This window comes from Urtica dioica, chromosome 7, assembly GCF_054948205.1.
Source record: "Urtica dioica subsp. dioica isolate 48M chromosome 7, U.dioica_male_clone48M_v1_H2, whole genome shotgun sequence".
Classification (NCBI taxonomy): Eukaryota; Viridiplantae; Streptophyta; class Magnoliopsida; order Rosales; family Urticaceae; genus Urtica; species Urtica dioica.
This window is the reverse complement of record NC_142762.1, coordinates 915661-976608: the sequence shown is the minus strand read 5'-3', so window position 1 is coordinate 976608 and position 60948 is coordinate 915661. Positions and strand designations below refer to the sequence as shown.

General features: G+C 40.5%; 4 protein-coding genes across 6 annotated transcripts; 1 reads left to right on the top strand and 3 right to left on the bottom strand.

The window, feature by feature from the left end:
• Positions 1 to 12941: 12941 nt before the first annotated feature.
• On the bottom strand, positions 12942 to 18332 carry XK-2 (xylulose kinase-2). Its single transcript, XM_089620808.1, has 12 exons — positions 18107 to 18332; positions 17754 to 18001; positions 16442 to 16848; positions 16238 to 16326; positions 15685 to 15749; positions 15538 to 15593; positions 15273 to 15393; positions 15104 to 15178; positions 14962 to 15015; positions 14772 to 14866; positions 14509 to 14683; positions 12942 to 13557 (listed from the first exon to the last, which is right to left on the bottom strand). The coding sequence occupies exons 1-12, from the start codon at positions 18163 to 18165 to the stop codon at positions 13325 to 13327; spliced, it is 1677 nt and encodes a 558-aa protein (XP_089476934.1). The 5' UTR covers positions 18166 to 18332; the 3' UTR covers positions 12942 to 13324.
• Positions 18333 to 25085: 6753 nt separating this feature from the next.
• Positions 25086 to 27521, top strand: LOC149390073 (asparagine--tRNA ligase, chloroplastic/mitochondrial-like). Its single transcript, XM_089621191.1, has 8 exons — positions 25086 to 26012; positions 26092 to 26166; positions 26256 to 26339; positions 26416 to 26502; positions 26605 to 26700; positions 26775 to 26849; positions 26945 to 27071; positions 27152 to 27521. Exons 1-8 carry the CDS (start codon positions 25266 to 25268, stop codon positions 27265 to 27267), a joined length of 1407 nt encoding a protein of 468 aa, XP_089477317.1. The 5' UTR covers positions 25086 to 25265; the 3' UTR covers positions 27268 to 27521.
• Positions 27522 to 41641: 14120 nt separating this feature from the next.
• LOC149390072 (peroxisome biogenesis protein 19-2-like) lies at positions 41642 to 43330 on the bottom strand. The gene is made up of 5 exons (XM_089618507.1): positions 43186 to 43330; positions 43063 to 43102; positions 42776 to 42998; positions 41981 to 42285; positions 41642 to 41880 (listed from the first exon to the last, which is right to left on the bottom strand). The coding sequence occupies exons 1-5, from the start codon at positions 43313 to 43315 to the stop codon at positions 41835 to 41837; spliced, it is 744 nt and encodes a 247-aa protein (XP_089474633.1). The 5' UTR covers positions 43316 to 43330; the 3' UTR covers positions 41642 to 41834.
• A 10486-nt stretch (positions 43331 to 53816) lies between these two features.
• LOC149390071 (uncharacterized) lies at positions 53817 to 60124 on the bottom strand. 3 transcript variants are annotated; one of them, XM_089620126.1, is made up of 16 exons: positions 59746 to 60124; positions 59019 to 59305; positions 58841 to 58926; positions 57790 to 57944; positions 57516 to 57580; positions 57221 to 57415; positions 56925 to 56976; positions 56585 to 56812; positions 56357 to 56493; positions 56092 to 56284; positions 55912 to 55971; positions 55289 to 55543; positions 54957 to 55215; positions 54650 to 54855; positions 54474 to 54524; positions 53817 to 54384 (listed from the first exon to the last, which is right to left on the bottom strand). In XM_089620126.1, exons 2-16 carry the CDS (start codon positions 59192 to 59194, stop codon positions 54100 to 54102), a joined length of 2403 nt encoding a protein of 800 aa, XP_089476252.1. In that variant the 5' UTR covers positions 59195 to 59305; positions 59746 to 60124; the 3' UTR covers positions 53817 to 54099. The 3 variants fall into 3 exon arrangements, with proteins under 3 accessions (XP_089476252.1, XP_089476253.1, XP_089476254.1); XM_089620127.1 differs by having other exon boundaries at positions 56357 to 56490; XM_089620128.1 differs by having other exon boundaries at positions 57516 to 57574.
• Between the last annotated feature and the right edge of the window lie 824 nt (positions 60125 to 60948).

Below are 60948 nucleotides of genomic sequence, written 5' to 3'. Positions count from 1 at the left end.
TTAAAATTGAAACGTTCATTCATTCTTCCTTGTCTGTTTGAAGTTTTATGATAAACTATAGTCTTTAGTCTTAAACAAACCTAACAACAAATGAAGAGTGAAATATAGATTTGCGTGAACAAACTCTTCATGGTTTGCTTAAAATAGTATATTCACAATCTAAAGATCAAAGGGTATTGATCTCAGTATGATTGTTAGGAGAATCTATGATGTCTGGTTATGTAACATTGAAAGTTGGAGACTCTATAGTTCTTCCTAGGTATCTTCTGAAGGTACTGAATTGACCAGTGCACTTCTAGAGACAGAATAAGAACAAACCATTTAACCTCTTATGTCTCGGAGTCACTATGTATGAATTGCACCATGCTTACCTCAATCCTGAAATGAGACATGTCATTTTATAGCTTACTTATTCTCATTTGAGAAAGTCAGAGTTCTAGATTCACTATGTGATATAGACAAGACCTATTGGTGAAGTACTAAGTTATGAAGATGTCATGAGTAACTTTGTGAAGATCTCATAGATATGGAATTCATGTACAAGATTGCTGAAATGCAATATATATCACCTCATGTTTTGTTCCTTGGAATGTGAATAAATGAACTGGCCAGTGTCCAAATTGAGTCACGACTCTTTTGGATGAATCAATGTGACTTGTTAGCTCCTCGTCAATACATTGTTTCTAACTTATTCACAAGCGACAAAAGAGTTGAGGAAATAACAACTAGAAGGGTAAAATGATAATTCTGTAAATCTCATCTAGTTGATGATATTCATGAAGGGTAAACATAGATAATATTCAATGGATCCTCTTGTTGTCGGTCATTTTCGGAAAACCCGGAACGCCGAGAAGACACGCCGCTCAAAGGGCCGATGATCAGGCCGGAGGTCCTGAAGAGTGGCAAGCCTTCTGTCATGAGTCGACTGGAAAGTCCTCGTGCCAAACTCTCGGCCCCTCAAGTCGAGCCTCGCTCCTTGAGTTGAGTCATTCTCCTCGAGTCAAGCCTCGAGTCGTTCTCCTCGAGTCGTTCTCCTCAAGAGCTTCGCTCCTCAAGTCAAGCTTCGAGTTGTTCTCCTCGAGTCGAGCCTCGAGTCGTCCTCCCCGAGTCGAGCCTCGAGTCGTTCTCCTCGAGTCGAGCCTCTAGTCACTCTCATCAAGCCTTGCTCATCGAATCGAATCACTCTCGTCAAGTAGAGACCTTCATATTTTGCGTGACAAGCGTGGTATCTGAAGACCCCTAAGGCCCACAAGAGGCCGACGAGACGGGCCATGCACCGCGCGCGCAGCACGCCGCGCCGGCCAGCCACGCACAGCAAGCCGCGCGCCGCGTTGGGCAAGACGCGCACCGCGCTAGACAGACCACGCGCCGCCCCAAGACAAGCCAGCGCCGCGCGCCCCATGCGCCGTACATCCCGCGCCGCGCCCAATGACCCACGCGCCGCGCGTTGGGCGCCGCATGCGCCATGCGCCTCCACTTGACGGCGCACGCGCCCCCAGTCCCACATGGACGAAAAAGGGACCTTCTAAGGCCCTCAAACACCTATAAATACCCCCTCTCATCGAGGGGAAAGCCATCCCATTCATTCTCAAGGAACGTGTTCACTTCTCTGGATGCCATCCTTGGCCTGAAGCAGATTCTCCTCGATTTCTCGTTCTCGGAGATTCTGAAGCGCTTTCCGGGGACTCCCGAGTGCCGCCTCTCTTGATCGAACGATTAATCTTGAGCCCACGAGTGCTCTAACGGTTTTCGACTGAAAATCGCCTACGCATCCGGCATTTCCTACTAGAAATCGCCTACGCGTCCGGAATCTCCGCCACAACAAGGAACTCTTGACTTAGAGTCTTCCACGTCTCCAAAAGAGAGAAAACACACATTCTCTCTCGCGCTCGCGATCTCCGAAGTTGTGAGACGCAGCCGAGGACTCCTCCGCGCCCCGTCTCCTTCGTCGAGTACGCTTCTCCAATAAGGCTCCGCGCCTCACACTGCGTTACACACGCTTGAACTACGTTCTGACCTGATCCCATCCACGGGTACGTAGGCAGCCGACACATAAGGCACGGTCACTCCCCCTCCTCACCCCTTCTCTCCTCTGAGAGGTGGGTTGATCGGAGAATGCCTAGCTCGAGACTTTCGAGTTCACACTTTTGGCCCGGGTGCGATCACTTGGTCCGGCCTGGGATCGAACCGCCCGAGGTATTCAATAGTTGTTCATTTTCGTGCGACAACATTTTGGCGCTAGAAGGAGGGGACTTCCCGACCTGTTCAGCCCGAAATCCCTTCTATCATCTTCTTCTTTTCTTCTGAAAACTCTACTTTCTCGGACTTGAGAAAAGATGAGTAGCCAGCCACCCGTACGTTCTGAGGGCGTTAACAACCCCGATAACGTCACTGGGACCAAAAAATATTTCTTGCGCTCCCGAGCGCATGGTGACGAAGAGTCGCTCCACGAAGAGAGCTCGACCCGCTCACCATCTCCATCTCCAGATAGCAGGGATGACCGCATCATGGAGTTGGAGGAGAATATCCGCCAACTAAAGGCGAAGAACGCGAGGTACCACAGCCGACTGGCTGCGAAGCAACCCGCGCATAATGCGGTGATCCCCGATGGAGATCCCGAGAACCTCAATGAGGAAAGTCGCGACCGCGGCCCAGATTACGAGGGTGCTGATAATTCGGAGGATATCGAGACTTCTCTCACAAAGGACGGGGAACTCCCCGCTGTGAATGAAGCCGGTCCTTCGGATCCTTCACCCAAGACGGGGAATGAACATGCGGCCTCCGAAGCAAGGAGCTCCCGACGTTCGGCCCATGACCGACTTGGTCAAAGGGAGAATGTTGTGGAAAGTCAGGGCACGCGAAGAGCGTGCCGTCTTAGACGAAGCATGCGCCTCCGTGCAGCAAGCCCGGATCTTAGGGATCATCTTACTGCCAAATGCAACAAGCGTGGCGATGACCTAAGAGAGCGACTAAGCTCTCGGCCAAACATCCCCGTAGCAGCCCCAACTAACGGGAACCGCCGCACGGGACAAGGGTCTAATGAGAGGCGGCAGGTAACTCCTCCCGAACAGGGAGTTACTCCGACTATCGATCTCGATGTGATCACTATGATCCACAATCTTCGAAATGAAGTACGAGATCTCCGAGAACACAGAATAGGCGAAAGTGCCTATGGGGTCGTCGAGGAGAATCCATCGCCTTTCACGGCTCAGATATTGGCCGAGGTATGCACGGAAAATTTCAAACTCCCGAACCTTGCTCCATATGATGGGAAAACGGATCCCGCTTACCATATCCAGCACTATGAAACCTGGATGACGATGCAGGGTGTCGCTCCCGGCGCCATGTGCCAAGCTTTTAGTCTTACCCTCGCCGGACCCGGCTTCGAGTGGTTCAAGAACTTAAGGCCGGGAAGCATCCGATCGTTCAAAGACCTGAAGGACGTGTTCCTAGCACGCTTCGCTACATCCATGGTCCAAAAGAAGACCAAGATGTACCTGTGGTCAATCAGGCAAGAGAATGGCGAGTCTCTTAGACGATACCTCGCCCGATTCACTGAAGAATCGAATAAGGTCGACCGCTTTGACGACAAAGACGCAATCACTGCAATCATTGAAGGCTTGCGCACAAGTGACTTCCTTAAGTCCATTGTCGGCCGTGTCCCTTCTACCATGGCTGAGTTAATGACTCGAGCCAAGACCTTCATGGGAGTCGAAGATTACCTCGATGGCCGCAAGGGCAATAATCAAAGCTCTCACCGCCGAGACGAGCCTAGCAACAAGCAAGGCAACTCTCGTAAAAGACGAAACAGAGGGAGTCAGACTTCTAATAGCCGAGCTCCGATGCCCCAAAAGCTGCGACTTGCGGAAGACTTTAAGGGCTACTCGTCGTTCACGCCGTTGAACACAACGCCGGATCAAATCCTGGCTTTGGCGCGTGACAAGTTCATCGCCCCGGCTCCAACGAAGAAAAACCCTGCGACTCGCGACCGGTCTAGATATTGCGAGTTCCATCAGGAATACAGTCACCTGACCTCCGAGTGCCATAGTCTCAAAAGGCAGATCGAGGCATTGATCCAACGGGGTGAGTTGAAAGAGTTCGTGTTGCGCATGATCAACGCTGTGGGCCCCACCACAAACAGACCACAGTCTGGCAAGGGAGGAGGAACAGCCGCTTCTGCCGACCGAACCACGGCTACTGCCGATGCCAATCCACAGCTCCACGTTGTAACCACCATACTGGGTTGCCCACAAGATGGAGATTCAGCCCGACAACAGAAAAAAAATTCCTAAGGGTCATAGCTCAAGAAGACGCTACTATGCAAGTCAACCTCACCTATGAAGAACCTCCGTCCGTGCCTCACGAGACGATGTACTTCACCAACGAAGAGGCCAAGCGAGTTGTGCATCCGCACAATGACGCGATAGTGCTCAAAGCCCAAGTGGCTAATAACTTGGTGAAAAGAGTTCTCATCGACAACGGCAGTGCTGCCGACATAGTTTTCAAGTCCACCTCAGAGCGCATGAAGCTCGGGGGGCTACGCCCAACTCCGACCCAAACACCTATATTCGGGTTCACTGGGGAGAGAGTCATAACCGAAGGCATCATCAATCTGCCGGTCACCTTCGGAACTCCCGGAGGCATTGAAGTTGTTCACATGGTCTTATTCCTAGTGATTGATCAGGAGTCGCCATATAATATCATCATTGGGCGACCCACGCTGAACCGACTAAGGGCTATTACTTCTACATACCACCTACTGGTGAAGTTCCCTACCAAGGATGGAATCGGCATCATGGCTGGAGATCAATCCCAAGCCAGAATATGCTACATCCAAGGAATCGATGGAAAAACAGCTAGAAAGACGGTTAACACGATCTCCAAAATAAGAGATAGCGTCGAGTCGACCAAGGTCCTCCGCAAAGTCCACGAAGACTCCTGCATGACACCCAAGTGCAAGGTGCCGACGTCCTCATCCCAAACAGGGAGGGACCCCACAAAAACTGCCAAATCATACATGACGAGACATACTACATCAAATACACGGACGAGACACCGATCCGTCGCCTGTGGAATGCGGAACACTTGAGGCAGTACTACCAATAGCCAGCGCTTCCCCCATTTTATTTCTTCGCTTTCCAACATTCAATAAGGCCTACGAGCCAATATTTTAGGATTTCAAATTTTTGCAAATATTAATAAAGTTCGAGGTTTTTCTTTCAAAATCCACTTTTTCAAAGTTTTTCGGTCGTCAAAATACGATTGTAAACCCAAAAACCTGGGGGCTAGTGACATAGGCAACGGTCAGTACGCGCAAAATCCTCAAGAAAGTACGCTCCACAAAAAGAAAGAACGCTCAACCAAAACAAAACACCCGAACATAAACGGGAACGAGCGTTCACCTAAGACGCCTCAGCGGTGCGCCATAAGACATCCCAGAGATGCAGGCTGAAGACGCCTCCGCGGCGCGCCATAAGACATCCTGGAGATCCAGGTTGAAGACGCCTCCGCGGCGCGCCATAAGACATCCCGGAGATGCAGGCTGAAGACGCCTCTGCGGCGCGCCATAAGACATCCCAGAGATGCAGGCTGAAGACGCCTCTGCGGCGCACCATAAGACATCCCAGAGATGCAGGCTGAAGACGCCTCCGCGGCGCGCCATAAGACATCCCAGAGATGCAGGCTAAGACGCCTACATGGGGCACGTAAGATGCCTACATGGCGAAACCAAGTTGTCCCTCGCGACGCACCTAAAACGCCTACATGGCGCAACCAAGTCGTCCCTCGTGATGCACCTAAGATGCCTACATGGCGCACGTAAGACGCCTACATGGTGTAACCAAGTCGTCCCTCATGACGCACCTAAGACGCCTACATGGCGCACTTAAGATGCCTACATGGCACATCTAAAACGCCTATACAGCACACCTAGGAAGCCTACATGGCACATCTAGGCCATCCCTCGCGACGTGCCTGAGACGCCTAAACGATGCACATGACCGTCTCTCACGACGCGCTCTGAGTCGCCACAAGGCGTTGCATGTGATGACTAATCGCAATACACTTGAAGCCGCCACAAGGCGCACCTGAACCGCCATACAAGGCGTAGGTCCTGCCATCTTCGCCACCACCAAATGAGCACGATCACACTCGCCTTAGGAGACTCCCCATTCCACGCGAGCTAATTGAAGCTGCTCGCAAAGAGTCGCGAACTCCGCCTCTGAGCAAGAACTTCGCTCGGCCTGAGCTAGCTGAGACTTCGCTCGAGCAAGCTCCTCCTGGAAGAGTCCCAGGCGACGAGTGAGGTCATGTAGAATCTTCTCGAGCCGAGCCTTGCTCCTCGAGTCGAGTCATTCTCCTCGAGTCGAGCCTCGCTCCTCGGGTCGAGTCACCCTCCTCGAGTCGAGTCCTGCTCTTCGAGTCGAGCCATTCTCCTCGAGTCGAGCCTTGCTCCTCGAGTCGAGTCTTGCTCCTCGAGTCGAGTCATTCTCCTCGAGTCGAGCCTCGCTCCTCGGGTCGAGTCATCCTCCTCGAGTCGAGTCTTGCTCCTCGAGTCGGGTCATTCTCCTCGAGTCGAGTCTCGCTCCTCGAGTCGAGCCACTCTGCTCGAGTCGAGCCTTGCTCCTCGAGTCGAGTCATTCTCCTCGAGTCGAGTCCCGCTCCTCGAGCAAGTACCTGTAACGATTTGAAGAACAGGCTAACCAAAGCAAGACTATTGCAAAACAAAGCAAAAAGACAAACAGAGGAAAACTTGCCCTCTGAGCGTCAAAAAGGCCATGACAGGAGGAGTCTACATCACTACTCGTTACGATGTCCCTTCGCGTCTTTAACAGAGACTCGTACTCACGCCTGGGGAATAAGGGCCGATCTTCCGAATGCTAACGGAGAAGCGTCACCAAAGCTGGAATGGCGGATGCCCCGTGAGACCGACTTATGCTCGATGCGTGATCAAACTTTGAGCATTGATCCCCGAGCAGTCGAAGCCCTCCGGTGCAGCAGAGCCTTCCACCAAGTGCCACTCCGTCTTCTCGAAGCATCAGCCCGCAACATCAACATCCGTCTCCGAGACCTCGAAATGAGCACGCCTTTGCGAAACGCAAAAGTGCAGTCGCCTTCCAAGCTGGCCGAGAAGGACGCCATGATCTTCCCCTAATAGGTCATGATTACATAATCGTCGCCCTGCTAGTCACCATCGAGTCCTACGAACTCCGCTTGAAAATATCATCAAACAAAACGCCATCGAAGAAAGACTTGGGCATGACCTTGCCCAAAGATCAACTAGCCGTAACACGCCGGTCCGCCTCTGCGCATACGCACGCCCTACCTACGCACGCATGTCCCCGTTGCTCCGGGGCTAGAGCGATGGATGCGATCGCTTCCTCCTCGCCCACGTTGAGCTACGCCTCATATTCGCTTGGATCCTCCTCCACATGTTGAACACACAATCGTGCTGAGAGAGACGGAAAAGCGAAAGAGAGCACATGCAATTATGAAAATTATCCTTTATAAATCACAAAGGCTTCGCGACGGCGAAGCCCGGGGAAATAAATTTTCCTCAAACACCCGGCGGAAACATCTAAAAGTTCACCGCACGGGGCCTCCCGAGCGTTGAACGTAGGGGGCTAATGTTGTCGGTCATTTTTGGAAAACCCGGAACGCCGAGAAGACACGCCGCTCAAAGGGCCGATGGTCAGGCCGGAGGTCCTGAAGAGTGGCAAGCCTTCCGTCATGAGTCAACTGGAAAGTCCTCGTGCCAAACTCTCGGCCCCTTAAGTCGAGCCTCGCTCCTTGAGTTGAGTCATTCTCCTCGAGTCAAGCCTCGAGTCGAGCTTCGCTCCTCGAGTCGAGCCTCGAGTCGTTCTCCTCGAGTCGAGCTTCGAGTCGTTCTCCTCGAGTCGAGCATCGAGTCGTCCTCCCTGAGTCGATCCTCGAGTCGAGCTTCGAGTCGTTCTCCTTGAGTCGAGCCTCGAGTCGTCCTCCCCGAGTCGATCCTCGAGTCGTTCTCCTCGAGTCGAGCTTCGCTCCCCGAGTCGAGCCTCGATCGTTCTCCTCGAGTCGAGCCTCTAGTCACTCTCGTCGACCCTTGCTCATCGAATCGAGTCACTCTCGTCAAGTAGAGACCTTCATATTTTGCGTGACAAGCGTGGTATCTGAAGACCCATAAGAGATTTCAGTGTCAACTCTTTAGTGGAGTCAGTTGACATTAAGCTAGAACTTGGAAAAGGTTTATGAACTTTTGAGTCCAAGTATGCTAGTTCAAGCCTTGTTCATTTGGATCCATGAGGTCACTACCACAAGTCTTTAGAGCAGGATTAGTTAAACATGAAAGCTAAGGCTTCTCAACGTTCAAACTCCATTCAAGGTTGGTACCGAGTAAAAACTAAATATAGGTTGTAAAATCGTTTTATGTGTTTTAAAGAAATTTTTATATTCCGCCGTTTGATAGAAGCGATAAATCTTTTCTTAACCCTAGATCTATTCCAACAAATAGTATCAGAGTTATGGTCAAAGTATAAGCATGTGCATATAATTTGAAATATGAGTTTGAAAATCGTTTTCTTGAATTTACTCGAGTTATGGTTTTGCTAGAATTGTTATTTTGGATTTTTTTTTTATTGCTCGTGTCTTTAAATTAAAAAGCATGTTGATTTTCTACACCCTTGGGATGATATTAAAACACATTAGAATCAGTTCTAAATTTTTTTTAATTTTTTCATAATCAAAATCATGTTTTGATAAGTTTGAGAAATTTCGGGTAATATTGTCTTACTTGCTTTGCTTATTTACTCGCTCGTTAATTTTTTAATGTTATTATCTCTTGTGATATACTATTACCATGTTAATAATACACATCCAAAAGACTTAACAACTCAATAAAACGTTCCGTTACACTTAAATCTTTTGCACTTAAGTCCCGACCGAATTTTTGTCCAGATTTCCTTGAGCTTAAGAATACCTACAGTAAAAGGGACGTATCTCTGTGCTCGGAAATTGGATTTGAATTGTTCTTGAACCAAATTAAAGGTCTACGAGTCTACTTTCCAAAATAGTTAGAATTAGCTCAATTGGACATCGGAGTCGCTGTTTACGGCATTTTTACTCTGAGGTGTTCGCTGCCCGTGATTCCAAGATTTCTTGAAAATTTAATTTTGAATTCTAAATCCCGACTCCCACTCCAAGAGTTCTAGAACTCAAATGGAAAAATTTTCTTGAGCAAAAATGTTTTTCTAAATGTTATAAACATAATGTGTAAGATTGACAAGCACAAATGGGTACTCACCACCTCATGTCCTCAAACGAATGATGATTCGACTCAATAGGAAAAAGATGCCTTGGCGGCCTGGCTCCGATCCGATGAGATTGCGAGGTGCTATATCTTAGAATCGATGAACAATGTGCTACAACAGTAACGTCATGACAAAGAGACTGCCTCCGACATGCTCTACAATCTCCATGAGATGTTTGGAGGGCAAGGGCGTCAGGCCAGACAGCAAGCAGTCAGACAGTTTATGAACTGTCGCATGAAGGCTGGGACTCCTGTCATGGACCATATGATGCTGATCATTAGTTACCTGGATGAAATGGAAATCCTAGGATCTGAGATTGACGAGGAGACCAAAATAGATATGATCTTGGAAACTCTCCCCAAATCATTTGATACCTTCAATCTGAACTACTCCATGAACAAACTAGAGTACACTGTTACCGAGCTTATGAAGGAGCTTCACACTGCTGAAGGTCTCACTAAGAGAAAGATGAATCAAGGAGAGGCACATGCTACTGAGCACAAAGCATCCCCCTTTGGATCATATGAAAATGTCAAAAAAATTTATTGACATTCATTTCGTCCTATGTCCAAAAGGACAAAAATACCCTTTAGACAATTTTCGTAAAACTTGTCTCGTTCTTGTTTAGACTTAGCTTCTAGTTTAACTAATCCAACTCGATATGATTTGTGACAGTGACCTCATGGATCCAAATGAACAAAGGTTGCGCTAACATACTTGGACTCAAAAGTTCACAAACATTTTCCAAGTTTAGCTTAATGTCAACTGACTCCACTAAAGAGTTGACACTGAGAATCTCTCGGTTCAAATGAATTTATTTTCTACTCAAGAATTCAACTAAATTGTGATGAGTGGATCCACTGAATGTTATCTATGTTTATCCTTCATGAATATCATCAGCTAGTCGGGATTTACAAAATTACCATTTTACCCTTCTAGTTGTTCTTTCATCAACTCCTTTGTCGCTTGTGAATAAGTTAGAAACAATGTATTGACGAGGAGCTAACAAGTCATATTGATTCATCCAAAAGAGTCATGACTCAATTTGGACACTGACCAGTTCATTTATTCACACTCCAAGGAACAAAGCATGAGGTGATATACATTGCATTTCAGCAATCTTGTACATGAATTCCATATCTATGAGATCTTCACAAAGTTACTCATGACATCTTCATAACTTAGTAATTCACCAATAGGTCCTGTTCAAAATCACAGAGTGAATCCGAACTCTGACTTTCTCAAATGAGAATACGTAAGCTACGAAATGACATGTCTCATTTCAGGATTGAGGTAAGCATGGTGCAATTCATACGTAGTAACTTCGAGACATAAGAGGTTAAATAGTTTGTTCTTATCTTGTCTGTAGAAGTGCATTGGTCAATTCAGTACCTTCAGAAGATACCTAGAAGAACTATAGAGTCTCCAACTCTCAATGTCCCATAACCAGACATCATAGATTCTCATAACAATCGTACTGAGATCAATAGTCCATTGATCAATCGCAACCAGGTGGGACGGATCAGCAGACGCCTGGTTCCACGCCGGGTTCTATGGATTACTTGCGAGACCGTCCTTACGGAAGCGGCGGAACGAGCGGCAGCGCTTCAGGCAGCGGTGGACGAGGACGCGGAAGCGGTTCTCGAAGTTCTGGCAACTTATTCGGTAGAGGAAATTCTACTATCGATAAGTTTTATAAGAAAAAAAAATAGGAATTCATTTTTTTCGTTTTTTTGAAAGAATTTGTATTTTTAATTAAGAATTCTATTTTCAGAATATTATTTCTAATTCATTTAGAATTTTGTTTAATTAATATTATTTGAATTTTTATTTTTAATTCATTTAGAATTATGTAATTCATTTTTATTTTGTTAATTTACTTTTTTTAATTTTGTATTTTTTTTTAATTAAACAAACATATTCGGTGCGACATTGTCGCACCGAATACCATGGCGCGAAAACTTTCAGGTGCGACATGTCGCACCCGATATGCATTTACCCGCCAATTCTATAAAATTTGGCAGGAAAATAACTTGGGCATTAGGTGCGATAAGTCGCACCTGGAAGTGTCGCACCTAATGGGGTACCTATTAGGTGCGACATGTCGCACCCAATACCTTCTGCGACGGGTTATCAGGTGCGACATTGTCGCACCTAATGTCGCACCTAATAAACCTTTAGGTGCGACATTTGAGGCATTGGGTGCGACATCCGTCGCACCGGATAACGTCTTTTGTCCTAGTGCTTGTACATGAATTCCATATCTATGAGATCTTCACAAAGTTACTCATGACATCTTCATAACTTAGTAATTCACCAATAGGTCCTGTTCAAAATCACGCAGTGAATCCGAACTCTGACTTTCTCAAATGAGAATACGTAAGCTATGAAATGACATGTCTCATTTCAGGATTGAGGTAAGCATGATGCAATTCATACGTAGTAACTTCGAGACATAAGAGGTTAAATAGTTTGTTCTTATCTTGTCTGTAGAAGTGCATTGGTCAATTCAGTACCTTCAGAAGATACCTAGAAGAACTATAGAGTCTCCAACTCTCAATGTCCCATAACCAGACATCATAGATTCTCGTAACAATCGTACTGAGATCAATAGTCCATTGATCCTTAGGTTGCGAATATATTGTTTTAAGCAAACCATGAAGAGTTTGTTTATGCAAATCTACATTTGTCTCTTCATGTGTTGTTTGGTTTGTTTAATGACTAAAGATTAGGGTTTTATCATAAAGCTTCAACCAGGAAGAATGAATGAACGTTTCAACTTTTAATAATAAATAAGCAGTTACAAGCAAGAGTTTTCGTAAGACTATATTACATCAAATGTACATAAATAGACACTACTACTCTTCTTGTGGACACCATTGACAACAATCTATTCCAACAGGGACACGACCGACGACGGACTTGAGGAAGTCACTTGTGCGCAAGACTTCAATGATGGCGACGATTGCGTCATCGTTGTCAAAGCGGTCTACCTTATTCGATTCTTCAGTGAATCGGGCGAGGTATCGTCTAAGAGAATCGCCACTCTCTTGCCTGATTGACCACAGGTACATCTTGGTCTTCTTTTGGACCATAGATGTAGCGAAGCGTGCTAGGAACATGTCTTGCAGGTCTTTGAACGATGGGATGCTTCCTAACTTTAAGTTCTTGAACCACTCGAAGCCGGAGAGTAAGACTAAAAGCTTGGCACATGGCGCTAGGAGCGACACCCTGCATCGTCATCCAGGTTTCATAGTGCTGGATATGGTAAGCGGGATTCACTTTCCCATCGTCAATCAGGTTTCATAGTGCTGGATATGGCTATACAATTGTTTCAAAGTTTCGAATTTATAACTAATTTGTAAATCGCCAAACTTCATCTAACTATTTTGCTTCATCGCCTTAAAATTGGCTTGGCTTGTTACAAATAAAGAAGAAACAAAAAATTTGGTGATTTTTTTTTTTTTTTTGAGAACTTTAGTGATTTTATGTCGTGGGAGTTGTGCGACGATGTACGATATTTTAGGAACAAAGTAGATACAAAGCAAACAAAACGTGAGTTTTGAGAGTTCGGTTTCAAAGCAAGTCGGCTGTGGAGTGGAGATATGCAATTGGTTATCAATTGCCATTATAAGTTGAGCACTATTATCTACATACATAATACATAATGATTAGCATTATAGTCCTCATGAGATGAATTAGTCTTACAAAAAAATTAAATAAATAAGAAAAGAAACTAAAGAATTCTAAGTATGAGAATGAGACACCAGAAGAATCACATAAATCCTTGGTTTCTGATACTAGTCAGCATCATAGTCGCTTCTATTTCTGTAATTTTTCTACACTAATAGAACTTTAGTTCTGGTTCTAAAATAAAGCTTTCGAATTAAAAGGCAAAGGAAACATGTAGCATTGATTTATTCAAAAGTTTCGGAGACCAAAATACATTTGTCTAAAAGCTGTCCTAATAACTTATCCAAAAAAAAAAAAAAAACCATTTATTTATCAAATAATTATTTCGGACCGAATTTAAAATCTCAGCAGCGACCGAATTTTCGAACCAAATTATTTTCAATTTGGACTCTCTTCTTCATTAACAAGGCGTACTTGGAGACGAGCTGCTCATCTCCGGCTTTAGCAGAGAGTTTGCAGGTGAGAGAAGATTTGGCCAACTTGTCATTGTACATGTCTGAGATGGGCACGAAACTGCCTTTCTCATTGCACAGCCAACCATGAGCAGCTCTTAATGCAGCTCCAAGTGAAGCCGAATCTGTTTCCACTCAAACAAAGATATCAGCAAGAGTTCAGAATATTGCAAAGCTTAGGGAGATCGAGGTTTATCTTTCTGAGTTCGGTGGCGATATGGATGGGGCAGGTCGGTCCGGGCAAGCCCATTGTTGGAAATACCAGCAGTTTTATAGAACGAATTGGGGCGGCTAGCTTTTATGTAAAATTTAGAGACCAGACCGGCGCACAAATCCACTTGGTCAAGAAACGGTCAAACAAGACCAGCCCAGTTTTTTTATTTACACTTTTATGTGTTCTGAATATGCTTCTTAATTAGCGTAAATGCTCGCCGAACTATTACACAAGTGATATTTTAATCTATAAACTAGTTAATAGCAAAAAGGTTCTTAAACAGTTAATGTTGTAGCATTTAAATCAATTTTTATTAAAACAAATTACTTTTTTCATGAAGTTCATCGCTATAAAATTTATTTGATAAAACTGTTATTAAATCAAAATTTCCAAAATTATTTTTTATTTCACGTTGTTTGATTAAAACATATTTAAAGCAGCTTCATTAAAAAAAATATTATCAAGTTATTCAAGTTGACAAATATGTTTAAAGTTTTTTATGTTAAAAAATTATCAAGTAATTTAAGTTAAAATATTTTTATGAAATGAATGGTAATGGTAAAAAAATAGTAGTTTAATGACCATTTTGCTGAGTAAAAGTACTAGGACCTAATCGACACTTGCACGATAATAAATGGACTATTTGCGGTAAAAAATAGTTGTCTTAAGATTTATAAAAAATTAAATAAAACGGGCCAGGCATGAACTGGCCCACTTCATTGAAAAGAAAGGCTGGACCGGACCAGGCATAAAAAAAAAAAAAAAAGGGGCCATTCCGGGTTCAGACTTGGATTGTCAGGTTTGTATTTCCCATTTTTCCAGCTATAATTTAATTGTACTGAGATGTAATTAAAATGCTGACCAGGTCTCTGAACTGTGTAGACATCGCAGCCGAAAATGGAAGCTATTAAGTTCAGGATGCTTTGATTTGCCGATGCACCGCCGGTGGCTATGATCCGTTTCGGAGGAGAAGGCATGCCAAACCTTTCGGCGTGAGCACGCATTGACAATAGCTGGCCCTCGATCAACGCCCTGACCTGCAACATTATTGAAATATTTATTTTTTAGATTGGAATACTTCTTCGCAAACTTGATCGGGAGTTGTGAGAGAATAAGAGCACAAACCTCGGAAGGGGGATCAAATTCTTCCACTTCATGTTCTTCCAAGCCTTGTAAAGTTTCACTAGCGAAATTTTCGAGAATGTATCGATGGAAGCCGACTGGGATACACAGTTTCAAACAAAGATGTCATTCTGCAATTGAAGTATTCTTTGCAATGAAAAAAGGTGGAATATGAGGGAAGGAATGTTGATACCAGGGAGTGGGGGAAGAATTTCATGCTCTTTATAATAGAAACCAATCTTTCCACCTATTGAAGAAAACATTATCAGTAAACGACAAAGTGTTTACCAACAATTACGAATGAAAATGCTTTGAGATTATCAACAATTACAAACCATTCAGCGGCGGTGTTTGCTCTAGGAGCGCATTGAAATTATCCCAAGATTTTTCTGAATAGCGGTTCCGCACATCTAAAATTAAGATAGTGGTACAAAAATGTTAACATAATAAACCATATATTAGAACTTACTGGACTACGATCGAATCGTTATTATATTAGAGTACCTTCACGAGTTAAAGACCCATTCTTGTAGACCAACATAACCATGTATCCTTCTGAATCAACGGGATTTGGAAATACATGTCCTTCCAGTCCTGGTTGTGGATCGTTGGTGATCCCAAAGACCTGAAACAAGAGTGGGAAAGTTGACAAAGCGAAGAAGTTTGAAATATTCGTACTGCTTTCTATGTAGATACTCTAGTCTAGTGCCAACATTATCATGCTTCGCTTTATAAGAGAGATGAACTATTGGAGATTCAATTAGCTTACAGTGTCACTTGTGCCGAGACTGATTGCCAGATCACCAGGAGTATTTAGAGTTAAACCTGCAGATTAAATGCCTTCAGATAAGAAAATGATAATAATAAAAGCGACAGCCATTTTACGCAATGAACAGAAATGTTTAGAACCAGATACCTGCCAGGCTGTTAGGGTTGTCTCCTGACCACTGAATGATCAAGCAATTCTTGTCGAAGAAATACCTGAAAACATATTATAATTCACAGACGGGACATATGGAAACCAAGTGGTCAAATTATCGAATATATAATCTATCCAACTCAAAAAAAACAAAAACAAAAACAAAAAACACCATCAAACTCTTCGAAATTTCACAAAGAAAAAATGAAGATAGTATATTACCCAATGAATAAAAGGGTGAGAATTTAGCCTAGGAACAATTTGATAGGAATGGGTATATTTGTATTCATGAGAATATAAACAAAAGGAAATACAATGATAAATATCGGACATTCTAGTTGTTCGTTCTCTATGTTCCTCCTGCTAATATCTCACAAAATTCTCATGATCCTCTTCTCGACAAATCCCTCTTCTTTATAGGCTAACTTAACCTCTAAATAGTAAATATTTTAGATTAGCCCCTTATCTACTTATAATTATAATTTATGATATCTCACTTCTTAAAAAAAAAATTCAAGATCTAGATCAGACAGAGCAGAAAGGCTCAAACCTCTCAACAAAGTATGGAGCAATAAAACCAGCGACAGCATGGACAGGAGCTAGCTTCCCTAGTTTCTGCTCGAGTCCTGGTGCAGTGGCCTAAAGAAAGAAAATTCGGCTCCCAAGGTAACAAGCCAGTCCAAAAAAAATTCAGTTTCACAATTCGTAAATTAAAAAACACAACAAACAAACAAAATTAAACAAGTTGACAAACCTCCAAGGCTTTTTTGGACCAAACCCGTCTCTTAATATCCATCAAGTTCATCCCCGCACCATCAGTCTCGTCGATGCAAGCGTATCTCCCGATGAGAAGAGACGCCGCGAATGAGCTGACGAGCGAGATTCTCTCTGTGTCGTTGTACACTTCAGGTCGAGTCTCAAATATCTTCCTTATCTGTGGGCCCGTGTATCGCTCATGGGCCCGCGATCCCGTGAGCTGAGAGAGCTTCAGCGCTCCTTCAACAGCATTCTCTATTGCTCGACACTGCTCAGTGGTGCTGCTGTCCATCCAGATCGGAGATTCCTTCGTGGCGAAGGCATCGCCGAGTTGATCCACCAAACGTTCCTTTGGGTCCAGCGATGATAATACCAACGAGCTTCCGGTCTTCCAGTAGACACTACCTAATAGACAATCAGAATAAGTAGGAGAGAGAACAAAGTCGTAAAATTCAGCCAAATCAAAATTCTCTATGCTAAGGTTATGTTGACATTTATTTCATCTTGTTTGCCTTGAAGAAAATTTGGTGGGAAACGCACAGATAAATTGTGGATTTCATGTTCTTCACAGCAAAATTATGCGGTATATCGTAATCTACAAGAAATCCGCAATAGCAAAATTTTAATTTTCTCATCTAAAATGCGTGTGAGTGTGACCTTTTCTCTATTTTCCACTTCATTCTCGGGCCTGTGAAACAATTTTTATTATTTTTTTGGTATTTCCCATTAAAAATTCTGCATAGTCAGATAAGAATGCTCTTGACTAATAACATCAACCCGTGTGTAGATAGGCGTAGGCTACCTGAATAATTATCAAGTTGTAAAATTGTATGCTAGATATAGAAATTGAGTTTCATATTTTAATACGAATTGTGAAAGTATCATAGGGTTTCATCTCAAAACCAATCGGTAATGAGAGAAGTAACTCGTGATCTTTATAAGCTCTTGTTAGTTCTCATTTACTTTTAATGTGAGATTCCTAACACGCCCCCTCAAGATGGCGGCTCTCTGCGTTCGCTCATCTTAGACCGAATCCCAACGATTGGATCGGATACCTATTTGGACTTAATGGACTATGATACCATGTGAAAGTATCAAGAGGTTCCATCTCAAAACCAATTGGTAATTAGATGAGTAACTCATAACCTTTATAACGTGAACGAGAACTAACATGAATAGATACGTCATAAAGAATCATAAACAAGATAATCCATAAGCATCAATTGGTTAAGTATAGAATAGATATGGAAATCGAAAAGTTGATCGTTATTTATGATGAAAAGATAAGATAATCGATAGGCAGTCCATACCGTGTTGCTGTCCACTGCCAGAAACGGCTGCAATTCTGGAGATGTCAAGACTGGAATCGGAAAGCTTGCCAAGAATGAGGTCAAGTGCTTCAATCCACATCAAAGTGGGAGATACGATTCTTCCGTTGACCAAAGGGTCTCTGTAAACACCGTCTCTGGTGTTGTAATGAGGCAAATCGGAATCGAAATGAACCAGCTCCGAAGCCACTATGTTCAGGTTCGAGTCCAATACCGTTGCCTTCAAAGACCTAAAACATCAACAGCAATGAAAGAAATCAACATCACACTAGCAATTTCTAGACCGGAATTATGAAAAACAATCAAGTCAAATCGAGAGGGAGAGTTTCGCATACTGAGTAGAGCTGTCGAGGCCGAGAAAGTAAGAATCGGGAGGGAGAGAGAAATCCGCCATTGGAGCAGAGACAGCAAAGCTCGCTCGATCACCGAAGATAGGAACAGGAGTTTTTTTGGCGTTAAGTAGGAAGAGGAGAAATTATAGGGAAATGATATATTCTTGTTGTCAAAGCTTTAAGCGGAAATCATGTAATTGAAATAACAAACGGAGAGTTTTTCTCTGTAACTAGAATTACGGCAATTAGGAATTTACTATACAAATTTATAAAGTTATCCACTCATTTGCGTTCAACAGTCAACTTTTTTTTTTTTCTTAAAAGAAAGTATCATTCAAATTAAAATGCTACGCGGAGCTACATGGGGACCAGCGGGTGCACGGGTCCCCACTGACTCGGGACAAAAAAAAAATTAATAGGCTTAGTTATAATTATTAAAAAATTATATAATGCATATTAATAAATATAATAGGTACACTAATAATGTCACAAAGGTATTGCAGTTCAAATGGTCAAGGCTTAAGGGAAATGTTGTCAGTGTCCCAAGTTGGACGAAAATTTGTATTTTATTTTTTTTAATACATACAGCAACGTTTTTAAGAGAAAAGTCCAAAAAAATATTCATGAACAAGTCTTCTTTCATATTCAATGTTAAAAAAAACTCTAAATAGCAACCATACACTTTTTTTTTCTAGTTTCTCATTTCTTGTTTATCATTAACAAGTTAAATGTTTAATATATGATTCATATGTGCATTGCTCATTTTGTATTTTTATAATTAGAGTTCTCTAATCTTTTAATACATACTATGTGTTTGATGAAAGTCCCAAATGAATTTTTTTTTCTCTAATCATTTGGTGTTGATTTTTTTTTATGAGTATAGATATGGAGAGATATTTCAAAAGAAAAGTAGACTCAACAACGATATTAATAAAAGAACACGCGAAAAGTGCAAAGAAGAGAAGTGGAGATTTGGAGGTCAACATAGAAGAGCTCGCTACCGATCCGGGGTTAAGGATTCCGATTTTGAATTATCATCCTAATGTCCAAGATGACGTGCGAAGAAGGTATATGCTAAAAGGTCCTTGTCAACCACACAATCATGATTTTCCAAAACTATATTGTTGATATGCGCTCAAGTGTAGAGTTTTCATATATGAACGGGATTAGTCATCTTGCAAAAAAAAATGGTTGAAATGGGAAGAGATAAGGTGTATCATTTAGTCTACCGACTATTGACATTGACATTGATTTTGCCGATTGCGATTGCTAGCGTTGAAAGAGTGTTTTCTGGAATGCATCTCGTGAAGACCAAGTTACGCAATCGTATTGGAGATCAGTGGTTGAACGACAGTTTAATTATTTATGTTGAGAAAGAAATTTTTGATTGTATTGATAATGAAGTCATTATAGATCGTTTTGATAAATTAAAAACCCATCGTGGAAATATGTAATATTTTTATCGAATTGGATATTTTTATTATATATTATGTATCTTTAATTTTGTTTAAATTTTTTTTTGGTCCCCCCTAAATTCAATTCCTAGCTCCGCCACTGCTACTAATCCACAAATTAGAAAGTATTAAATTCCAGAAGTGTTGCAGTAAATAGATCATGTGAAATAAGGGTAATTGTAAATATAAAAATATAAGATATTCAATGGATTCCATTATGTTATGTTATAACACAAAGAAGTAGAAAAATACAACATATGAGACAAAAGATTTTCATGTGTTAATTCTTTTTTGGAGTCAATTAATTACGATTGAAAATTGGAAAAGATTGGAGAGCTTCCGAGTCCTATGGTCCTTAAATTTTGCTCAGATGAGTCCATGAGTTCTTTACAATATGCTATAGAAATTGTACTAGTTGAATTATCTATTGGAATGAGACTCAACCGTTGAATCAAGTACAATTAGATAAATGCACTTGTATAAGTCACTCACGGCCAGCTAGAACTTTCAATTAGATTTGCCAAATTTTCAAAATGTTATTTTGATTTTTAACATATGATGTTAAACATATTTCATACTATAAGTTATAAATTAGATGTATGGTCTTGACATGTAAGTGGTTTCAGGCAAATTTCATCATTGATTTTCCTATTACTGTTATGACCAATTTAAGATAATTATGAGATGAAAAATTGTGATTAGTTGTTGAATTGATTACATGGAATATATTTAGTTGTGCCTCATTTGTACGTCACAAGTACTCCGTCAAGAACGGTAGCATTCTCATCGATCGACAGTCAACGTTGAGAATACGACTCCATCTCAGATCCAGAACACAGATTGGGAAGTTTTGGAGTACAAGATCAAAGCATGGGTTCACGACGTCAAAGTTTCCATCAAGAGTCTGTTCTACGGAGATAGATCCTATACAACCATGTATTTTCCTCCTCCGACACAATCTGAGAATCAATCTTCATCAAGATCGCCATCGACGGAGCCACCTTGCTCTTCGCCTTCTCGCATGAGAGGATGTTCCAAAAGAAAATAATTGCATAGTAGAAAGACAAAATAATTGCATAGTAGAAAGACAAAAGAAAATAATCTTCCGCAAGTCGCGGCTTATGGGGCATCGGAGGTTGGTTATTGGAAGCTTTACTCCCATTGTTTCGCCTTTTACGGGAGTTTCCTTGCTCGTAGCTAGGTTCATCTCGGCGTCGAGAGTTGTAATTGTTGCTCTTTCAGCGGTCGAGGTAATCTTCAATTACCATGAAAGTCTTGGCTTGAGTCATTAACTCGGCCATGATAGAAGGGACACGACCGACGACAGACATGAGGAAGTCACTCATGCGTAATGATTGCGGCGATTCTATCACTGTTGTCAAAGCGATTGATCTTATTCGATCTTTCAGTAAATTGGGCGAGGTATTTCTAAGAGATTCGACACTCTCATGCCTGATTGGCAACAAGTACATCTAGGTCTTCTTTTGGACCATATATGTAGCGAAGCGTGCTAGGAACGTGTCATTTAGGTCTTTGAACAATTGGATGCTTCTCAACGTTAAGTTCTTGAACCACTCGAAGCCAGGTCCGACGAGGGTAAAACTAAAAGCTTGGCACATGGCACTAGGAGCGACATTGTGCATCGTCATCCATGTTTCGTAATGCTAGATATGGTAAGCAGGGTCTGTTTTCCCATCATAAGGAGCGAGGTTCGGGAGCTTGAAATTTCTTGTGCATACCTCGGCCAATATTTGGGATGTGAAAGGCAAGAAATTCTCCTTGACAAACATGTAGGCCCTTCCGCCTACACCGTATTCTTGGAGTTCACGCACTTTGTTTCGAAGATTGTGTATCATGGTAACCACGTCCAGACCGATAGTCGGAGTAACTCCATGTTCGGGAGGAGTGACCTGTCGCCTCTCATTGGACCCTTGATCCGTGCGGCGATTCCCGTTAGTTGGGGCCATCGGAGGGATGTTTGGCTAAGAGCTTAGTTGCTCTCTTAGGTCTTCGCCACGCTCATTTCTTTGGGTGGTAAGGTGATCCCTAAGATCCGGGTTCGCGGCACAAAAGCACAAGCTCTATCTAAGACGTCGCGCCCTTCTCATGCCCTGACTTTCCACAACATTCTCCCTATGACCAAGTCGGTCACGAGGCATATATCGTGAGTTCCCTTCTTGGGAAGCTGCAGGTGCATCCCCTATCGTAGGTGAGGGGTTCGAAGGACCGGCTTCATTCACGGCGGGGAGTCCCACGTCCTTAGTGAAAGAAGTTTTGATATCATCCGAATTCTCGAGGTTTTTGGGTTCCCTGTTGGGGATTACCGTGTCATGCACAGGTCGCTTTGCAGCCGGTTGGATGTGGTACCTTGCATTTGTCACCTTTAGTCGGCGGATATCCTCCTCCAACTCCCTGATGCGATCGTCCCGGCTATCCGGAGATGGACACAGTGAGCGGGTCAAGCTCTCTTCGAGGAGCGACTCTTTGGCACAATGGGCTCCGGAACGCAAGAAATATATTTTGGTCCTGGTAGCATTATCCGAGTTGTCAACGCGCTCAGAACGCGCGGGTGGTTGATTACTCACTTTTTCTCAAGTCTGAGAAAGTGGAGTTTTCAGAAGAAAAGAAGAAGATTATTAAAAGGGATTTCATGTTGTACAATTCGTGAAGTCCCCTCCTTCTTGTTGGAATTGATCTAGGGTTAAGAAAAAAATTTAACGCTTCTAGTAAGCGACGGAAAATAAAAAATTTCTTTTAAACAAATAAAACGATTTTACTAACCTAGACAAAGAGCAGGCACATGTTATTATTAAAACTATCTAAAAGCGATTACACGTTATCTAACCTTTATGAAGCTTGATCGTTGAGAAGCTTGTGGAGGTTGAATCGCTCGTCTCCCTACGCAGCTCGTCTTTCTTCGTTCTTCGGGAACTCGAGTAACCACGAAAGTTTCTATCACATAAATCACTCGAGGTAAGAAGGAATAAGTGTGTGGACACTTTTAAACACAACGACTCAAGAACAAGTCTTAGAGTCGAAGAGCTAAAATAAATGCTAGGTCAAATGTGGACCTAGGTGCCAAAACAAAAACGAAAAGAATTAGAGAGAGAGAGAGAAAGAGAGAGAGAAGTGGGCGGCCAACTTATGAGAGAGAAGCTCTCAATCTCTAAAATTGTGGGATGAGAAAACAATGAGAATGAGGGCTCTATTTATAGAATATCACATATTCATGAGCAAATATTTTGCTCTCCCTTCTTCTATTTGGACGTGCAACCTATTGATGCAAGTCCTTGGATTTGTTTCCTCTTTTATCTTGCTTCTCTCTTGCCTTGTATTGCCGCCCATCTATTTTCCTTCTAGAGGAAATTTGTTTCCTCTTTTTCTTTTGGAAAGTATCTTCATACATCAATGCACAAAATAATATCTCTTTTTCTCTCTTAGGTTGGACGGCCAATGGGCATCTAGAAGGAGTTTCTAGATGTTTCTTCATTTGTTCATGACAACATAAGAAAAGCCCATTAAGAATTTTCAAGTAAAATTCCATGAAATGAAATTAATCCTCAAGGCCCAAAAATCACATCATGGCCGAGTGATACATTTCATTTTTCATCATATGGCAATGTCAAAAAATTTATTTATTGACATTCATTTTATCATATGTCCAAAAAGACAAAATTACCCTTTAGACAATTTTCGTAAAACTTGTCTAGTTCTTGTTTTGACTTAGCTTCTAGTTTAACTAATCCTACTCGAAATGACTTGTGGCAATGACCTCATGGATCCAAATGAACAAAGCTTGAGCTAACATACTTGGACTCAAAAGTTCACAAACCTTTTCCGAGTTTAGCTTAATGTCAACTGACTCCACTAAAGAGTTGACACTGAGAATCTCTCGATTCCAATGAATTTATTTTCTACTCAATAATTCAATTTTATTGTGATGAGTGGATCCACTTAATATTATCTATGTTTACCCTTCACGAATATCATCAGCTAGACGAGATTTACAAAATTACCATTTTACCCTTATAGCTGTTATTTCCTCAACTCCTTAAGTTAGAAACAATGTATTGACGAGTAGCTAACAAGTCACATTGATTCATCCAAAAGAGTCATGACTCAATTTGGACACTGGCCAATTCATTTGTTCACGTTCCAAAAAACAAAGCATGATGTGATATACATTGCATTTCAGCATCTTGTACATGAATTCCATATATATGAGATCTTCACAAAGTTACTCATGACATCTTTATAACTTAGTACTTCACCAATATGTCATGTTCATAATCACATAGTGAATCTGAACTCTAACTTTCTCAAATAAGAATACGTAAGCTATGAAATGACATGTCTCATTTCAGGATTGAGATAAGCATGATGCAATTCATACGTAGTGACTTCGAGACATAAGAGGTTAAATGGTTTTTTCTTATGCTGTCTCTAGAAGTGCACTGGTCAATTCAGTACCTTCAGAAGATACTTAGAAGAACTATAGAGTCTCCAACTCTCTATGCCCCATAACCGGACATCATAGATTCTCCTAACAATCGTACTGAGATCAATAGTCATTTGATCCTTAGATTGTGAATATGCAGTTTTAAGCAAACCATGAAGAGTTTGTTCATGCAAATCTACATTTGTTTCTTTATATGTTGTTAGGTTTGTTTATGGACTAAAGACTATAGAATATCATAAAGCTTCAAATAGACAAGGAAGAATGAATTACCGTTTCAACTTTTATTAATGATTCAACAGTTACAAACAAGAGTCTTCGTGAGACTTTATTACATCAAATATACATAAGTAAAGACTACTACTCTTCTTGTGGGCACCATTGACAACTGTCGCACGGAAATGAACAACGATTTAAAGCTTCGGACAGTTCGACCTAAGCCGGACCAAGTGGCCACACCCGAGCCAAGTGTGGGAACTCAAAAAGTCTCGAGTTGTGATTCCTCCAGTTGAAGGCATTCTCTGAGGAGAGAATGAGGTGAATTACGGGTGTAATTGCGCTTTTTATGAGTTGCCCACATACTTGAATACGACAATATCAAGTCATAACGTAGTTCAATGCTTGTGTATACGCTATTTGATGCGCGGAGCATGAAGGGTGTGCTCGATAGAGGAAACGGAGCACGTAGGAATCCTCGACGACGCCTCGGGACTCTAGAATCGAGTGACTAGAGAGATAATGTGTGTTTTCTCTTGGAGATGTGGGATATTCTCAGTAGAGAACTTTGGGCGCAGCCATGTGCGTTGGAAATGAGGTAGATTCTCTATTGGAAATGAGGTAGATTCTCAATAGAGGTGGCATTTTAGGAAAAATTAGCGTTTTGGTGGAAAGTCGGAAAATATTATGAAATTGGTAGCAAATTAGACAATTTCTCTTTTCATATCGGTGTGAATATCTTATTCGAAAATTTGGGGCGGCGAGGAGTAATTTTCTTCGGATACATTTTGTTTGTATTATTAAAAATATAAAAAGTAAGAAAACCCTGGGCGACAAGCAATTAATTTTCTCTTACAAACTAATTTTTGTTTATCACGATTAAAAATAAAAATAGGCAAAGCCTTGGGGAGCAAGTGAAGGTGAGTAATTAAATTTAAAGCCTTAATAAATTGTTTTATGGTTTCCCTCTTATATCTTGAAGCTACTTCCTCAGCCCTAGAATTGGTTGGTCCGATTTGTATTTGGTTGGCCAAGGATGATTTGCAGGATGGCGGCGGTGCCGTGGGTGCGGCGAATGAGCTGCTCGGCGGCGGAGGGGTACCGGCGGAAGGCGAAGGTGGCGGAGATAAAGAAAGGGGCGGTGGGGTCGAGGGTGGAGGTGCGGGGGTGGGTGAGGACGCTGCGGCGGCAGGCGAAGGTGGGGTTCGTGGAGGTGAACGACGGGTCGTGCCTGTCGAACCTGCAGTGCGTGGTGGGGCCGGAGACGGAGGGGTACGAGGAGTACGTGGCGTCGAACGCGGCGGCGACGGGGGCGTCGGTGGAAGTGGAGGGCGAGCTGGTGGCCAGCCCGGGGTCGAAGCAGAGCGTGGAGGTGAGGGCGCGCAGGATCCGCGTGGTCGGAGGGAGCGACCCCTCGTTCCCCATCCAGAAGAAGAACGTGAGCTCCGAGTTCCTGAGGACCAAGGCCCATCTGAGGCCCAGGACCAACAAGTTCGGGGCGGTGGCGCGCGTGAGGAGCGACATGGAGCTAGCCACCCACTTGTTCTGCAAGGCCCAGGGCGCCGTCTCCGTCCGCACCCCCGTCATCACCACCTCCGACTGCGAGGGCGCCGGCCAGCTCTTCCGCCTCGCCGGCGACTTCTTCTCCCACCCCGCCTTCCTCACCGTCTCCGGCCAGCTCAACGCCGAGGCCTACGCCTCTGCTCTCTCCGACGTCTACACCTTCGGCCCCACTTTCCGCGCCGAGAACTCCAACACTTCCCGCCACTTGGCCGAGTTCTGGGTAACGGAAGGGATTTAAATAGTGATTTTTAATTCAGAAAACATTTCTATCATGAGTTTTGAAATAGTCATTTATCTAGATGCTTGAAGCGGAACTCGCCTTCGCCGATCTGGACGAGGACATCGCTTATGCCACTGCGTATCTCAAATACGTTGTATGTACGTTTTCGTCGTTACCTCATCATTGATCCACACATTGCCGAAGCTAAACCCCTTGTCTTTTTTTATTTCCTCCTTTTCGAAGGTGAAATACGTTCTTGAGAACTGTCGAGAAGACATGGAATTCTTCAACACATGGATCGAGAAGGGGATCATCGATCGACTTACTGTATGGCCACACGTCTTGCTTTGCTTTTTCATTTTAATTCGGATTTTGACTTTGACTTGATTTGAGCTGCTAACAGGACGTTGTCGAGAAGCAATTCGTAGAGATGACTTACACCGAGGCAGTTGATCTTCTTCTCAAAACAAAACAGAAATTCGAGTTCCCGGTACTCTCAGTTTACGTTCACGACTAACTAATATTTAATGTATTTTTTTTCATAAAAGAGATGAATTATACTGTCACTCATTTTGTGCATTAACATTTGTAGGTAGTGTGGGGGTCCGATTTGCAAAGTGAACATGAACGCTATATAACCGAAGTTGCATTCAATGGGTGCCCCGTTATCATCAGAGACTATCCAAAGGTATATCTCTATATTAAAACTGATTAGTTAATTTTTTAATTCAATTATTGCTTAAGCTGTAAGAAATGTTTCAGGAGGTCAAAGCGTTTTATATGCGGCAGAATGATGACGGGAAGACTGTTGCAGCAATGGATTTGCTCGTTCCGAAGGTGATTTTCTTTATGTTGTAACGGTTTCGCCACGAGAAATTCCACCACATGTTACATCTTTTGTTTCTTTTTCTTAATCTTTTATCCTTTTTCAGGTGGGAGAGCTTATCGGTGGAAGCCAAAGAGAAGAACGACTAGAGCATTTGGAAAGGAGAATAGACGAATTGAAGTTGAATAAGGAAGGCCTCTGGTGGTATCTTGACTTGCGTCGATACGGCTCGGGTTAGCGAATTCCCGTTCTCTTATTGTTCTAACTATCTAAATGCCGGAATGATGATTTATTTATTTATTTTATTTTTCAGTTCCTCATGCGGGTTTCGGCTTGGGGTTTGAAAGGTTTGTACAATTCGTAACCGGGGTAGATAATATCAAAGACACGATTCCATTCCCTCGGACTCCTGGTTCTGCAGACTTTTGAGCTCAATCGGGAATAATAATCTTCTAGTCTCATATTTCAATTCTTTAATTTATTTATATTTATAAATAATTTATCTCGGGAGATCAAGACTATGAAGTGATTGAGTAGATATTTTATTTTTTCTTCTTGAAAATTGTATTATAGAATTCCATGGATGATTTGATTTTGATCTTGAACTCATTGAAACCATGTAATGCTTGATCCATATTTAGTGTTACAAAGAATGAGGTCATGTTAAGATCAAGTTGATGTTATGGAAATGACTCGGAATTTGATTCACACTGAGCGAACTTGTTTTCTGGTGAAGATGTGACCTCTGATATTTGACATTTCGGCTTAAGTTGACCCTATATATTGAAAGCAAGTAATTATAATGGCGGAAATAGATCTCTTGGAAAAGTCCAAAAGATGACCGTAGATAGGCAAAACGAGGATGTAGTATTTAGAGAGCTTCTGCGGACTACTTTAAAGCAGCTACTCAAGAATAATCCCAACATATTAGTTCTTCAATGATACTTGGGATTAGTTTATGAATTCGTGCCACCGTGGATAAGATGGGAACTCCATTGATTAAACATTCAAAGATAGGGAGGGAAGTTACGAGCAGTCACAAAGTTGCATTTTTCATTATTACAGGATATCTTGTACCAATGGTATCTCCATTGAGCCACTCTAGATGCAAGATATTAGTCTCTTGAAAAAATAGATTTGATGTAGCCTACAAATTACTAGCTACTCGATATACTCATTGTTGTCGATCGTTCTCAGAAAACCCGAAACACTAAATTTCATGCGACTTGCGTCGAATTCTGAATTCTAACGTCCAACAGACCAGACCATGAAAAACCCTGTCAAGGCCCACGCAAAGTGGCCCTAAACCCAAGCTCACACATGAAGCAGAGCTCACTCGCGCATCATGCGACGAACAAATGGCGCGCAAGGGGCCCGACACGCCCCTACCCCTCAGCGCGTTGCACCGCCTGCTCCTCAAAGGAGCCCCGCGCGTGCCTCAAAAGCAGGCATGCACAGTGCCTCAAAATCCAGGGCGCGCTCCATGAGGTGCGTCCAAAGGCCCTCCTAGGCCTCCACATCTACTATAAATACTCCTCATCAGAGAGAGTCAAAGAGACATTCATTCTTCCTCAAGATTACTCGTTCTTAGAGTTCTGAAATGCTGTCAGAGACTTTTTGCACACAGTTTCGTCTAATCGAGCCTTTAATCTTCTTCGAAATTATTCTCAATAATTCTCTTGGAAGAATTCCTCTCTCTGCTTAAGAAAAACACACATTCTCTATTGAGTTACTCGATTCTAGAGACTTGAAACATCGCCGAGGACTTTTCCGCGCTCTGTTTCCTTTGTTGAGCATACCTTTCAGGCTCCACGCCTCACATAGCGATCGCACACGCATTGAACAACGTTATGACATGATCTTGTTGTGCTCAGGTACGTAGGCAGCTCATAAGAAGCGCAGTCACAACCACATTCACCCATTTCTCACAAGCGCCATGCGTGTCGCGCCCTTCTCCCCCAAATGCTCCTCACTAGGGTGAGACGACTCGGCACAGTTGACTGCAAGCTCAACATGGAGCTTCTTATTTTCTTCACGGGCTTGGAAAGATTCTCGCTAAGACAAGCTACCCTCGAACCGCGCCGTCTTGGCTTCACTTCACGCCATCTTAGCGTCAGCGCGTGCGGCCTTCGCCTCGTCGAGAGCCTTCTCGAGGTCACACTCCACGCGGTCCATCCGAGTTGTCGATGAAAGATGAACTTGTCGATTCCGCTCCGCACCAACCAAAGCCTGCCAAGAACCGCCTCATCCTGAGTAATTGCTAGAGGTCTTGGAAAGCATGCCCTTACGCCGCTGAGGATGAGCCATGATACCTATAAGGATGAGAGGCGCAACTTCAGCAATAAATAACAAAAAAAAGATACAAAGCTACACTATGCAAGAAGAATAGTAAAAGCTAATCTATACTTGTCAGAGCGACGAGAGGAGTAACTTCAGAAGAAATCACTCGCAAGGATGGATCTAGTACCGCAGGAGCACCGCACGAACCACTCGATGAGCTAGTTAGAGCCGGGGGATACCATCCTGAAGATGCCATCCCCTCGCGAGTCAGATAGAACTTGCTCAAACACGAAGTGCTCGGAGTAGCACAGATAGCCTTGACAAAAGCAGACTCATCAGCATCAAGATCAAAAGAAAAGTCAGCCACAGGACCGAAGCGCAAAGGAGCACTCCCAAATGCATGGTCGGACACTTAAATCCAAAGCTTGCAATTCTTCGAGTCCGCGTCACTAACCAATCGCGAAGCATCACAATCGTGAACTTGGTAGAAGCCCGAATAGCTCTTGACCTTAGAGACCGTCACAAGCTTTCGAAAATTGCCTGCAATCATCTGCAACTTCTCATTCTCATACCATAGCATATGGCACAAGGAAATCACGCGATAGAAATATGAACTCATCTGAGAAGCGCGTACCTGAAGTCGAGAACGCAACTCATGCACAACGGACTAAAAAGGTAGCCGAAGTCCCCTGTAAGGCTAAATTGCCTGCAATCATCTGCAACTTCTCATTCTCATACCATAGCATATGGCACAAGGAAATCACGCGATAGAAATATGAACTCATCTGGGAAGCGCGTACCTGAAGCCGAGAAAGCAACTCATGCACAACGGACTGAAAACGTAGCCGAAGTCTCCTGTAAGGCTAGCTAGGTGCACCACAGAGAATCCTTTTCGAGGATGATAAGGACAGTCATCCTTGAGCAGCCGAAGAATCTCCACAGATGAAGGGATGTCGTGTTGGAATTGATCTGGGGTTAAGAAAAGATTTAACGCTTCGAGCAAGCGGCGGAATTTAAAATTTTTCTTTAAAACAAGTAAAACGATTTTACCTAGACAAAGAGCAAGTACATATAAATTAAAACTATTAATGAGCATTATTTGTTTACTAACCTTTGAGAAGCTTGAACTTTGAGAAGCCTTAAGATGGTTGAAACGTTCGTCTCCCCTCGCAGCACGTCTCTCTTCTTTCCTCGGGAACTCGAGCAACCACGAAAGTTTCTATCACAATAATCACTCGAGAAAGAAAGGAATTAGTGTGTGGGCACTTTTAAACACGACGACTCAAGAGTAAGACTCGAAGAGCTAAAACACTAGGTCAAATGTGGACCTAGCTGCCAAAACAAAAACGAAAGAAAACTAGAGAGAGAGAGGGAGAGGGGGCGGCCAAGGGTTCTAGAGAGAGAAGCTCTCAATCTCTAAAGCTTTGGAATGAATAAAATGAAGGGAATGATGGCTCTATTTATAGGAGATGGATTACATTCAACAATGTAGTTTCCTCTTCTATAGAATATCACATATTCATGAGCAAAATTTGCTCTCCTTCCCTTCAAGTCACACGGCCAAAGTAGGCTTCTAGAAGCCTTGGATTTGCTTACTCTTTTGTTCTCCCTCTTGCTTGGCCGAATTCCCATTTTCCTCATAGAGGAAATTTGTTTCCTCTTTTTCTTTTGGCAAGTATCTTCATACATTAATGCACAAAATAATCTCTCTTTTCTTTATTGGGTTGGACGGCCATAATGTTGTCAATGGTGCCCACAAGAAGAGTTGTAGTCTTTACTTTCGTACATTTGATGTAATAAAGTGTCACGAAGACTCTTACTTGTAATTGCTTATTTATTAATAAAAAGTTGAAACGTTCATTCATTATTCCTTGTGTGAAGCTTTATGATAAAACCTTAGTCTTTAGTCCATAAACAAACCTAACAACACATGAAGAGACAAATGTAGATTTGCATTAACAAACTCTTCATGGTTTTCTTAAAACAATATATTCGCAATCTAAGGATCAAAGGACTATTGATCTCGGTACGATTGTTAGGAGAATCTATGATGTCTGGTTATGGGACATTGAGAGTTGGAGACTCTATAGTTCTTATAGGTATCTTCCGAAGGCACTGAATTGACCAGTGCACTTCTAGAGACAAGATAAGAACAAACCATTTAACCTCTTATGTCTCGAAGTCACTACGTATGAATTGCATCATGCTTACCTTAATCCTGAAATGAGACATGCCATTTCACAGCTTACGTATTCTCATTTGAGAAAGTCAGAGATCGGACTCACTATGTGATTCTGAACATGACCTATTGGTGAAGTACTAAGTTGTGAAGATGTCATGAGTAGCTTTGTGAAGTTCTCATAGATATGGAATTCATGTACAAGATTGCTGAAATGCAATGTATATCACCTCATGTTTTGTTCCTTGGAATGTGAATAAATGAACAGGCCAATGTCCAAATTGAGTCTTGACTCTTTTGGATGAAACAATGTGACTTGTTAGCTCCTCGTCAATACATTGTTTATAACTTATTCACAAGTGACAAGGGAATTAAGGAAATAACAGCTAGAAGGGTAAAATGGTAATTTTGTAAATCCCGACTAGCTGATGATATTCATGAAGGGTAAACATAGATAATATTCAGTGGATCCACTCATCACAATTTAGTTGAATTCTTGAGTATAAAATAAATTCATTTGAACATAGAGATTCTCAATGTCAACTCTTTAGTGGAGTCAGTTGACATTAAGCTAAACTTGGAAAAAGTTTGTGAACTTTTGAGTCCAAGTATTTAGCTCAAGCTTTGTTCATTTGGATCCATGAGGTCACTGTCACAAATCATATCGAGTAGGAATAATTAAACTAGAAGCTAAGTCAAAACAAGAACGAGACAAGTTTTACGAAAATTGTCAAAAGGGTATTTTTGTCTTTTTGGACATAGGACGAAATGAATGTCAATAAATTTTTTGACATTGTCATATGATGACAAATGAAATAAATTTTACTCGGCCATATTAGTGTAATTGGGCCTTGAGGATTAATTTCATTTCATAGAATTTTACTTGAAAATTCTTAATGGGCTTTTCTTATATCGTCATGAACAAATAAAGAAAGGATAAATTACATAAATGCCCTCTGAACTTTTGACCATTTAACAACGTGGTCCCTACTTTTATTTTTCTTACAACGTCGCCCTTAAACTTTCATATTCTTACAAACTTAGTCCTTCCGTCAAATTTTTGGAGTATATTCCGTCTATTTTAACTTGTGTAATAACTTGAATATTTAAAATTACCTATATATCCTTTTTTAATTATTTTATATTTAAAATTAATAAATTAAAATTAAAAAATTAAAATTAAAAAATTAAAATTAAAAAATTTCATTTTTCATTTTGTTTGTTGTCTTTTTTAATACTTTTTTTTATACATTTCCATTATATTTGTTTTTTTTTTCACAATAATAGAAAATTAATAATAATTCATTTTTACAATTCATTTTTATTAAAAATTCATATTTTACATAATTATTTTATTTTTATTTATTTTTTTTATATAATAAATAATAATTTTTAATAATGTTAAATAATTATAAAATCAATATTTTTTTGTTATTTTACAATTTTGTCCCTGTTTAAATAGTCACATGCCAATCACATGGGCAAAAATGGATGGATTGTTGAGAAAAATAGACGGGAGGACTAAGTTTGTAAGATTGTCAAAGTTCAAGGGTGACGCTGTAAGAAAAATATAAGTAGGGACCACGTTGTTAAATGGTCAAAAGTTCAGGGGGCATTTATGTAATTTATACATAAAGAAACATCTAGAAACATGTTCTAGAAGGCCAATTTCGTGCATACCATAGAGAGAAAGATGGACTTATTTTGTGCATTGATGTATCAAGATACTTGCCAAAAGAAAAAGAGGAAACAAATTTCCTCCATGAGGAAAGGGAATTTCGGCCACCAAGCAAGAGAGAACAAAAGAGGAAACAAATCCAAGGCTTCTAGAAGCCCTCTCTTGGCCGTGTGAATGAGGAAGGAATGGGCAATAAAGGATTGCTCATGAAGGCTTGGAAAATAAGAGGAAACTACTTCTTTCCAAGACCAACCCTTCTCCTATAAATAGGACCATTATTCCCTTCATTTTATTCATTCCACATAAGTTAGAGATTGAGAGCTTCTCTCTCTAGACCTTGTGGTGGCCGATCCTCTCTCCCTCTCTAGTTATTTTTCGGTTTTTGTTTTGGCACCTAGGTCCACATTTGACCTAGTTTTTTTAGCTCTTCGACTTGGAGACTTGTTCTCGAGTCGTCGTGTTTAAAAGTGCCCACATACTAATTCCTTTCTTTTTCGAGTGATTTTAGAGATAGAAACTTTCGTGGTTGCTCGAGTTCCCGAGGAAAGAAGAGAGACGTGCTACGAGGGGAGACGAACGGTTTCAACCTTCCGAAGGCTCCTCAACGTTTAAGCTTCTCAAAGGTTAGTAAATAATTTATGCTCATAATAGTTTTTATTTACATGTACTTGCTCTTTGTCTAGGTTAGTAAAATCGTTTTACTTGTTTTAAAGAAAATTTTTAAATTCCGCCGCTTGCTCGAAGCGTTAAACTTTTTTCTTCACCCTAGATCAATTCCAACAAATGGTATCAGAGCTATGGTAAAAAATATGCATGTACATGTAATTAAAATTGTGAGCTTGAAAATCGTTTTCAAAAGTTTATTAATTTTGTGACAAATTAGAATTGTTTTCTTAGATTTTTTTTAATTTATTTCTCTTGCCTTTAAATTAAAAATCATGTTGATTTTCTATGAGTTTGGGATGTTATTAAAATACATTAGAATCAGTTCTAGAAGATTTTAATTTTTTATATTAAAAAACGTGTTTTTAAGTTTGAGAAAATTTCGAGTAAATTTTGTGACTAGTTTTCTAGTCTTACTAGTTTCTTTTATCTACTTGATTCGTTTTATGCTTGTTGTTATTTCTTTAAACCATGTTATTACCATGTTAATAAAACACAAATAAAGGCTTTAACAACTTCCTAAAACGTTCCGTTACACTCGATTCTTTTTACGCACTCAAAGTCCGACCTTTAATTATTTCTGTTTTCTTCGAGCTCGAGTAAAACCCGAAGTATAAGTGGCATAACTCTCTGCTCAGAATTTTAAATTTAATGATTCTTGAATCAAATTAAAGGTATGTCTGTCCTCTTTCCAATGCCACCGTTTTAGGTCAAAACGACATCAGATCCTCTAGTTATGTTGATTTTACTCCGAGGTGCGCGGCTGTTCCGAAAGTCCAGTTTTTTAGAAATCCGGATTTTCAACCCCACTACCATGAGTTATAGAACTCTAATGAGAAAATTTTCTTGAGAATTTTTTTTTTTTATAAGATTATAAACATAATGTGAAAGATTAAAATGTTTTGATTTTTGAAAGTTTAATTGAAATTGAATTTTACAAAACTAGTTTGAATTTTGAAAATCCGTTTTCACTTTCAAACTTGAAAATATTTTGTCATCCAAATCAAATAAGTTTTCAAAATATTTTCAAAACTATATCAACATGCTTAGTAGCTGATAATGTATCAACATGGATTCTTGACGCCGCTGCTACTAACCATATTTGTTGTTCCTTAGCTTGTTTCAAGAAAACCAAAAGCTTAGAGAAAGGTGACTTCTGTTTCAAATGGGTGATGGGAGCCTGGTGTCTGCAAAGGCTGTGGGATCCGTGACGCTATCTTTTGAAGACCGCACTTTAAACTTGAATAATGTTTATTTCGTTCCTTCCTTTGGAAAGAACTTAATATCCGTTGCTCGTCTTCTTGAGCAAGATTATTGTTTAAAGTTCATTAAGAATGGAATTCGTATTTCGTTTCCTGATAATTCTTTTGTCATTGATGGATGTATGAAGAATGCTCTTTTCTACATATATCACATTCAACCTTGTCTTTTAGACACTGAAATAGATAATGATCTAGTTAGGGAGCCAAAGATGATCAAACTATCTGAATCCTCCGATCTAATAAAATCAACATATCTCTAGCACTTAAGACTTGGTCATATCAGTATAGACATGATTAAGAGACTTCTGAGGGACGGTCCACTCCAAGCCTCTGCAATAGGTTCACTACCTACTTGTGAATCTTGCATAGAAGGAAAAATGGCTAAGCGACCTTTCTCCGATAAGGGTCGAAGAGCCACTGAGTTGCTGGAACTAGTACATTCTAATGTATGTGGTCCGCTCAGTCAATAGGCATGTGGTGGATACGAATACTTCGTTACATTCACTAACGATTACTCAAGATACGGTTTTTTCTATTTGCTCAAACACAAATCCGAGACCTTTAACGTATTTAAGGTCTTTAGGGCTTTAGTGGAAAAGCAAACTGGCAAAGTGATCAAAACCCTTCGATTCGATCAAGGTGGTGAGTATATGTCTGGAGAGTTCGATGACTTTCTTAAAGAAGAAGGTATCGCTTCTTAGCTTACCGCACCTTGCACACCTCAACAAAACGGAGTGTCAGAGAGAAGAAACCGAACTCTTATGGAGATGGTTAGATCAAAGATGAGTTACTCATCACTCCCTCTTTCCTTTTGGGGATATGCCCTCGAAACAGCCGCTTACATTCTGAACCAAGTTCCGTCCAAAACGGTTCCTGGTACTCCCTATGAACGATAGACTGGCCGTAAAGTAAATCTTGGCCGCATCAAAATTTGTGGTTGCCCTGCACACGTGCTGAGGCAAAAGACTAGCAAGTTGGCTAGTAGGTAAGAATTGTGTATGTTCGTTGGATATCCAAAGGAAACCAAAGGTTTTACTTTCTATAGTCCCGAGGACGATAAGACTTTCGTTAGCACGAATGCTCGTTTCCTTGAGGAGGACTTCATGAAAGATGTGAAACCTAGAAGCAAAATTGTGCTTGAAGAAAAGTAGGGTGAGGAAACTTCTACCTCATCGGTAATAACTGTTCTTACCCCAACTGAAACACAACCTAACTCATCAGAATCTCGTCAAGTAGTACTTCAACGTAGTGGGAGGGCTACTCAAAAGCTTGACAGGTACATGTCCTATGGAGACACTCTTGTAGCCGTCTCAGACATGGATGACCCTGTTTCCTATAGCCAAGCAATGGCATGTTCTGAATCAAACCTTTGGCTTGACGCCATGAAAGTTGAAATGCACTCGATGTAAGTCAACAAAGTCTGGAAACTTGTAGACCTTCCTGAAGGGATTAAACCCGTAGGGTGTAAGTGGATATACAAGAAGAAAAGGGATCCGGATGGGAACGTCGAGACGTTCAAAGCACGACTTGTGGCGAAGGGTTATACCCAACAAGAATGGATTGACTATGAAGAAACCTTCTCGCCAGTCGCGATGCTTAAATCCATCCGCATACTTCTATCCATAGTTGTAGCTCTCGACTACGAGATCTGGCAAATGGATGTCAAGACGGCCTTCCCGAATGGCAATCTTGACGAGCGTATTTATATGACTCAACCAAACGGTTTCGTGGAAGATGGTCAAGAGGACAAGGTTTTTGAGTTGCTTAAGTCCATTTATGGATTAAAGAAAGCATCTAGGTCACGGAATATTAGATTCGATGAAATTGTAAAGAGCTTCGGCTTTTAGCAGTCAATGAATGAGCCGTGTGTTTACAAGTTAATGCACGAAGGTAAAGTTATGTTTCTGGTACTATATGTCGATGATATATTACTCATAGGTAATGATGTGGGTAAGTTATCCGAGGTTAAGGTCTGGCTAGCAAAACAATTCGATATGAAGGATCTAGGAGAAGCCGCGTACATTCTGGGGATCCAAATCATTCGAGATCGAAAAAACCGGACCCTGTCGCTCTCTCAAGCATCTTATATTGATAAGTTGATGGATCGCTTCTAGATGCAAGACTCCAAGAAGGGCCAAACACCCTTTCGGCATGGAGTCTCACTCTCTAAGGACCAGTCTCCCAAGACTGCATAAGAGATTGAGGACTTGAGAAAAATTCCTTACGCCTCAGCCGTAGGAAGCCTCATGTATGCTATTCTTTGCACTAGACCTAACATCTTTTTCGTTGTTGGCGTAGTTAGCCGTTTTCAATCCAACCCTGGACCCGAGCACTGGATTGCTGTTAAGCATGTTCTCAAGCATCTTCGAAGAACTAGAAACTTGATCCTTACATATTCAGGTACTGACCTGACTATGACGGGATATACCGACTCCGATTTTAAAGCGAATAAGGATTCCAGGAAATCCATTTCGGGATCTGTGTTCATCCTTAATGGTGGAGCTGTTGTGTGGAGAAGTATTAAGCAATCTTGCATTGCTGACTCCATAATGGAAACACAATATGTGGCTGCCTGTGAAGCATCCAAAGACGTTGTATGGCTTAGAAAATTCCTTAAGTATTTGGAAGTTGTTCCAAGCGTCGACGAGCCCATGACCCTTTATTGTGATAATAGTAGGGTTGTCGCTAACTCAAAGCAACCTCGAAGCCATAAGCGCTCTAAACATATTGAGAGGAAATATCATTTGATTCGAGAGATCGTGCAGCGCGGAGACGTGGAAGTGAAGAAGATCTCAACGGTAGACAACCTGGCAGATCCATTCAACAAGGCCCTAGCGAACAAGGTCTTCGACCAACATCGAGATGGATTAGGCATGAAGGACTACACACATCTTCTTTGAGTCAAGTGGGAGTTTGTTGTCAATGGTGCCCACAAGAAGAGTTGTAGTCTTTACTTTTGTACATTTGATGTAAGAAAGTCTCACGAAGACTCTTTCTTGTAATTGCTTATTCATTTAATAAAAATTTGAAACGTTCATTCATTCTTCCTTGTCTGTTTGAAGCTTTATGATAAAACATTAGTATTTAGTTCATAAACAAACTTAACAACTTATGAAGAGACAAATGTAGATTTGCATGAACAAACTCTTCGTAGTTTGCTTAAATCGATATATTCACAATCTAAGGGTCAAAGGACTATTGACCTCAGTACGATTGTTAGGAGAATCTATGATGTCTGGTTATGGGACATTGAGAGTTGGAGACTTTGTAGTTCTTCTAGGTATCTTCTGAAGGTAGTGACCAGTGCACTTCTAGAGACAAGATAAGAACAATTTAACCTCTTATGTCTCGAAGTCACTACGTATGAATTGCATCATGCTTAACTTAATCCTGAAATGAGACATTCATTTCATCCTATGTCTAAAAAGACAAAAATACCCTTTAGACAATTTTCGTAAAACTTGTCTCGTTCTTGTTTTGACTTAGCTTCTAGTTTAACTATTCCTACTCGATATGATTTGTGATAGTGACTTCATGGATCCAAATGAACAAAGGTTGAACTAAAATACTTGGACTCAAAAGTTCACAAACATTTTTCTAGTTTAGCTTAATGTCAACTGACTCCATTAAAGAGTTGACACTGAGAATCTCTCGGTTCAAATGAATTTATTTTCTACTCAAGAATTCAACTAAATTGTGATGAGTGGATCCACTGAATATTATCTATGTTTACCCTTCATGAATATCATCAGCTAATCGGGATTTACAAAATTGTCATTTTACCTTCTAGCTGTTATTTCCTCAACTCCTTTGTCGCTTGTGAATAACTCAGAAACAATGTATTGACGAGGAGCTAACAAGTCACATTGTTTCATCCAAAAGAGTCATGACTCAATTTGGACACTGACCAATTCATTTATTCACATTCCAAGGAACAAAGCATGATGTGATATACATTGCATTTCAGCAATCTTGTACATGAATTCCATATCTATGAGATCTTCACAAAGTTACTCATGACATCTTCATAACTTAGTACTTCACCAATAGGTCCTATTCGGAATCACATAGTGAATCCGAACTCTGACTTTCTCAAATGAGAATACGTAAGCTGTGAAATGGCATGTCTCATTTCAGGATTAAGGTAAGCATGATGCAATTTATACGTAGTGACTTTGAGACATAAGAGGTTAAATGGTTTGTTCTTATCTTGTCTCTAGAAGTGAACTGGTCAATTCAGTACCTTCGGAAGATACCTAGAAGAACTATAGAGTCTCTAACTCTCAATGTCCCATAACCAGACATTATAGATTCTCCTAACAATCGTACTGAGATCAATAGTCCTTTGATCCTTAGATTGCGAATATATTGTTTTAAGCAAACCATGAAGAGTTTGTTCATGCAAATCTACATTTGTCTATTCATATGTTGTTATGTTTGTTTACGGACTAAAGACTAAAGTTTTATCATAAAGCTTCAAACGGACAAGGAAGAATGAATGAACGTTTCAACTTTTATTAATAAATAAACAGTTACAACCAAGAGTCTTCGTGAGACTTTATTACATCAAATGTACATAAGTAAAGACTACAACTTTTCTTGTGGGCACCATTGACAACATGTCGTACAACACTTGCAGAGACATAAAGCAATGAATGGTGACCGTACTTCGGATGTCAAGCCCCAAGCATTCAAAAGAATTGTCAACGGCAACCTCTCCTAATGGGATGGCTCGTCTCAACACCTCGCACTCAGCCGTTTTCGATACATTCACTGCCGACTCGATCTCCTAATCATCCGACGCATTAGAAGTAGCACTACCATCGAACCCCTCGTGTGACCCATATGGCGATCGTCGTAAGACCACATATGGATCCTTGTCTTCCGCGCCCGCTCGCATCACCGCTATGGTTGCTGGATAAGCTTGGGGAGCCACTTTAAGTTGCACTCGCCATCGGAGAGGAACCACCCCGCGGAGTGATAGGAGAAGCATCGCCAAAACCCGGGAATTTGTTCAAGTCAACCTCGACCGAGTCTGACATGCCGGCCGGCCCATGGAGAACGGTCGACCATGACGTGGCCGGCCTTTGAAGACTGGTCGGCCCTGCATCACTCGCCGAAATGCCTTAGGTTGTGAACACCTCCTTACCACCATCATTCAGCAACCCATCAATGGCTTGGAGATCAGAAAGAGATGGAGGAAGAATGCCAGACATAGTGGAGAGAAGGTTGGAAGGATAATTCCAAAAGCGATCTAAGTGTGAGGTATTTATAGAAGAAAAATCAAACTCCAAGGGTGGGGATTCTCATGGGACGCGTGATTATCCATGAGCACACGTGGAAGAGAGAGAAGAGAATAGAGAGAAAGAGAATCAGAGGCGCGAATGAAGATAAAAAGATAGGAGCCAATTGAATTAGGAGTCAAGGAGGGAGAAAACGGGAAACTTCCCGTTCTCCTCCCCCTCTCACTTGCGCGCGCGTCCAAAACAGGAAAGGGCAATAGCTAATTTCCCTTTCCTCGACCTATCAGCTAATTTCCCTTTCCTCGGCCTATCAGCCCATAAGGCCGGCCCAAAAAAAAAATTACACAGGCCCGAATTTTCTAGTCAACAAATGCAAAAATACTGGAAAAATCAGAAGGCAAAAAACAAACCTCAAACGAGCCAGAGAAGCAAAGATGGTAATAAGTTTATCGCTCGAGCTACGCCGATCAATAAACTTGGGGATTAATGTTATGCCCTCGTTTTCGATTCTGACAAAACAAGTCGCACGTCCTACAAGCAACATGTAAACGTGCTGGAATATGAAGTAGGAACGATCAAGCGACTCAAGCCTTAAGAAGACCGAACTACATTCCTCCAAAAAGATAACGAGACGAGAGATCTTCTCCAATCAGATGACTCTGGCCGGCCCCAGCCGAGGGGCACTCACTGGCCTTGTGACACGCCGGGCAGGAGGCCCTCACCGGCCCACTGACTCATGCCGGCATGGAAAGTCACGCCATGACTCGCCAGCCGAGTGCCTCTCGGTCGGTCCTCCTACGTCGCCGGCGAGGCCCTTCCACACATGGTCGGCCAGGCCATGTCCTAGCCGCCCAAGGCAAGGACAAGGAGTCACTTTGACTCTCCTGATGCCGTTATAAACCCTCCCTTTCACGAGGGGTGAGGAAACGAATTTTTACACACCCTAAGCTCTGCTAAAATTGTGTCTCACTGAGTCCGCTCTTGAGATTTCATAAACACCTAATGCAATCGCACTACTGTTGAGTGTCGGAGAGGTAAAATATAAACAATCCCTTTGTTTCCCCTTCGTAGTTCATATTTCATTCCTTTCTCATAAACACACTATCATAGCTTGGAGCAAAGACCTCTAACACGGAGCTTGGAGTTGAAGGGATTCGTACCAATTTGGACCTTAGTGCAATCACAAGGTCCGGACCTGGATCGAACCACTTCGGTTTTTAGTGATAATCCATTTTCGAGCATTAACACTCATTTTCACACATAATTTCTTTTCTATCATGACTGACCAATAAATCTGAAAAGAAACTCATTTATTAAGCGAAAACAAGATACGGGCGTAATAGGAAATGTACATAAGGAACAAGATGTTTTTTCGGAATAAGAGTGAGAAATAGTATTCTAAGAATAAGAAAAAGTTCAGAAAATAAGGTAACCCAAATAATTTCCACTTGATAGAATTTGGTTATAGACCCTCCGCTCATATATATATTTATATGGTAAAAAAATTACACCAGCTTAACATATCCAGCTTTCCACTATCATGTTTACATTACAGGAAAACAGTCCGATGAACCATGTCTGAAAATAAATAAATAGACAGACCAAAATTAACCGAAAAGAAAAATATGTAATTTATGCATTACAACTGAGTGGCCAATAAATATCGAAGGAAAAAAAAAAAAGCGAGTCGTTCACATGATTGAACAATTCGTTTGTGGGTCGAGCATGTCAGGAGATCTGCAAAACAGAGAGTAAGTTGTAATTTGGTTATGTGACAGTTAATAAATCAAAAATAAAACAAAAGAAAAAAGTTACAACAATAAGTTAAGAGACTGACAATTGGGCGGCGAAATCGGGAGCAATTTGATCGAGGATATCGCTCGGGGGTTGACCACACTCTTGCATTTTCTGCATAAGATCGACGATCTTGTCAAAGTTGTTGGGTTCTTCGTCGTAGACTCGGTTGAGAGACACGATGAGTTCGTTCTGCTTTGAAAACCGCTCGTACTCCTCAGGGCTCACGCTCCCACGGTGGTCCTCGAGCCACTGCGGATATTTCTCACCGATCTCCTTCATCGGTTTCTGCAGAATCTCCTTAGACAAGAGCTGTTGCATCATCGTCTCCATTATAGATTCCATGTCCTATACAAACCAACCACGTCACCACCATAAGAGCGAACGAAGAACCACCTTAACTTCTACTTAATTCCACCCATCAAAGGCATGAAAATGTTGAGAGCTCAAATATTATGTACCAATGCAAACATCAAAGACAGAATTACAAGGGTTGATATCGTGCATCTGAGAAGTCCGTGCTCTCTATTAGGAATCTCTCAACACCTCATAATCTCTCAAACAATTAACATGATCCTCTTCTTTACTAATCCTAGATGGGTACCGACGTGTTTAGTGGGAATCGAACTCGGGACCTCTTGGAAATAACCCACTAGAACACCAACACTTGGGGTACAGAGGAAGATTATATAAAAAAGAAAAAAAAAATTATATCTAATCCAAAGACCTAACATAAGCCTCAGTTATTGATTTAAAATACAGATAGGTTACAAATAACAATAATAACGACACTGATTAGAAAAATAGCAACTATGAGCAGAGGATCAAGGTAATAGACCTGAGAGCTGGCTAGCTCCTGGAATTGGTTGACCCAATCTTCGATGGCTGGCTCTTCCGGCGATGATCCGAGACCCTTGACGGCCTCTTGGGTGTGGGCTCTGAGCTTATCGAGGGCCTCCGAGACATGAGGCTTGTCTGCCTTAGGCTTTGCCTTCTTCTTTGACAGCTCAGGTAATCCCAAACCCAGCCCTTGAACCCCTACTACCGCTTCTTTGCTTTCACTGAAAACAAAAAACGGACTCAATCCTCTGAGAACCAAATAGGAGAGACTCGATAATCATTTACCTTTTGTTGAGGTTCAGAGTGTGGAAGTCATCTAGCGCACCTGAAATTAAACCCCAAAAAAATTATTGAAATAGTAATTCCTAACACGGAAACAAGAAGAAGATGATGATGATGAAATATTACTGTCAAGAAGGTCGTCCAAGTCGATATCGTCGGAGGATTGACGAGGTCTGAGGTTATTCGCCAAATTATCGTCGTTAGACATTGTCGTCTGTGTTTTCGGGTTTGAGGAGATACACGAGAGATCCCTCATTTAATCGACGATAGTTTTTTTGGGTCAGCTGTGGTTGGGCTATTAAGGGGGAGAAAACTGAGCCCGTATAGGCCCGTTACCCACAATGCACTGCATAGTCCCAAAATTGCATGTGCGATCGAAATACCATTACCGTTATCGTTCTGAGGTTTAGAATTTATTGATAACCCCTGATATCGTAAAGGAATGTCGGGGAAAGCAGAAAAAAAGGAAACCGGTACCGTTGAACTTACCGTTACCGTTGAGGAATACCGTCAAATACCGTATTTACCGAGAGGAATCCAAAAAAGAAATATACAAAAAACATACAAACTACGTAGGATAAAATTCATAAAATAAAAAATAGTGTACAATGTTTCAACACATTATCAAATTACAAACACAACAAAAACTAAGTTCAATAGTACAAACCAAAATGATAAAGTTCAACACAATCCACCAAATACCATAGTTCAACAAATTCAACATAAAAGAAACATAAATGACTACTCATAGCGATGTCATACAGTGATCATACCAACTCATGTAATGAGCACATGCACGAAAGTACATGTCCAAGTGATACGAACTCATATTGAGTTCAACATAACAATAATCATCACTAACTAATCAAATAATTACAAAATAATTCGGATTAAATAAAAAAAAATTAGAAAACATGAACACAATGTCAAAAATTGAAAACAAGTCATAAGAATTTCGGAATAAATCAATAAACAAGTTCAACATAACCATAATCACTAACTAATCAAATAATTACAAAATAATTCGGATTAATTAAAAAAAATTAGAAAACATGAACACAATGTCTAAAATTGAAAACAAGTCATAAGAATTTCGGAATAAATCAATAAACAAGTTCAACATAACCATAATCAGCACTAACTAATCAAAAAATTAAAAAATAATTCGGACTAATTAAAAAAATTGAAAACATGAACACAAACTCAAAATCAACACTACATTCATGTTCACAACTACCATATTATACATAATCTTCAAGAATTATCAAGAAATTTCAAAAATTTAACTCAAAATCATCAAAAAAAAATGTTATCACGTCGGGAAACTCCCCGGGATATGTCAAAACCGGTGGGATCTGGAGCTTTTTTGCCTTCGCCGAGTCGGAAAATGGACGGCACGGCGAGATCCGCGCGGGATTGTGGCAACTTTATACTGTGGAGAGGCGGAAAATCCAAGGACGAAACTCAGCCAGTTTTGATATTTTTTAAGGGCATTCCGGATTTTATACCCGGTTTTTAATAAAATTTGAACTGAACCGGACCGGAAAGTGGGAACCGGGTTCTTGTCTGGTTCCCGGTCCGGTTCTCCCGGAATCACCGGAAAATTCCGGTTTTGCACCTTCCGGTGTCGGGGACTTCAAAAAAAGGGGAACCGGTCCGGTTCCCCCGAGATTTAAAACCATGGTGATATAGGAAAAATGGCCAGATCTAGTAGTCATTTTATTGTTTTGGACCAAAATATTGAGTTCATTGTTTTTTGACACTTTTAGTAGTGAGTTTAGGAGAGATAAATAATTCATACCCGGTTTGTCCTTTAACTTTTATATTTGTTCATTCAAGCCCTGAATGTTAAAGACTTTTTCTGTTTCGGTATGGATTTGAACCCTCTCTTCTCTCAATACCTTGCACATCCTCAGCATCTTCCTCTCGTCCTAGAACTCACTCCTCATTCCCACCATTTCGGGCGTCAAGCCCTCGCATGCGTGCTCCACCGATTTCCTCGCGCGTCGCTCTTCGTTGAGCTCCTTCGTAAGCTTCCTTCGTGCTATGCGCTTGACGTCGAGCTCGGCATGGAGATCAGCAATCTGGGCCTGGGTTGAGTCGAGCTCCGAGGCATCCATGGCCGTGGGTCTGAAGAACGTGAGCTCCCAGAATGGCCTCCTCGTCTTATATTCGCCATCTCCCAAGCTTCGATCCGAGAACGACCTCGACGGAGCCCTAAAACCCTCCGTCCCCGCCGGAAGACTCGCTGCGTGCAACAACTCGAAGCTCTTCGAGAAAGCACCCCAACTGTTCGACGAAATTCCCAAGAGGTTAGAGTTTTCCCCATACGACATGTTGTACCGGATTTTGGTGACTTTTGCATATTAAGAGATGTCCCTTGTTGCTGGAACAGAGTGATGAGCTCAAGAAGAAGATCAAGGAATGCCCCAACGATATATTCCTTGATTAGTAGTGTCAATAACCTTAAGGCAAGTACTTTTTTCCAGATATGTTATTCATATCAAGAATAACTTTATCTCATCCCGCTATGTTAGCCTTACTGCGTATTTATGTTATTCATATCTCATCCAGCTATGAACTTTATCTTTCTGGCTGCAAAACAAAGCTTAACGTTGACGCGATATCAAGAAAAGAAATTTTGATGCTAGCTTCCGTTTCCACTTTCAAAGGCATTCCTCTTTATTCATCTTATTTTATTATTATTTTTGAACTCTATTGACGACTATTCGTAGTAGAACCAAAAAAGAAAATGCGAATATTCATTCTTCTGATCTGGAATTCCACTTTCAAAGGTATTCCTCAATATTTCATTCTTCTTTTTTTGATCTAGGATTCCTATTATGAAATTCTGAAGTTTACGAATATCCTGGTTTAAAATATATGGCTCTTTATAGATAAGGTTTTTTCCGGAGGAAGGACTACTGCCCACATCCATCACTCATCTTTATATTTGGAGATTTTCAAGTCTAGAGACGTTGAACATGAATGAGCTATCAGGGAATGTCCTTTGCTGGAAAATGATGAGCTCAAGAAGCAAATCAGTGAACGGTTATTTTAATTCAAAAATTACTCATGTTGTATGCAGTTAAATACATAAAATCAACTATTTTAATTCGTTTATTTCTCTACTGATCTTATGGAAAAGTTTAGGTACATGTGACTTTGATTATCTCTGTTACTGAATTTTGATTTTTAGGCTATCCCGCATGTCAAGCCTGCATATAGCTTACTATCTTGCTCTTGCAACTCTTTTCTATCTATAATTTCGATAATTGTGGATATGTATATCTACAATTTCGATAATTCTAGACATATATGTCTACAAATTTCTAATATAAATAGAGAAATTGTTTTTGCCACCAATTTCATAATATTTTCCCATTTTCCACTAAAACGCTAATTTTTCCCAAAATGCCACCATCTATGTCAACAATGTTGACATCTATGTTTGCTCTTCACTATTAGATGTCAACATTGTTGACATAGATGTCAACATTGTTGACATAGATGGTGGCATTTTGGGAAAAATTAGCATTTTGGTGGAAAATGGGAAAATGTTAAAAAATTGGTGGCAAATTAAGCAATTTCTCATATAAATATCGATAATTGTAGACATGTATATAATTATACAAATTGTAGACATACATGTCTACAATTATAGAAATTATAGATAACATGTCTATAATTATTTAACTTGTAGACATAAACGTTTACATTTATTATTTTAGAGGGTAACTATTTTAGAGGGCTTGTTTCTTTTTCTTAGAATAATTTTTTTTTGTCTTACTTGATCCGGTTAACAGTCAAAAGATTTGTATTTTATGAAGTCCAACTACTTCAAATTATTCAATATAGATTATCCGATACAATAACTATTTTATTACTCGCAAAAGAAAATTTTGATGGTGACACAACAAAACAAAGAATATTTAAAACTGGCATGAACTTACAAGGACAATAATTAGTGTAAAAAGTAACAAAAGAATAAGTATTAATTTGAAATTGTGTCTGAAAGTGAGTGTAAATCCACTTATTTAGAAATTATTTAGAAACTTGATCGAGTTTACAACAATTTTTTGCCCCAATACAAGTTATAAGAGCATACATTCAAAGCTAGACCCTGCATATGTCAAGAAAAAAACATGAAACTCTACACAAACAGTCCTCATATCACCAAAATTAATCTAAGATTTTATGTAATGTATAAAACAAAAGTATACAATTTTTGAAATTGTAGATTTTTATGTCTACAATTGCTGTGACTGTAGCCACAGTTCATATAATTGTGGACTTACAAGTTTACAATTATAGGAACTGTAGATATAAATGGCTACATTCACAAGAATTGTAGACATAAAAGTCTACAATTGCAGAAATTATAGATGTCGAAAATAAAAGTCTACAACTACACAAATGGTATGAAAAAATTCTTGTGACTATAGCTTTAAATGTCTACCATTTTATGTTACTAAATATTTTTAAAAAAAATATAATTGTAGACGTATATGTCTACAAGTTCGATAATTATAGACATATTATCTATAATTTCTATCATTGTAGACATGTATGTCTACAATTACTATAATTATAGACATATGCCTACAATTATAGACATAACTCTTTAAGGAAACAAAAAGATTTAGAGATAGCACGAACGAAATTGAAGGGAATTGAATTACCTGAGGGTCACGGGACGAGAGAGAAGATTTTGAGTTTGTTTGGGGATTCCAAAGGGTGAAGAGGAAGGCCTGGTGGTCTTGGCGGAGAGTCTCGGTGCCGATGCAGATCAGCCGGAGAATCTGAAGGCTGATCTGGCTGCGGCTAAGGGTTTTCAGGGGGTTATGTCTTGGGCTTTGAAGGCTTTCTGTAAATGCGCGCTCGTATGGCTTGTGTGAGTGGGTTTTTGGCTTGGGTTATTTTCAACATAAAAAATAAAAGTAAAGGGCAACATTGTACTTGCTCACATGAGCAACTACTAAAAGTTTCCAAAACAAAGAACTCAATATTTTGGTCCAAAACAATAAAATGACTACTAGATCCGGCCATTTCCTTGTGATATAGTGGTTTCTTGATATTAATTGCGAAAATAGCATATGTTCATTATTTTTATAGAATTTTCCTTACAATTTTTGTGCTTGGATCCCACCATTTTTTTATCCAACACATATTCTCATCCTTACAAATGTAAAGAAGAACAAATACATATTAACACATAACAAGAGACAGTACATCACATAGTTAACAATTTTGATCATACAGTAAATCAAAAATTTTAACGATAACAATTTTGATCCTCGCATCAAAATTAATAGTCAATCGGTAAAAACAACATTCACATATTAACACATAACAAGAGACAGTAAATCACAAAGTTAACAATTTTGATCAGACAGTAAATCAAAGATTAACACATATTAACACGTTAACAATTTTGATCCTCGCATCAAAATTGATAGTGAATAAGATTAACTTAAAATTAACATTTAGTCAATCAATTCATCCTAAATTCAAATTCATAGTTAATTCACGTTACTAGTTAATTCAGACAATAAATAGGATTAACACCAAATATCATTCCGATTTACAATTGTTCATCAGTAAATAGGATTAACTAAACATTTTCGATATGTCAGAGGGCAGAGACGATTCTGGGGTTTCTACAAAGTATACTCCAAAGTTAATCAGACAGTAAATAGTATTAACTATACATTTCCAGAGAAAAAGAGGCCGGAGACGACTTCTATGATTTCGATAATTGGATTCTAGGGTAAATCTAACACTAAATGATATTAACTCTTTTTTTTCTCCGTATTGGAGGGCGGCGATAATTTCTAATGTTCCGACGATGTATTACAGGGTTAATCAAATAGTTAATAGGAATAGCTTACCATTTTCATCTTGTCGGATGTCAGAGATGACTTCTAGGGCTTCGGAAGTGGTTGAATCAGAGAATCGCCGGCTGAAGAGGCGGCCGGAGAGAAATTTTTTAGGGTTTCGTTTCGAGAAGGTTTGAATCGTGTTTTTTGTTCTGATGGTTTGGAAAATTGTGCGCGAGATTTAACCAGGGGCAATATAGGAATATGTTATTGTTTATAAGTGGATTGAGCTAGTTACCCAATTTAAGTGATAGTTGGGCTTAAATTTTAATGGAGGTGTCCAATTTGGGCTAGATGGCTAACCCGCCCAAAAAAAAAAAATTTACCCAAAAATTAATTTTTTTGAAAGTGATAAATTGTTTATAATAATCGTCAAAAATTTCAATCTTAACTGTCAAAAAAATTTTGAAAACGTAAATATGGTTATTTGGCTGCAAAGTTCAAACTTTGGCTATTTTACTAATCAGTAAGTTTCAAATGACTATTTTGTACAATTTTTCCTTTTTTATAACTTGCTTCGATCTCGTGGGTTGTTTTCTTAATAAATTGAAACTTGGTCTATATCCTTATAAAAAAAAAAAAAAAAAAAAAAAAAAAAAAGAGGTAGAGAATTTGCTAGTTACAATAAATACTTGTTATATAAGTATATACATTATCAGTCATTAAATATATTCATAATCTTCTATATATATATATATATATATATATATATATATATATACACTATATATATACTATATATATATATAGGTCCATTAGGTAAATAGTCATATTTACAATTTAACATTGTTAAATAGCCAACTTTTCATAAATCTTAGATAAATAGTCACGTCCATGTATTTACACGTGTAAATTGACGTAAATATCCCGCTTTTTTATTTCAAAGAATGGGTAAACCAGGAATGTCACATCATCGTTATGGTTATTTACTTAAAATTTACGAAACGTTGGTTATATAGCAATTTCAAACATTTTAGTTGACTAATTACTTAATCTTTTTGTATATATATATTTGGTATGATTTGTAACTTATATGTTAATTATCTATATTTACCTTAAACTAAACACGATCATAACACATTAGAAAATTGATACAATGTGTAATTGAAAAATCCTTTGCGGTAACTCTTCTTTTTTCCAATTTTTTAGTGAATAATATATTTGTGATACATACGAAAAAAAAAAAAAAAAAGTTATCCATACATAAATATTCATTCATTTTAGCAATTGATATTTGCATTATAATACTAGAATTTGTAATTTTAGCTAACTCGTTGATGTAATCTTTTATGTTTGTATTTTTTATATTTAATTTTGTTTTTGTTGTTAACAATATCAAATTAAATAACTCTAGTCTAGACCGAGTATATATATATATATATATATATATATATATATATATATATATATATATATATATATATATATATATGTTAATGCCTGAAAATGGATCAACACGAAAATCGGTCCGCGGTTCGGTCTAGGGCCGGACCCTATGACCGCGCGGTGGTCGAACAGAGAAGTTGTCCCAACATCTGTACCTCCACCGTGCCGGAAAAGGATTTCCGACGACTCGTCACCTGAGAAAAGAGAAGAGAGTGAGCTAAAGGACCGGGGAGGGGTTTCCTCCGGCGGGCACTCCGACGCTCAACATTAGTCTAGGTGTCGTGCTTTGAGTTCTAGAGAGAGAAGTTGAGGTTTTGCAAGTGTGAGCCAAACTTGCCTCCAAATGGGAAAAATGGAGGTATTTATAGAGATGTGATGATGGGTTGGGGTAAAACCGTCATCTACTCGGGCTCCCCCCTCAGACATGAGGCAGAGGTCGAGCCTGGCTGGAGGTCGAGCCTGGCCTGGGGGTCGAGCCTGGCCTGGAGGTCAGGCCTGCCTGGAGGTCTAGCTCGCCCGGAGGTCGAGCCTGCCTGGAGGTCGAGCTCGCCTAGAGGTCGTCGTTACGAGGGAGGCCATCATTATGAGGGATCCTCTGGTTTTGATGGTCCTGGCGGAGGGGTCCTCCGCTTTTGGGTCGTCGCCTCGTCGAGTGGTCCGTCGGGACGCTATCTCGTCGCCTCGTCGGGTGGTCCATCGGGACACTATCTCGTCGCCTCGTCGAGTGGTCCGTCAGGACACTATCTCGTGGCTCGACGCCTCGCCGAGTGATCCGTCGGGGACGCTATCTCGTGCCTCGTCACCTCGCCGATTGGTTCATCGGGGACGCCATCCCGTGGCTCTTCGCCTCGCCGAGTGGTCCGTCGGAGGCGCCATCTCGTGACTCGATGCTCGGGGCCAGTCGACTTTGAACTCCCGATTTTGTGCTTCGAGGAGGCTTGTTGGCTTTGAACTCGCGATGGCTCGTCGGCACGGGTCTTCGCTAGGCTCTCCGGACCGGTCTTCGGGGTAGTCTCCGACCACGTCCTCGCTCGGCTCGTCGGCACCGGTCTTCGCCCGACTCTTCGGTCACATCTTCGTAGAGGCTCGCCGATCTCGGACTCGCGTCGGTTCACCGACCAAGATTCGCGGTGGTCTCCGACCACGCCTTCACGATGCTCTCCGACCACGTCTCCGCTCGGCTCATCGGCATGGGTCTTCTCCCGGCTCTTCGGCCGCGTCTTCGCCCGGGGGCTCGCCGATCTCGGACTCGGGCCGGTTCGTCGGCCATGGTATCGCGGTGGTCTCCGACCACGCCTCTGTGGAGGCTCGTCGATCTCGGACTCGCGCCGGTTCGCCGGCCACGGAATCGCGGTGGTCTCTGAACACGCCTTCGCGGTGCTCGCCGACCACGTCTTCGAGGTGCTCTCCAACCACGTCTTCGCTCTGCTCGTCGGCACGAGTCTTCGCCCGGCTCTTCGGCCACGTCTTCGCGGTACTCGTCGACCGATGGTCTCCGACCACGTCTTCGCGGGGGTTCGTCGGGACGGAGCTTCACGGGGCTCGCTGGCCCGGAGGTAGGTGGCACTTAGTCTCCGGAGTCGGAGTCGCCGACACGAGGGTCACCGGAACGTGGTCGGATTCCTGGTGCGGGGATTCTCCATGACGTGGTGGCTCGCGTAGTCCACGACGGCTCGCCGTGGCTTTTTTCACGAGTGAGAGTGGAAGAAGGTTTTATTCTTCTTTTTTTTTCTTTGTAATTACGTGGGAGTGGATTTTGAGAGAGAGAGCCAAAGACCTCCTTCTTTTCTTCTCCCTGTGGCTCTTTTAAAGAGTGAGCTTGAGTTTGTGTAGATGGAGAAGAGATTTGTTCTCTTTCCTTTTTTTTTTGGTGTGTTGTTTTTTGGACGTGTGGTTCTTTTGGAGAGAGTAGGAATTAAAGAGAGAAGACCTCTCTTTTCCTTTTTCTTTTCTTCCTTTGGTGTGGCTGCTGGAGCCAATTAGAGAGAGATGATGAAAATCTTCTCTTTGACTTTTGTGGTCGTGTCCCTTCCTTCAGCCAAGAGTCATCACATTTATCTCCCTTTTTCTTCTTATATGCTCATGCACGTGTATTAGATATTAGGTTGGGTTTTTGTGTTTTACTTTTGGTTCAAACCCATAAGGCCCAATTGTTTTTGGGCTGGTGAAAAATCTGACCCAACAATATATATATATATATATATATATATATATATAGAGAGAGAGAGAGAGAGAGAGAGAGAGAGAGAGAGAGAGAGAGAGAGAGAGAGAGAGAGAGAGGTTTTATTTTATTTTATTTTATATTATATTATATACATACGTAGGAAGGAGATAAAATTAGTACGGGGAGAGAGAGAGAGAACAGAAGCTACATATGGACAAACCGAAAATGTAGAAACAATCTATAAGAAAATTACAAAAAGAAGAACATAGACAGTGTGTTTTTACAATTCTTCCACAGTAATCCAGATTCCAAAGTGAGAATACAGCAAAATAATATGGCCAAAATAGTCTTTCAACTTTCCATACGCTTCTTTAGTCGTATATAAAATGATATAATTGCCCATTTGCCCCACAATGTCATTTTCTGTAACGCTTTTGATCCTTGCGTATTTTGAGCACAATCCGTATGTACACATGTTTTTGTCACGTGATAGAAAAATTAATAAAAGAATAACCCTAGGTCAAAACAATATATTTTAAAATAAATTGAAATAAAATTAAAATTAAACACAGATTCAAACATATACACATATAAACACACCTCTCTCACTCTAAAAAAAAAAAAAAAAAAAAAAAAAAAAAAAAAAAAAAAAATTGAACCTCTCCTTGGCCAGTGTGTTATTTTTTTATCTAGTTAATTCCTCTTTGCACCGTGAACTTCTCATCTCCAAGCTGCTCACCACCTTCAGGGCATTCTACAATGCAGATTGGGGAACTTGCCCCGACTCGAGGTGATCCACTATCGAGTTCTATATCTTCATTGGGAACTCTGTGGTAACAAACCACTATCTCTCATTCATCTATTCAAGTAGAGTACCGAGCGGTTGCCTCACCCACAAGCAGAGTCAATTAGATTTACCAGTTTATGCGTAATTTCTCTATTCCACTCTCTACCTCAATAATGTTGTGTTGTGACAAGCAGTGGTCCACATTTCTCAAATTCGAGATTATCAGGCTCTTGTTAATCCGATCTCAATCTTCACCAAATCACCCGGCTCTCACGTCCTTCGGCGTCTGCTATCCAAGATGGCAGTAAAAGACATTCTACTATCACCGAGTATTAGCGTCATTTATGTATTGTTAGTGCCTTGGAAACGTTCATCTCAAACTTGGTTTACCATCATTATCGTTTAATAGCTTAGACTTTTAAGTTCGCTTTTCCACATCAATCAGGATGGTAGTACAGTCACTGAGAATTCAACAATTCCCGCCAGTCTCTCGCCTTCTTTGAATTCGATTTCGTTTCTGCGATCTTTGATTGAGCTCAAGTTGTAATAGTAAATATACTTAACATTTAACATGTTCTATTATTGTCAAAAGAATATGCATCCCCGTCCGTCACACATCAACCCCATGTTTTGAGTGGCGTGATGTTTCTAGTTCTAATAGAAAACGACCAGCACTATAAACAGAAATACCTAGAATAATTTACACAACTATATCTTTGGTGTAAATCTAAACCTCGTTCATTTTCGGGCTGGCAATTTTTGCCCAAGCCCATAAATTTACAGAAAGGCATAGCATTGCCTCTTCCCGGATGAATGAATTCTTTTTACCGAAACAATTCGGGGAAGGACCATAAAATGAACCTGGCGAAGATATCAGACTCCAAGAATTCGATGTGAGCAGCGCGGCCAATGAAGGAGTTCAAGTTCTTGCCGTACGACGAGGTGTCGAAGTTGACGTCGCAGCGCAGAAAAGCTCGGTGATCATCGGGACGTATTTGGTCCAAGCAATCGTTCAACATCTCCAAAAAAATCTTCCCCTTTCGAGAATGGTCGCACGAGGCCGCCACGCACATGTCTATTCTCGCCGAGTGGTACGGCACATAACCGTCCTAAAAATACATAAATAAATAATTAATCAATAAAAAAAAATGAAGGATGAGAGCCGTATCGAATGAGGCCTCAATGATTTACGGCATACCTGCGGTGAAGATAGCAAGATTATATGCCTGAAATTTTGTAGGGTCTTTTGCTGAAAATGGAAAAGAAAATTAATACACCGTTTTTAAGAACATCCGCGGTGAATGTGTCATTTAAAAAATATTATGTAATTAGAAGAAATAAAAGAAAAATAATAATTGGTATTGTTTTCAATACCTTGCATAGCTTGTAGAAGAATGTGTTTTGTATGTCAGGGTCGTCGGTGAATGTGAGCTGATGAATGCACCGCGTTCCCTTGAGCTTCTTCAGAAGCCAAAGACCCGAGTTGAACAAAGAGTTCGAGCTGTAAAGATAGCCCAAGTGGGGCCCAGATATCGACACGTACGTATATAAGTGCCTCAGGTACGGCTCCATAATGCTCTCTGCGGAAAAAAGAAATATTATTATTAACAACAATTAGACTGAATACTCCCACAAACTATTCATGAAAATAATCGCAAAGGAATTTGACGAAATCGGATACCTGCTAATGCAGTTCTTATAATCACATTTCCTATAGAATGTCCTACAAAGCTAATCTTGATATCTGCCAACACTCCATGCCTCGAAGCTTTGTCCATTTTCTTCTTAACGAAAGCAATCACTTCCTCAGCGAGCCTCTGTCCCATCTCTCTGAAATCTCCCGAGGTTTTGTCTTCGTTGGTCTCCGACATTAGGAACTCGATCTTCGGGTCGAACAAAAGCCACTGATTACGCACAAGCCTCAAGTCCAGATGATGACCCTGTTACGAAAATTTAAATTATTTGGCCGATTAATTAATTAAATTAAATAAAACCGGGACACACAATGCTTGCCTGAAACCCATGCACAAAGACAACAATCTTCAGAATACGTCCAGTCTTCGGTTTATTATTGCTGGTTGGCTTGTTAGTGGATTCGGAAGCAGAGTCATCAAATAAACCGTGTGAATTAATTACGCCCAAGTGTCTCAGGTAAGAATTCTCACTACAGGAACGTCTCGGTGCATTCATTACACGCTCCACGATCAGAACCGGAATACGTGAAGGATCACTGAAAATGTGCATGTCCTGGATCGACCTGTTGTTAATCTGCGTATGAAAAGATTGGACAGTCAAGGAAAACATAAACAAAACAAACAGTGAGGAAGAAGTCCAGTGAAAATCAAGTGATTGGAAGTCAAGGAAATCCGATTGTATTTTTTATTTTCTTATTTGAATTTGCTACGAAAATTAGAAGAAAAGGGTAGGCAAAACTTAAAAAAAAAAAAAAAAAAAAAAAAGGAAGAGAGAAATGAAAACGCACTGGCAAAAGATAAGAGATAAGACAAGTAAAATCCACAGTTTACTTATACATTTCCCCCAACTGAAACAAGAAAAAGAAAATGCTTGATATAGTTTTCCCTCGCAAAATTATGTACAGAAGATTATGGGCAATGATTAAAGTTAAGAGGAACCACCTTCATTTGTGCAATACTCCGGCGATGCCGTTCAGCTCGTATAGCAGCACTCTGAGAAGGCTGTATAAACCACACACAAAAAAGAAAAAAAAAATTAATAATTCCACGCTGACAACCGGAGTGACGGAGAGTTAAAAAGCTCAGAATTTTGGACCGACGGTGAAACACAGCATTACTCACATCGTCGTTTAACTTCCATATATTAGATACTCTTTTATGGACGCCGTGGTGGGAAGTAGAATCGTCGCTGCCACTGTGCAAAAAATGATGTGGCATCTCAACTTTTGAGTAAACCATCCATATTGACCATTCCGCTCTTCTGTCTTTGGCCCACCCATCACGCAAAAACTCCATTATACTTTTCTTGTTAGACCTGTTTGTAACAAAAACAAAATTAATTTCGTGCCAAGACTTTTTGCAAAATCTGAAATTTCGTATAGCGTACCTGTGGAACTGCAAAAAAATGTTCCACAAGTACAACACCTGATCGCCCAATAACTGAAGGGAGTTCAGAAGAACTCCTCTCGGCAAGGAGCGGAGTGATTCGCGGCTTTGAAGTTGAAAATCGTAATTTACTTTCTGCTATAAAGAAATAGAGATACTATTAATAATTGACACTAATATCGGCATAGTACTTGGAAGTACGATATATACAAAAATGTCAATCTTGGACCTCAAAACCGTCATGTAGCTTTCCATATCTTGGACTCGTGTCTCTCAGTGATACAGAGTCAGACCACTTCATATCGTCCATTTTGGATATAAAGTCGGTCAAATCAAGCGGTTGACTGATAGCTTTGCTGAGCCTCAGCAACTCTTCAAGCAGAATGTCCCGAGCAGATAACAACGCTTTAACAAGCATGACACCTTTAGTATCCGTAGAAGCCATCTGACCCGGCACCTGAAAGAAACAGGGGTAAGTTTCTGTTTATTATTTTTTTTATTCATGATACGATTATTTATTAAACATGTAATGTAGTGGTTTAAGTAGATTTTATTCAATGAGAGCATACTTGGCTTGATCCGTTCACACTTTCACCGCCAGCTTCAGCGGTATAAGAGTCACTGAAATAATACATAATACCCAGATCAATTTAACTTGAAACTCCATAGTATCCATATCCATGGGAAAATTGATGGACAAGGCAAGTTCTTTTTCGCTTCTATGAGAATCGGGTGAGGCATCCAAAAGAAATAAATGGTGACACACCCGACCCCACAACACGTTATTTTGGTTTTCTACAAGAACTCCTTACTTTTAATACAACTTCTGTCTTTTTCAAAAAATGGGGAAAAAGAATAATCAAACCTTGGTAGCTTTGCAGGGGCTGCATAAGAATCGCCTTTTAAGAGACTCAAATGGACACTCGCTTCAACGAGCACGGAATGAAAGGCATCGAAATGAATGGGCAAGTATGAATGCAAACCCAGCAGAGCCTTCGAGGGGATGCGAAATTCATGCACCGCAGCAGAGCAAGCACTCAGAGAAGCCTGCAAGTCGGACCTGCACTTTTGCACATTCAAACGAGATTCAATGGAATTTAATTTTATTATTTCTTCGAAGAAGGCGACAGATAAAAGCATAAATTCTCGATCAAGCTCACCCGGTCTCTGACATAGGAGCGTACATAAGCTCAAACTTCAAAATTACTGCGGATAAGGACTGGTCCTGAAAAATCATGTGTTAATATCCAACTTTAGATAAAGTTACTAGAAGTAGACATCGTAATATTGAAGTTGTTAAATTTTCAAGTCCGCCACACTATTATGTGGTGAATTGCACTAGGAGAAATTTTACACTAAATATAAAATTACTGCAACCAATAACGTTTCCTTGTGGTCAAACGGGTGAGAGTTGACAGGGAAAACGAATATCACCTCACGATTACCAAGAGATAGATTGAACGCAATCATGATGGACAACAAGACATCTTGTCTCGCGTATTTAATTCGGAAAGGCTGAGTCGAGAAACTGTTGTCATTGTCATCGATTCTCCAAACCCCGTACACATCGTCGCACCCAAGATCCGGAGCTGCATATCGAATACCAACAAAACTAATAATGATGCTACATTCAAAGGGTCCAACTCCAACTCAACAAAACCTAACCGAGTGATTATTCATAATTAGGGGAAACATATATTAAATTCAATGTCAGTGTGGATCGTCTGTACTACGGAAGACTACGGAAAGACTTATGCTAAAAAAAATCACGTGCAAGTGCAACTATATTATCTATTCTCCATATTATACCAACATTAAGAAAATGAACATTAAGCGGGAACCATATGCCCAAAAATTATATTTGCCCTAAATTTTACCAATGATTGAGAACCGCCATTTGGGTGGATTAACAAGGAAGAGTCAACCAAAATGTTGATTAAGAGATGACTCATTAACAATTAATAATGTATGAGGTTAATTTAACAATAAACTAACCAATGAGAGGATTGTTATTGACATTAAAATGAATGGTTTAATGTTACTGCCCGGGATAATGGAAGCCGATGTGCTTAATGTCAGAAAACATGAATGCTTAAGAATGCAAAACTCCATCAGAGCCCAACTCTCTTCTCGTTTTTAGAGAGAGTAAGTTATTGGTCGGAAGGCTACTTTTCTTATTAACTTATGGTCTCTTAAATAGACCAAGGTTTATAACCTAATGGACCGGGCCCAAAAACCATGAATGGAGTTACATAATAAGACCCTAATTACTTAATTAATTAATTTATATTCGTAATAATAAAAAGCCATATTTAAAAATACAAATTGCAAGATCTAAAATCCTAATTCATATTTTAAAAGCCCTAATTTCCTAATTAAAAACCATAACTAACTAAGCATGTTGCATGTAGATAAAGCATTTCAATAAAAGCCAAGAGCATATAAACGATATTTTTCTCAATAATAATGACGCAATACAAAGTACCTTCATATTGGACAACTCTAGCCGGAGTTCCCACAGAGGTACATTCACTATCCTCCCAACGCAAGGTGATCTTGAGTTGATACCATCTGCAAATACATATGTTTACAAAGAAAGAAGCAAATATATGATTGATAATCATTATTGAAAAAAAAAAGTACATAATTGCACAGCAATATACCCTTGTTGAAAGAGGTCGAGATTGTGAAAGCGATGAAGGTACACGGCAATCTCGTGTACCGCGTCACACATAGCCACAGGCTTGACACGAGCAGGGTGTGGGTTGGCATCAGCCAACCTCTTTCCCGACCAACTCCTCTGATTCAGACCAACTAACCACCCCAAACGCCGAAACATCCCATCCCTCCTATTTCATACCCTTTGAATAATTCATTGATTTCGACCCACCAAACCCCATTTCACCGCGAAGACCACTAAAAATTTTCAACTCTCCCACATTCGCCCCAGCTGCCGAAGAGGAGTAACTCAAATTGCAGTACTCAATTGACAAGCATAAGTAATTTGAGATTACACTTGACACTTTTTTTTTTTTGCTAGATTAGTGACTGAGATTGACACATTGAATGGTGATAAAATTCATTTTCAATATTCAAACTAAAATTTATTTTTTTGTGAAATGCCTACTTAAATAGTGGTCAAGTGCAACAATTTTAAAAACCACATTTATATCCACAAGCCAGGCATAAAGATAAAACACAAATAAGTCAAAATGAGGAATCAAATTTCACTTATTCAAGCTAATCTGCGCCAAAATAATAATAACACGAGCATTACGAAACCAAATATCATATAATTGCGTAACAATGTTCTTCAAAGAAATGGGGTTTAGCTAAATTCCTTTTTTTTTAAGAGCGATTCAATTTTAAAAAAAAAACGAAGAACCGTACCACGATGAGATCTGAGAGCTCGGTGAAGAGGACAGGGACAGAGACAGAGACAGAGAGAGCTTTTTCTGTAATCGGTTTTGTTTGTGTGTGTATTCGTCGCTAGGGTTTGGTTTGAGAGCGATTGATTTATATGAAGGGAAGAAATGAAAATAGAGAGAGAAGATGGTTTTCAGTGTTGAGAGACAGAGAGCAACGACAAACGTTGGTTGGTTTTGTTATGTTTTTTGTCTTGTGTTGGCTTGTGCTCATTTACGATGTTGTCCTCTTTAAGCATATAATTTGGTTCGGAAGAAGTGAAATGTTGAAATATATGATCAATCATCGTCGCTTCTGTTTTAATTATGTTTTGTTTTGGTTTCTCTCAACTCAGGTGGTGGTTTTTTTTTTCTTTGGACGAAATGGAAAGCCGAATAAAACGCACCGTTTTCAGATGAGGATGCGGATTGGCGGGTTTGGCGTTCCCGCCCATTTCAGCCTCAGTTGGGCCTCTGGTGGAGCCAATCCACGGCGTATGGGCTTTACTGGTTTGTGATGTGAGCTTAAAATAAGGCCCAAGTATTCAGGACTTTGAAACTGATGTATTTTCCATAAGCGGAAATTGGTGCGTCTTTAAAAAAGCAAAGAGCGTATCTAAAATTTATATCACGAAAAGATTGTAAACAAATTTTTTTTTTAAGATTCCTTAATTTGACTACTGTTTCAACTTTCAAGCAGTGGCGGATTTCAACCGGCAGAGCACATAGAGATCGGAGGGATAATGCTCCTCTGAAATTTTCAAAATTACAAATTTTATCTTATAATATTTTTTATATTTTAGCTTAACTTTATATGATTTTTTTCAAATCCGCCCATCTTTATTTTTTTTAAAAAAATTTGCTCCCCGTGACTCCAATTCCTGCATCGGCCACTAGTTTCAAGCTCTATTTAACTTTGTTTATTGTCTAAAGTTTTATTTACAAAAATAATCATAAAAATATTTATTTTTAAAACGATTTGAAACATCTATTGTTGTGGAAATTGCCTCTTATTTTTTTATTTTAAACTAATTCGCGAAATATTTTTTTCTTCAAGTGGTATACAATTATTTTATTAATGTTTATAGTTATTTTTTAAAATTTGTTTAAATTAATTTGGCTTCATTTAACCTTTTTTTTTAGGATCAAGCGGCTAAATGGCCAAATAGAACTTAAGGATTTGCAAAAT

What these genes read in the sequence shown, in the direction of transcription:
- XK-2 (XM_089620808.1), bottom strand. Translation starts at nt 18,165, where the DNA reads ATGGCGGATTTCTCTCTCCCTCCCGATTCTTACTTTCTCGGCCTCGAC. An exon ending in CAACCCTAACAGCCTGGCAG is followed by an intron (nt 15,594 to 15,684) that starts GTATCTGGTTCT and finishes TTTAATCTGCAG; the next exon opens with GTTTAACTCTAAATACTCCT. An exon ending in AATTCTTCCCCCACTCCCTG is followed by an intron (nt 14,867 to 14,961) that starts GTATCAACATTC and finishes TGTGTATCCCAG; the next exon opens with TCGGCTTCCATCGATACATT.
- LOC149390073 (XM_089621191.1), top strand. Translation starts at nt 25,266, where the DNA reads ATGATTTGCAGGATGGCGGCGGTGCCGTGGGTGCGGCGAATGAGCTGC. An exon ending in GCCACTTGGCCGAGTTCTGG is followed by an intron (nt 26,013 to 26,091) that starts GTAACGGAAGGG and finishes TCATTTATCTAG; the next exon opens with ATGCTTGAAGCGGAACTCGC. An exon ending in AACAGAAATTCGAGTTCCCG is followed by an intron (nt 26,503 to 26,604) that starts GTACTCTCAGTT and finishes TAACATTTGTAG; the next exon opens with GTAGTGTGGGGGTCCGATTT.
- LOC149390071 (XM_089620126.1), bottom strand. Translation starts at nt 59,194, where the DNA reads ATGTTTCGGCGTTTGGGGTGGTTAGTTGGTCTGAATCAGAGGAGTTGG. An exon ending in CTCGACCTCTTTCAACAAGG is followed by an intron (nt 58,927 to 59,018) that starts GTATATTGCTGT and finishes ATGTATTTGCAG; the next exon opens with ATGGTATCAACTCAAGATCA. An exon ending in GCTCCTATGTCAGAGACCGG is followed by an intron (nt 57,416 to 57,515) that starts GTGAGCTTGATC and finishes GCAAAAGTGCAG; the next exon opens with GTCCGACTTGCAGGCTTCTC.
- LOC149390072 (XM_089618507.1), bottom strand. Translation starts at nt 43,315, where the DNA reads ATGAGGGATCTCTCGTGTATCTCCTCAAACCCGAAAACACAGACGACA. An exon ending in CTTGGACGACCTTCTTGACA is followed by an intron (nt 43,103 to 43,185) that starts GTAATATTTCAT and finishes GTTTAATTTCAG; the next exon opens with GTGCGCTAGATGACTTCCAC. An exon ending in AGGAGCTAGCCAGCTCTCAG is followed by an intron (nt 42,286 to 42,775) that starts GTCTATTACCTT and finishes TGGTTTGTATAG; the next exon opens with GACATGGAATCTATAATGGA.